This window comes from Sinohyriopsis cumingii, chromosome 4 (genome assembly GCF_028554795.1).
Source record: "Sinohyriopsis cumingii isolate HCF-2022 chromosome 4, ASM2855479v2, whole genome shotgun sequence".
Lineage (NCBI taxonomy): Eukaryota > Metazoa > Mollusca > Bivalvia > Unionida > Unionidae > Sinohyriopsis > Sinohyriopsis cumingii.
In genome coordinates this window covers 103,511,504-103,581,292 of record NC_142964.1, presented here as the reverse complement: position 1 = coordinate 103,581,292, position 69,789 = coordinate 103,511,504, and the positions used below count along the sequence as shown (strand labels likewise).

Genomic DNA, 69,789 nt, shown 5'->3' with positions numbered 1-69,789 from the left:
TGATCCGACGTCATATCGCTAGTGGTGACGTGGAGGCATGGTTTCCGGTGGCGCGTTGATTAACCAGACTAGCAACTGTAATACTGCTGGTTCGAATCCTACAGCAGATTGCATCGGGCCTATTCTACATCGTGAAGCCCGCAAGGTGTCGATTTAGGATAAATGGAAAGCAAAAAAGAGCTGACTTTTCAAAAATACCCCCATTTTGGACACTTGTTGATGACTGTTCCCAACAATGGGGCCAGAGGTAAATATTAAAACCTTGTTGTGCATCTGTAAATATCACATATCTTGGCGTCTCCAAGTTTTGATAAGGTCTTCCAGTTAGTGTGGAAGGAAAAGCGATGACGAACGTAGTCACAGACAAACTGACCAACAAAAAAAAAACAACAAAAAACCGCAACTCCAGCAAGGCCTTCATAATATCCAAGCTATTGGTTGAAGTTTGGAAATACTATTATTATTAATATTAATATTGGGGCCTCGGTGGTCTTGACAGATCACCTATACCCTCGCCTGAACAATACCACATTAAATAAATATATCAACTAGAATATTTCAGAGATATATTGGGGGGGGTGGGGGGTGCGGGTTTGACACCATTTTCAGCATATGATAGGCTGTACATGGCGGTCAGTATATCTGGTGGAGGAAGAACATGAGAAAATCCAAATCAGAACCACTGACCAAGAGGAGTGTGTGTGTGATTAGAATTGTTAACGTAGCTTTAACCATTTTTCAGTCATATCGCTACGATGTCTGCAGTGTGGCAGTTTATAGTGATGACTAGCACTGGGGCATCATGCCGCAGACATGTAGCACGATGTCCCACCCAGTCACATTATCCTGACACCAGGCCGTCCAGTCCTAACACTAACCTCTTAATGCTGAGCGCCAAGCGAGGCAGCTGTTAGTACCATTTTTTGTAAGTCTTTGGTAAGACTCGGCCGGGGATCGAACCCATGACCTCCCGCTTCCGAGGCGGACGCTCTAACCACTAGGTCACCGGAGCGGTCTGACCAAGAGGAAGCTACTGGGAAACTGTCTCACACAACACTGTGAGACTCGAACCCACGCGAATAAACGTGACTGTGAGTGACCTGTAAAGGCGAGCGCCTTAGACGACTCATCTACCCAGGGCCCCACTCAGAGATAGAAACATAGATTGGACATATGTTGAACAGGAAGTTTATCAAATCATCTAAGAAAGCGAGAATATCTTTTCAGAAAACTGACTGAATGACACAGAGGAATAATAATAATGATAATAATAATAATAATAATAATAATAATAATGAGGATTTTGTATAGGACCTAAACTTTAGAAGCTCTAAGCGCTTTACAACATTAGACAACACCTATAACATTGAAACATATATAATGATATTATTACCAAAAAAACACAAACACCATGAAATTAGAAAACATAAAAACATGCTGAAAATTTTTAAGGTAGGGAACATTATTAGGTCTTTAAAATTGTTCTTGCAGTCGAAATAAGTGAGTTTTAAGAGCACTCTTGAATGGGATCACTGTGTTTTTGTGTCTAAGTTCAGTGGGCAATTCATTCCACGTAGCTGGGCCCTGGTATGCAAAAGAATGTTGACCATATGACTTTGTTTTCGTAGTGGGAATAATGAGTATATGATTGTCAGAAGAGGAACGTAAGTATCTTGCTGGTGTGTACACATGGGTAAGGTCGGCTAGGTATGTTGGACTGGAGTCCGTCTGTGAAATGTAGCACAGAGAACAAATTTTGTGTTTGATTCTGGATCGAATGGATAGCCTGTATAGGGTACAGAGCAGCGGGGAGGTGTGCTCTGATCGTGGTACTCTTAAGTATGATCCGAGCAGCTGTGTTTTGAACTTTTTGAAGTTTCTGAAGTAGATATTGAGACGAAACAGTCAGAATTGAGTTGCAATAGTCCAGTCTTGAAAGTATTAATGAACATACAAGTGTTTTAGTGGCATCAACTGAAATATATTTGGGAATTGAACTGATGCGTCTCAGCTCAAGATAAGCAGCCTTGCATATGTTCATGACATGTTGGTGCAATGTGAGAGTACTGTCCAGAGTGACACCTAGGTTTCGAACTGACTGTGTGAATTTAATGTTGGTGTTACTGATATTTATTGTTTAAGTTAACGAACGAGAAAGTCTTCTTGTTGTGATCAGAATGGCCTCAGTTTTATCATCATTCATCTGCAGCTTGTTACATGTCATCCATGATTTCACATCAGAAATGCACCTCTCTACACTTTGGATGTAGCATCAACTTCAGTTGGGTGGCTAGATTTGTATATTTGGGTGTCGTCAGCGTACAATTGGTGAGACACTGGATGATGATATGTGACACTTGAGAACGGCTGAGTGTATAGAATGAAGAGAACAGGTCCAAGAAAAGACCCCTGTGGAAAACCACAACATAGATCAACTGGGCTGGAGTGTATTCCATTTGTGGACATAATTTGTGTCCTATTGACCAAGTAGGACTTGAACCACAGTAAGGCTGTATCATGAATGTCAAATACATGCTGGAGACGGTGAAGTAATATATCATGGTCTATTGTGTAAAATGCTGCAGACAAATTAAGGAGGGTGAGGACTATAATCTTTCCATGACAGTATATTGTTCCTAGTTTTCACCGCGTTCGTCTCAATTTCAGAAATTCAGTTCAAATGAAAAAGACGCTGATTGCAGATAAGAACAAGAAAAGCGAGTTGCCCCGTGCAAATTCAACTTGATGGAACTATTCGAGGAACATACATAATAAATATACAAAAATATATGTCATTATTATCTCAGTTAACAGTCAGCACTAACAATAGTCCATGAATTCTCATGCAATATTTAAGGAAGGTTTTGGTATAATATCCAGATGGAAGGTTTGGAGAAACAAAACATTTTAAATGTAAATACCCCATTCGGCAAAACTGTCAATCGAATATTTGTATGATACTATCATAATTACCTGACACTTCATACTCTGCATGGGTAATGAAAAGGATAATTTCAATAACGTAAATAAATGAGAAAAGGTAGATTGATAAAAAGGAACAAATAAGGATTTCCCTCTTTGCTGTCTTGGCAGACCAATACTAATACCATAATGGCTAGATGATACGACTGTATGTTGGACAAATTGTCATTAGCTTCCATCGTCATCAAACTCAGTAAAGGAATCCGATTGGTTTAAAACACAGTGTGTTAATCAAGAGGTGAGATATACAGAAAAGTTCATGCTGCCTGCAAAGATATCTCTCCCTAACGACGCAATCTTAAGTAATACCTGAAAAGAAAGGTATTAAATTGCTTCAGTGATCTATACCCGATAACTCATTCATATATAATACCTGAAAGGAAAGATATTAAATTGGTCAAGTTATACATACTGGACAGCAACTTGCATATTTGGGGTGGTAGCCAAACGATCCTTTGCCCTTCAACACTGAATTAACCTATGATTCAATAATTAACTAAATGCATATATAACATCTGTAATGATTGTAATACATATAGAACTTCTAGTAATACGTTTAATATATACCTTCTTATAACGTACTCCCGTGTCCTATAAATACACTTTCATAAACAAAAGTTTAATATTTATTTATTCCTATTCACCTTTTAAACAATAGCCAAATATGTCTATGAGGATTAGTGATCTCAGAAATGATCGTAGAAAATGCAGCAATGATGAATGACTTTTTCAAAATTCTATATTTATAATTATATAACTCTGGCTATACTTTTGTTTTATTTGGTAGCTATACTAAGTGCTAAATGAAAACAAAATTAACGTGTGTAATTGGTTTTCAAATTATCTGGTAATGAGGATAACATTAAAACAGACAAGAAATCCACTAGTGTATGCCATTGTTAGAAAATATTTGGAGATCATGTCAGTTCACATTTAATATGTGGTCATACTTGTCGTATTTAACAAAACAAACATGTCATTCCTATGTGTTGGGATAATACTATTCTGAAGTGGTACTCCGCCTGAGAGGGGGCCCTGGTAGTCGATATTCGGTCTGAGATGGGGCCCTGGGTGGCAGATATTCAGTCTCAGATGGAGCCCTGGGTGGAAGAGTGGTAAAAGGCGATCGACTTTTCAGATCACTCACATCTAGCATCTATCCATGTGGGTTTAAGTCTTCTAGTTTCAACCAACGTAGGTATGTGAGAAATCTTACCAGTAGGCTCCTGTGTGTCGGTGGTTCATCCTGAGGTCTCGGCAAGTTCTTACTCACCAAATATACTGGCCGCCGTTTACACCCTATCATGTGCTGAACATTGGCAGTAAACCTGCAACACCAAACCAGTCCTCCTCGGATCATTTTAGTCTGAATATTACGCTGCTGGTATGAGGGAGACAATTGAAGTTTCTTTAGGCATATCACCAGTAAGGCATGTCCAAGCAATACATTTCGACAAGTTCAATGTTCTTATGATTATCAGATATATAATACGTTTTAATGAAATTAAACAAACAGCATAAACTGATAATTTATACAGTACTTTGCTCTTATCTCATAGATAACAGTGAAGTGGAAAATTTATATTTTAAAAATGTTTTTTTATTTTTATTTTAAAAGTGGAATTAGCTTCAATGTAATATTCGACAAAACTTCGCTCCTTAGGGTTAGAGCAAAGAATAAATCTTTTTATAAAGATCTAACAAAAGCCAAGATACAAAATCTAAATAGTAAATATGAAACTTGATCCAGGCAGCTAGGCTGTACAATTGGTGTAAACTAACGGTCCATCTCTTTTGATTTGGCTACATTTTGTACGAAGGACACAAAACTGATTTGCGTTAATTTTAGATTTATACATAGAACTATTGCCACAAACCAAGTTTTGAAAAGATTAAGTAATAATGATAATTGCGCCTTCTGCAAGGAGGGGGCATAACAAATTGAGCACTTATTCTATGACTGTTTTTACTGAAAATTTTTTGAAAGTTTTTTGTTTAATGGATCCACACCTACGACCCAAATTTTATAATTATACGAAAATGTCATTATAAAAAATGTAAACTTTGATGATCTTGTCAAATTTCTAATCTTGTTTAAAAAATGCCACATAGAGATCACGTTGTGCATAAAAAGTCCAAAGTTTCACCTATTTTAAAAAGTTGTTTTTTCATAGAAAGGGGTGGAAAAATATGTGGCCAAAGTGAATAACAGAACTGATGAGTTTGAACGATGTGGACCCTATTGTTAACTTTTGGTTTCATTTCTTAGTTTTTCTTTACTTTACATCAAAGAAACAAACAGGCAGTTTAAAACGCTTTTGGGTTTGTAAATGGGTGGTTCTTTTTGTACAATACGTGAAAGTGTATGTGTCTGTTTGTGAATGTGAGAGTGTACGTGTCAGTTTGTGAATGTGGGTGTGTATGTGTGTGTGTGTGTGTGTGTGTGTGTTATTGGGTCTAACTTAAAGAACATAAGTAAAGCTCAGGATGGAAAATAATCCTAAGGTAATGCCCCATAAACTTGGTCAGGTGGTGATGTAGGGGAACATATAAACTCCTGACAACTTATATTCAATAAATATTAAAACAAACAATTACATGTATCATGTACTGCATTATAAGGTGGTACGACTGCAAGGTAGCATGCTTCATGGCTTCTGTGGACAGTATTATATGGTTTAAACAGCTTGTAAACGTTGTTTTTCAAAGACTTTTCATGGAGTTTTAAAAGAATTCTACAAAAAAATATTTCAAAAGTTTTGTGTGTGCAGAAATTGACATTTTTCCAAGTTACTTTGTTTGTCACTGCATCAGTGGGAATAAAAGTAGTTTTAAAAAATAATTCGAGCATAAATAACATAATCAAAAAAGAGGTATTAAACCAGTTGGATAAAGTGTTATAAGAGTATAACTAATATAAAGCAGGGAAGAAATATGCCAGTTGAGAAAATGGTTATATTTGTATAAATAGTATAAAGCAGGGAAGAGATGTTATGCCAGCAAGCAAGAGGTGGTATGCCAGTAAGCAAGAGGTGGTATGCCAGTAAGCAACAGGTGGTATGCCAGTAAGCAAGAGGTGGTATGCCAGTAAGCAAGAGATGTTATGTCATTAAATAAGAGGTGGTATGCCAGTAAGCAAGAGGTGGTATGCCAGTAAGCAAGAGATGCTATACCAGTAAGCAAGATATGTTATACCAGTAAGCAAGAGATGTTATGTCATTAAATAAGAGGTGGTATGCCAGTAAGCAAGAGGTGCATTCTAAGTGGAAGGAAGCGCTGATCCTCATCCTATCACTTAAGGGGACGCTCTACAGATATTTTGAACTTCTGAGAGAGTGGCGGATGTAAGGTGAAGTTGTTTGCATTTGCAACATGCACAATGGAGATAATGTTCGTATTTCCCTATGTTACTTTCCGCAAAGTTCTCATTCATTGCATACTTTTTGCTGATGATGCAGCAGTGACAAGCCAACACCTTTGCATCTCCAAAACCTCAATGACAGATTTTTTACAAACATGCCAGGACTAAAGGCATACAATCAGCCTGAAAATGACGGCAGAGATCAGCCAAGCTGTTGAAGAGATACCTTCCATCAACAACTAATAACTTGAGATTGTCAGCAAGTTTGCATATCTTGGATCTATCGTCAAATGAAAACCTCTCTCTTAATGCACATGTAAGTTAGACTTTGTCTGCACATTTTTTATTGTAATTCGAACAAACAAGTATCGGGTCGTACTCCGCCCGTGTACCAAAAGCAGTTGATGTCACAGACTCCGTCAATCTGATACTCAAACGATCACCACTATCATCATTATTAACAACTTTCATCTCTTAATAATTACGCTCTATCTTCCTTTTGTCCTGGAGGCTTGCAGTTTCAGGAATGTGAAATATGTTGTAGGCTTAACTTCTCTTAAGTACAAGGATAATACTTAGAGTATGTGTCTAATGCACAACAAGAACTGATTATTCGTTTTAGAGGCATCATTAAAAATCGACCATTGTTACGATGTAAAAGACAATAATATGTATGTATCGATAAATTGAACATGGTGTTTATATAATTCAGGTGGACTATCGGTACGTACTGTAATCCAGGTAGGAAAATAATTACATAAAACATACGGCACAATCTAGCGCAATCATGGTTAAATAGCAGTCTAACCCTATGGAAAATGACGTGAAAAGACCCATTCTCATAAACAACGATTGAGGCTAGAAAGATGGAGGATGTTTCATTGACTAAGGTTTAGTCTAATTTCTATTTTTTTCCATCGTCCAAACTATGATAATTTTTAACCCGTTGCAACGTTGAGTATTCGTGCTCTTACACAGATTTCTCGTTCAATTCCGTTCCGGACGCATACTTGGTAGTATATGTTGTTGCTTTCGTAGTTACCAAATGTATTGTTTCCATTGATACTTTTTCATACATTGTACAGTTATCACAAATAATATCTCAGAAGATAATATGGGACTACCATGCAATAAATACATCACGCCATTAGAACTGCGATGAATAATATTTATTAAAGTGTTTTCATTGCAGACAATTTGCTAAGGTAAATAATGAGTAACAGCCTCAGGCTGACTACAAATCAACAGTCTCAGGCTTTCTACATGTCAGTAACAGCCTCATGCTGTCTACATGTCAGTAACAGCCTTACGCTGTCTACATGTCAGTAACAACTTCACGCTGACTACATGTCAGTAACAGCCTCACGCTGTCTACATGTCAGTTACCGTAACCGGTTAGTCACGTGTCAATAACAGCCTCAGTCTGGCTACATGTCAATTACAGCCACAGGCTATTGTACATCTCATTACAAACCAAGCTGTTTATTCGATGCAGGACTTAACATCATTTGTAAACGACACTTTGGATCACCCCTGCTAAACTCTTTTAGTCACTTGATTAGAACAATTTGCAGATACAAATCTAAACGCTTGTTGATTTTATCCCCCCCCCCCCAAAAAAAAAAAAAAAAAAAAAATTTAAAAAAAAATAAATTTGGTAATTGGCGTTAACCAAAACAAGAGACTTATTATTTAGGATGTATTAAATGTGTCCGCATTAACTCCACTAGGCACTAACATTACGGTCTTAGTTAATGAAAATGAATGTGTCCGCAATAACTCAACTAGGCAATGACATTACGGTCTTAATTATTGAAAATGAATGTGTCCGCAATAACTCAACTAGGCAATGACATTACGGTCTTAATTATTGAAAATGAATGTGTCCGCAATAACTCAACTAGGCAATGACATTACGGTCTTAGTTAATGAAAATTAATGTGTCCGCAATAACTCAACTAGGCACTAATATTACGGTCTTAGTTATTGAAAATAAATATGTCCGCAATGAATCAATTTGGTACCGACGTTGGTACTTTAGGTTATTGAAATACACACAATGCAGTTGTCGGTTTTCATCTAATCTTTGAAACTCTGGTCTACGAACAATTCCTTTTTTGAAACATTTGTCTAAGATGTGGTCGTAATCAGTGTATTGTACAATAAGGACAAATCAAAGGTTGCCGAAACCCTTTCAATTTTTAAGAAGCAATTTATTCAAGGAAAACAAAACAAAAATGTAATGTAAATCGAATGTGAATTTTCACAACTTTCTGTATGGCCCATTGCACCTTCTTCTTAGCGTAAACTGCACTTGCACTATGACTGGTCTTCAGGGTTGGACAAAGGGCGATGAATCAAATCTAATCATTAAATACTCTGGGATTAAAGCACTATCCAACTAATTCAGTGACGCGTCGAAATAAAGATTATCATTTTCAAATCTCCAGATGAAAAAAATTAATTATCGATTTAATGAAACAGCTACGTAAATCCGAAGGAGAAATTGTTATAAACACGTTGTACTTTAATGATTTTTCCCAGGCTGGCTACATTCTATTTATCCTAAGGAGAAATTGTTATAAACACCTTATAATTTAATGATTTTCGCCACGTTGTACTTTAATGATTTTTCCCAGTCTGGCTACATTCTATTTATCCTAAGGAGAAATTGTTATAAACACGTTGTACTTTAATGACTTTTCCCAGTCTGGCTACATTCTATTTATCCTAAGGAGAAATTGTTATAAACACGTTGTACTTTAATGATTTTTCCCAGGCTGGCTACATTCTATTTATCCTAAGGAGAAATTGTTATAAACACGTTGCACTTTAATGATTTTTCCCAGTCTGGCTACATTATATTTATCCTAAGGAGAAATTGTTATAAACATGTTGTACTTTAATGATTTTTCCCAAGCTGGCTACATTCTGTTTATCCTAAGGAGAAATTGTTATAAACACGTTGTTATTTAACGATTTTTCAACACGTTGTACTTTAATGATTTTCCCCAGGCTGGCTACATTTCATTAACAGTCTCATCACAATCTGTACATGTGGATATACATATTTCATAAAAGAGTATGCAAATGAGAAACGAAATAAATATTCTAGCTGATGAAATACTTAATAAAAATACAAAGAAGAAACGAATATATCAAAGTATTTAATCAATGAAATAATATATATTAAAATAAATCTATTTAATTTATATATTAGCACATGATAAAAGAATTACATAATGTATAGCATTTATGTTGCGTCATTTGTGTCAGTCTATCAGGTAATGGTTAAATTCCCATGACTGCGTAACGGCATCCTGGCTGCACGTCTTTAAAACTGGGCCCTTAGGGTCGAGGTCGAGACATAGCCCGCTTTTCTCGTGCTTCAGATATCCACTCTGAAGACAAAAATGTATTCATGTATTTTCTCCTTTTGAAATGCCATCTACACCTATCTAGAGTGAAATAGTGTACGCATATGCGTTCAACTTTCATGCTCTGTAACACTGTATAGCATTATGGTGGGAATCTCGATTGTTTGAAAAATATGCGCTATCAAAAATTGATAAATCCTATGACATTTCTACAAACTATGCTAAGATGTTATTTGACGTAAATGAGAGCAGTATTGAAATTCTCTTTCAATAAGATGACACAATATTATGGCTGCGGTAGGAAACACAGTGACAATCTAAACAGGCTGCGGTAGGAAACACAGTGACAATCTAAACAGGCTGCGGTAGGAAACATAGGAAACACAGTGACAATCTAAACAGGCTGCGGTAGGAAACACAGTGACAATCTAAACAGGCTGCGGTAGGAAACACAGTGACAATCTAAACAGGCTGCGGTAGGAAACACTGACAATCTAAACAGGCTGCGGTAGGAAACACTGACAATCTAAACAGGCTGCGGTAGGAAACACAGGGACAATCTAAACAGGCTGCGGTAGGAAACACAGTGACAATCTAAACATCATAATTTTTCTTTGAATCATTTGTGATGCACTTCGACAGAACCAACCCATTAAACTGAGGCATATTCTTCCAACGACTTTGAAGACTTTTCTCCGACTTTACTTTAACGGAAGAGTGATATCCTGATTACACTACCTGGTCTAATTGATATAGACCGGAATGGAAAAAGAAGAATGATCTCCCGATTACACTACTGGGTCTAACTGATATCGACTGGAATGGAAAAAGAAGAACGATCTTCCGATTACACTACTGGGTCTCATTGATTTAGACCGGAAGTGAAGATTGGAATGGAAAAAGAAGAATGATCTTCCGATTACACTTCTGGGTCTAATTGATATAGACAGGAATGGAAAAAGAAGAATGATCTTCCGATTACACTACTGGGTCTCATTGATTTAGACTGGAATGGAAGACTGGGATGGAAAAAGAAGAATGATCTTCGGATTACACTACTGGGTTTAATTGATATAGACAGGAATGGAAAAAGAAGAATGATCTTCCGATTACACTACTGGGTCTAATTGATATAGACCGGAATGGAAAAAGAAGAATGATCTTCCGATTACACTACTGGGTCTAACTGATATAGACCGGAATGGAAAAAGAAGAATGATCTTCCGATTACAATACCGGGTATCGTCGATTTAGACTGGAATGGAAAAAGAAGAACGATCTTCCGATTACACTACTGGGTCTAATTGATATCGACTGGAATGGAAATAGAAGAATGATCTTCAGATTACACTACTGGGTCTAATTGATATAGACTGGAATGGAAAAAGAAGAATGATCTTCCGATTACACTACTGGGTCTCATTGATTTAGACTGGAATGGAAAAAGAAGAATGATCTTCCGATTACACTACTGGGTCTAACTGATATAAACTGGAATGGAAAAAGAAGAAGGATCTTCCGATTATACTACTGGGTCTAATTGATATGGACCGGAATGGAAAAAGAAGAATGATCTTCCGATTGCACTACTGGGTCTCATCGATTTAGACTTGAATGGAAAAAGAAGAATGATCTTCCGATTACACTACTGGGTCTAACTGATATAGACTGGAATGGAAATAGAAGAATGATCTTCCGATTACACTACTGGGTCTTATTCATATAGACTGGAATGGAAAAAGAAGAATGATTCCAATTACACTACTGGGTCTCATTGATTTAGACTGGAATGGAAGACTGGGATGGAAAAAGAAGAATGATCTTCGGATTACACTACTGGGTTTAATTGATATAGACAGGAATGGAAAAAGAAGAATGATCTTCCGATTACACTACTGGGTCTAATTGATATAGACCGGAATGGAAAAAGAAGAATGATCTTCCGATTACAATACCGGGTATCGTCGATTTAGACTGGAATGGAAAAAGAAGAACGATCTTCCGATTACACTACTGGGTCTAATTGATATCGACTGGAATGGAAATAGAAGAATGATCTTCAGATTACACTACTGGGTCTAATTGATATAGACTGGAATGGAAAAAGAAGAATGATCTTCCGATTACACTACTGGGTCTCATTGATTTAGACTGGAATGGAAAAAGAAGAATGATCTTCCGATTACACTACTGGGTCTAATTGATATAAACTGGAATGGAAAAAGAAGAAGGATCTTCCGATTATACTACTGGGTCTAATTGATATGGACCGGAATGGAAAAAGAAGAATGATCTTCCGATTGCACTACTGGGTCTCATCGATTTAGACTTGAATGGAAAAAGAAGAATGATCTTCCGATTACACTACTGGGTCTAACTGATATAGACTGGAATGGAAATAGAAGAATGATCTTCCGATTACACTACTGGGTCTTATTCATATAGACTGGAATGGAAAAAGAAGAATGATTCCAATTACACTACTGGGTCTCATTGATTTAGACTGGAATGGAAGACTGGGATGGAAAAAGAAGAATGATCTTCGGATTACACTACTGGGTTTAATTGATATAGACAGGAATGGAAAAAGAAGAATGATCTTCCGATTACACTACTGGGTCTAATTGATATAGACCGGAATGGAAAAAGAAGAATGATCTTCCGATTACACTACTGGGTCTAACTGATATAGACCGGAATGGAAAAAGAAGAATGATCTTCCGATTACAATACCGGGTATCGTCGATTTAGACTGGAATGGAAAAAGAAGAACGATCTTCCGATTACACTACTGGGTCTAATTGATATCGACTGGAATGGAAATAGAAGAATGATCTTCAGATTACACTACTGGGTCTAATTGATATAGACTGGAATGGAAAAAGAAGAATGATCTTCCGATTACACTACTGGGTCTCATTGATTTAGACTGGAATGGAAAAAGAAGAATGATCTTCCGATTACACTACTGGGTCTAATTGATATAAACTGGAATGGAAAAAGAAGAAGGATCTTCCGATTATACTACTGGGTCTAATTGATATGGACCGGAATGGAAAAAGAAGAATGATCTTCCGATTGCACTACTGGGTCTCATCGATTTAGACTTGAATGGAAAAAGAAGAATGATCTTCCGATTACACTACTGGGTCTAACTGATATAGACTGGAATGGAAATAGAAGAATGATCTTCCGATTACACTACTGGGTCTTATTCATATAGACTGGAATGGAAAAAGAAGAATGATTCCAATTACACTACTGGGTCTCATTGATTTAGACTGGAATGGAAAAAGAAGAACGATCTTCTGATTACACTACTGGGTCTAATTGATATAGACTGGAATGGAAAAAGAAGAATGATCTTCCGATTACACTACTGGGTCTTATTCATATAGATTGGAATGGAAAAAGAAGAATGATCTTCCGATTACACTACTGGGTCTAACTGATATAGACTGGAATGGAAAAAGAAGAATGATCTTCCGATTACACTACTGGGTCTTATTCATATAGATTGGAATGGAAAAAGAAGAATGATCTTCTGATTACACTACTGGGTCTAATTGATATAGACTGGAATGGAAAAAGAAGAATGATCTTCTGATTACACTACTGGGTCTAATTGATATAGACTGGAATGGAAAAAGAAGAATGATCTTCCGATTACACTACTGGGTCTAATTGATATAGACTGGAATGGAAAAAGAAGAACGATCTTCCGATTACACTACTGGGTCTTATTCATATAGACTGGAATGGAAAAAGAAGAATGATTCCAATTACACTACTGGGTCTAATTGATATAGACTGGAATGGAAAAAGAAGAATGATCTTCTGATTACACTACTGGGTCTAACTGATATAGACTGGAATGGAAAAAGAAGAATGATCTTCCGATTACACTACTGGGTCTTATTCATATAGACTGGAATGGAAAAAGAAGAATGATCTTCTGATTACACTACTGGGTCTAATTGATATAGACTGGAATGGAAAAAGAAGAACGATCTTCCGATTACACTACTGGGTCTTATTGATATAGACTGGAATGGAAAAAGAAGAATGATCTTCTGATTACACTACTGGGTCTAATTGATATAGACTGGAATGGAAAAAGAAGAACGATCTTCCGATTACACTACTGGGTCTTATTCATATAGATTGGAATGGAAAAAGAAGAATGATTCCAATTACACTACTGGGTCTAATTGATATAGACTGGAATGGAAAAAGAAGAACGATCTTCCGATTACACTACTGGGTCTTATTCATATAGATTGGAATGGAAAAAGAAGAATGATTCCAATTACACTACTGGGTCTAATTGATATAGACTGGAATGGAAAAAGAAGAACGATCTTCCGATTACACTACTGGGTCTTATTCATATAGATTGGAATGGAAATAGAAGAATGATCTTCCGATTACACTACTGGGTCTAATTGATATAGACCGGAATGGAAAAAGAAGAATGATCTTCCGATTACACTACTGGGTCTCATTGATATAGACTGGAATGGAAATAGAAGAATGATCTTCCGATTACACTACTGGGTCTAATTGATATAGACCGGAATGGAAAAAGAAGAATGATCTTCCGATTACACTACTGGGTCTCATTGATATAGACTGGAATGGAAATAGAAGAATGATCTTCCGATTACACTACTGGGTCTCATTGATTTAGACTGGAATGGAAATAGAAGAATGATCTTCCGATTACACTACTGGGTCTCATTGATTTAGACTGGAATGGAAAAAGAAGAATGATCTTCCGATTACACTACTGGGTCTCATTGATTTAGACTGGAATGGAAAAAGAAGAATGATCTTCCGATTACACTACTGGGTCTCATTGATTTAGACTGGAATGGAAATAGAAGAATGATCTTCCGATTACACTACTGGGTCTCATTGATTTAGACTGGAATGGAAAAAGAAGAATGATCTTCCGATTACACTACTGGGTCTAATTGATATAGACCGGAATGGAAAAAGAAGAATGATCTATCGATTACACTACTGGGTCTCATTGATTTAGACTGGAATGGAAAAAGAAGAATGATCTTCCGATTACACTACTGGGTCTAATTGATATAAACTGGAATGGAAAAAGAAGAATGATCTTCCGATTATACTACTGGGTCTAATTGATATAGACTGGAATGGAAAAAGAAGAATGATCTTCCGATTACACTACTGGGTCTAATTGATATAGACTGGAATGGAAAAAGAAGAACGATCTTCCGATTACACTACTGGGTCTCATCGATTTAGACTTGAATGGAAAAAGAAGAATGATCTTCCGATTACACTACTGGGTCTAACTGATATAGACTGGAATGGAAATAGAAGAATGATCTTCCGATTACACTACTGGGTCTAATTGATATAGACTGGAATGGAAATAGAAGAATGATCTTCCGATTACACTACTGGGTCTAATTGATATAGACCGGAATGGAAAAAGAAGAATGATCTTCCGATTGCACTACTGGGTCTCATCGATTTAGACTTGAATGGAAAAAGAAGAATGATCTTCCGATTACACTACTGGGTCTAACTGATATAGACTGGAATGGAAATAGAAGAATGATCTTCCGATTACACTACTGGGTCTAATTGATATAGACTGGAATGGAAAAAGAAGAACGATCTTCCGATTGCACTACTGGGTCTCATCGATTTAGACTTGAATGGAAAAAGAAGAATGATCTTCCGATTACACTACTGGGTCTAACTGATATAGACTGGGATGGAAATAGAAGAATGATCTTCCGATTGCACTACTGGGTCTCATTGATTTAGACTGGAATGGAAAAAGAAGAATGATCTTCCGATTACACTACTGGGTCTAATTGATATAAACTGGAATGGAAAAAGAAGAACGATCTTCCGATTATACTACTGGGTCTAATTGATATGGACTGGAATGGAAAAAGAAGAATGATCTTCCGATTACACTACTGGGTCTCATTGATTTAGACTGGAATGGAAAAAGAAGAATGATCTTCCGATTACACTACTGGGTCTAATTGATATAAACTGGAATGGAAAAAGAAGAAGGATCTTCCGATTATACTACTGGGTCTAATTGATATGGACCGGAATGGAAAAAGAAGAATGATCTTCCGATTGCACTACTGGGTCTCATCGATTTAGACTTGAATGGAAAAAGAAGAATGATCTTCCGATTACACTACTGGGTCTAACTGATATAGACTGGAATGGAAAAAGAAGAATGATCTTCCGATTACACTACTTGGTCTAATTGATATAGACTGGAATGGAAAAAGAAGAACGATCTTCCGATTACACTACTGGGTCTTATTCATATAGACTGGAATGGAAAAAGAAGAATGATTCCGATTACACTACTGGGTCTAATTGATATAGACTGGAATGGAAAAAGAAGAATGATCTTCTGATTACACTACTGGGTCTAATTGATATAGACTGGAATGGGAAAAGAAGAATGATCTTCCGATTACACTACTGGGTCTAATTGATATAGACTGGAATGGAAAAAGAAGAATGATCTTCCGATTACACTACTGGGTCTAATTGATATAGACTGGAATGGAAAAAGAAGAATGATCTTCTGATTACACTACTGGGTCTAATTGATATAGACTGGAATGGGAAAAGAAGAATGATCTTCCGATTACACTACTGGGTCTAATTGATATAGACTGGAATGGAAAAAGAAGAATGATCTTCTGATTACACTACTGGGTCTAATTGATATAGACTGGAATGGAAAAAGAAGAATGATCTTCCGATTACACTACTGGGTCTAATTGATATAGACTGGAATGGAAAAAGAAGAATGATCTTCCGATTACACTACTGGGTCTAATTGATATAGACTGGAATGGAAAAAGAAGAATGATCTTCCGATTACACTACTGGGTCTAATTGATATCGACTGGAATGGAAAAAGAAGAATGATCTTCCGATTACACTACTGGGTCTTATTCATATAGACTGGAATGGAAAAAGAAGAATGATCTTCCGATTACACTACTGGGTCTCATCGATTTAGACTTGAATGGAAAAAGAAGAATGATCTTCCGATTACACTACTGGGTCTAACTGATACAGACTGGAATGGAAATAGAAGAATGATCTTCCGATTACACTACTGGGTCTAATTGATATCGACTGGAATGGAAAAAGAAGAACGATCTTCCGATTACACTACTAGGTCTAATTGATATAGACTGGAATGGAAAAAGAAGAATGATCTTCCGATTACACTACTGGGTCTTATTCATATAGACTGGAAAGAAAAAGAAGAATGATCTTCCGATTACACTACTGGGTCTAATTGATTTAGACTGGAATGGAAAAAGAAGAATGATCTTCCGATTACACTACTGGGTCTTATTCATATAGACTGGAAAGAAAAAGAAGAATGATCTTCCGATTACACTACTGGGTCTCATTGATTTAGACTTGAATGGAAAAAGAAGAATGATCTTCCGATTACACTACTGGGTCTAATTGATATAGACTGGAATGGAAAAAGAAGAATGATCTTCCGATTACACTACTGGGTCTAATTGATATCGACTGGAATGGAAAAAGAAGAACCATCTTCCGATTACACTACAGGGTCTAATTGATATCGACTGGAATGGAAAAAGAAGAACCATCTTCCGATTACACTACAGGGTCTAATTGATATCGACTGGAATGGAAAAAGAAGAACCATCTTCCGATTACACTACTGGGTCTAATTGATATAGACTTGAATGGAAAAAGAAGAATGATCTTCCGATTACACTACTGGGTCTAATTGATATAGACTGGAATGGAAAAAGAAGAATGATCTTCCGATTACACTACTGGGTCTAATTGATATCGACTGGAATGGAAAAAGAAGAACCATCTTCCGATTACACTACAGGGTCTAATTGATATAGACTGGAATGGAAAAAGAAGAATGATTCCGATTACACTACTGGGTCTAAAGTATCTAAAGCCTAAAAGCGTACTACATTACACCATTGTCGCGCATCTTCAAAAGCACGGAAATACTAATCTATGTAAAAAGATAAAATATCGTCTCATTGAGCTTAAACGTACCTTTACGATAAGAAAGAGAAGTGTGTGTGTGTGTGTGTGTGTGTGTGTGTGTGTGTGTGTGTGTGTGTGATTTAGATTTTTAACATAACATTTAAAACAAATCAGTCATATCGCTACGATGTCTGCAGTGTGGCAGTTTATAGTCACGTCTAGCACTGGGGCATCATAACGCATACATGTAGCATATTTAGAAGTCTTAGTTATGACTCGGCCGGGAATCAAACCTGTCAAAATTATGTTATAGTGCAGTTATGATAGAGTCAACAAATGGTCAACAACTGATATGCTAAGTTTGCTTTTAGTAAATAATTTAAAGGCAAAACTTCCACTTCTAAGTTATTTGACATGGATAATTATTGCCGAGTTAAAACGTTATGACTGTCAGAAACCAAAAATAATAAAATAATTTAGTTGCAAATTATTTACATTTTAGAAAATTATGAAAACAGGAATTTCCCAAATTGTATGACAAACATTTGTATTGTTAAAATCAAGTTTGTCATAGGTGCCACATTATACATTGTCTACTTGCCTTCACGTGTTCCCATGTGTCCACGGGATCGGTTGTACAATATTCTAGCATTGGTGGTCCTTCATTCTTCACTGCAACACACAACAGAGTAGTTCGTAACTGTTTATTTTTCATCCATGAAAAGCCCTAAAAGAGAAACACTGGTAAATCTTTCACTAGATACGTCAAAGCTAGCAATAGGCGTTTAAACAGTCCGCAACACTGTGGTACTTCTTTCACTAGATATGCCAAAGCTAGCATTATGTGTGCAAACAGTCTGCAATACTGTGGTGCATCTTTCACTAGATAAGTCAAAGCTAGCATTATGCGTGCAAACAGTCCGCTGTATTAACTATCCACCATTTTAATTGATTGCATTTCTACTCGTGAAAATTGTTTTAAAGAACCTTAATACACTTATACATGTAGCAGTCGACGTTTAAATATGAGAATACACTTAACGGAACACAACATAGTAAAATCCTGGACGTAAGTTTATAAAGGATGACTAGACAACTGACGATTTTCCACCTACTCGTTATCGTATTTATGTCTATGAAATGCAACATTTTCGTTTTTTTAATTACACACATGATCGCTAAAATTTACGGATATACACTAGAAATATCTCCCAAGCTGGAAAATATATCAAAGTTATAACAGTGAGCAATTATGCATGTTATAACGTAAAATTGGACATGGTGCCAGTGTTCCCAACGTTTTGCAGTTATCGAGCGTGGACCGGGGCTCGAACGTACACCTGGCAAATCGGCTACAACACTTGAGTGCACAGGTTGTTGGCAACCTTACAGGTCAGCGGTACTTGTGATTCACTTAACAGTCCTGGCAGATTGTCAGTTGTCGATTGGTCAATTTCAGGTAAACGAATAAAATGATTCACTTATTCGCATGTAAAATTGTGTGTTCTTCTAAAATTCCATTCATTTATATTCCGAAGGGTGCAGTCTGAAACAATGACCGCGAAATCGGAAACGTACTTTCTTCGCCAAAGCTGACGAGAAAGTAGCTATATACAGAATTAGAAGGTCTCTGCATTTTCCTCAGTGATAGCAAGAATGAAAATCTGATTTGAAAATTACTTAAATGAAGAAAGAATATATTTCAAGATACCTTAATGTATATGCGTTATCATTATTTTAATGCGGATGATAATGACAACGACGTCTGTTATTATTATTATTGCTACTATTATTGTTGCTATCATTATTGTTATTATTATTATTGTTGTTGCTGCTATTATTATTATTATTATTATTAAATTGGATTAGACTCACCTGAGTGACAAGTTTGTAATGACAAGTGCCAACATGTAAAGTTTGTGGATACAGTTCCTGGTTGTTATCTAAACACCGGTTTGTGTGGACATTTCTCGCCTCATATAAGAAAAAACAGACAAATTATTAACAAAAAAGCACAAAGTAAACCCACCCCTCAAATAAAATAAGAAGTAAAAGATACAGATCAAATCAACAACATCAACACTCCCACAACCCTACCCCCCAGCCTAAACAAAATAAAAACATAACAAAGAAACAAACATAAGCTTAATATTGTACCACAGACAAAGAAATACGAAATCACTAATTGGTAAAGTCTGTCCGTGTAAACGTTTCATTCACGGTAATACCTGTACAATAAAATTTTGAAAGATATTCTGAAAATAACTGACTGGATCCGAGTTCTGCAGCCTATCAACTGTTTTGATATGCGCTCAGCAGCCTATCAAATGTCTTTGAGTTCTGCAGCCCATCAACAGTCTTAATCTGAGTTCAGCAGCCTATCAACTGTCTTTATCTGAGTTCAGCAGCCTATCAGCTATTTTTATATGAGTTTTGCAGCCTGTCATCTGTCTTGAGCTGAGTTCAACAACCTATCTACTGCCTTGATCTGAGTTCAACAGCCAATTAACTGTGTTTATTTGAGTTCAACAGCTTAGCTAGAGTGACAATTTGGTTAAAAGTCATAATTACAATTGATATTCATTACGGTGTTGTAATAGATAGTGACACCGGTAAAATTCAGAGATACCAAGCATCTAAAACTCAGATATTCATGACTGAAATTTGGAATGTTGTCAACCTTTATGAATGTCTGATGCTGAGCGAGATTTCTTTACTTTTTGTTTAGATAATATAATGTTTATGAGATATGATATTCTATCGCTGGTAAAGAAGGTTTGTGTAAGGCATAGACGGATGTCACCATTAAATCCGAGACAAAACTTACAAACAATACACAAAAATCATCACTGCATGCTAGCCAACACATTTTACAAGATTTTCCTTTTTGAAAAAGAAATTAAACAGGAAAAAATGTCTGGAAAGCACATACTGAACCCCACGCGTAGACATTCTGGTTGTAAACCAAAAGATCGGGCCAATGGTGTGTCAAGAAGTAGGAAAATGGTTTACAATGTAGTTTCTTTTTTATTTCGAGTCTTTCTGAAAGATCACCGACATCTAAATCCTGAAAAAGACAACAAGCTATGCATTGCAACGTTACTCCTTTTATCATCATTGTTTATGACAAACTGCAAAATCATGTCTGCAAACTACTTAAATTATATAATTATGTCCAAACAATCGGATGGAATAAAGCATACAACACCCTGTCTTAACCTACTTTCATTTTAGATTTATGTCAAACCGTTCCGGATGGAATAAGGCACGCAACGCCCTAGTTAAATTATATGATTATGTCAGAATCATTGCGTATAACTCCCTAATAAGGGTGAAGAAGTACCAATTTTCTATAGGAAATGGTTTGAACCTAACGTAATCAATATTGGTGATCTGCTTACAGATCACGGAAGTATTAATGACGTTGAGAGCTATGAAGCTAAATATGGTCTCAACACGAATTTCCTTGCCTTTCAAGGTATAATTCAGAGTGGAAAGTTCTTATGTAAAATTATATGTTATTGTAATGTAATATTATACGCTGGACTTAACCTTGTTAAAAAATCGAGTTTGTTTCTACTTTACCTGAATTATTGATTTTTTATTTTATTCAATAAACAACTAATACATAGCTGAAATATTCTCTATGTATATGGTGTTAATATCAAGATCATTATTAATAGAAGTAATCACGTTTATTTGGGTCTGAGTCTAGGTTATTGGAATTCCCCTACACTTTACCTGGTGTATCTGACATTGTCCAGGTTATATATTATAATTTTAGTAAAAGACTTTCTAATAAGAAATATTTTAAAAACATAAAGAAGTATCTAGAAGGTTATTTTCCATTAAGTAATGTTTTAACTTAGAAAATGTTAATTGTGACCTGAGGTCAAGTAGAGGGTTTTATTATCTTGTCATTCGTGCTTAAAATCTAGCATAATCAATTGATATTATTGATGTGTCCAGAACTTCATATGGGCTGGAATTTAGTTCTTCAAATTTCAATTCAAGTTAATTTTTTTCTGCAAATACAGAGTACTCATAAAAAATAATATTCTTGGACAGAGAGATTCAATGGGATATATTGTAAATACAAACCTGAAGTTATATTACTGTGTTCCAACAAAATAATATTAATGCAAATAACACAATATAACGAATAACAATAGGATACATAAAATAAATAATATGTATCATGAATTATAACAGGATATATAACACAAATATTATAAATAAAGAATTAAAATAGGATGCATAGCACCAATAGTATGTATCACGAATTGCAATAGTGTACATTACAATGGGATGCATATCACAAATAATATGTATCACGAATTACAGTGGGAAGCAAAGCACAAACAATAAGCATCACGAATTAAAAGTGGATTCATAGCACCAATAGTCTGTATCACGAATTACAATAGGATTCATAACACAAATAGTATGCATCACCAATTACAATAAGACGTATAGAACAAAATAGTAAATATCACGAATTACAACAGTGTACATTACAATGGGATGCATATCACAAATAGAAAAATATCACGAATTACAATACCGTGCATAGCACAAATGGTATATATAACGAACTACAACAGGGTGCATTACACAAATAGTATGCATCACGAATTATAATTTGATTCATAACACAAATATAATGTATCACGAATTACTATAGGATTCATAACACAAATAGTGTATATATCACAAATTGCTGTAAGATGTATAGTACAAATAGTATATATCACGAATTGCAATTTGACGCTTATCACATATAGTATTATCACGAATTCCAATAGGATGTATAGCACAAAACGTATGTATCACGAATTAAAGTTGAATTCATAGCATAAATAGAATGTATCATGAATTACTGTGGGGTGCATAGCACAAATAGTAGAACGAATTACAAAGGCATACATAGCACAAATAATGCGTGTAACGGATTGCAATGGGTTGCAAGGTTTGAATAATACTTTCTATCCTAGATCATAAATTTATTCAAACGCCTGTTGTTCATCTACATTCTCTGACATTGAACTTATTTTAATTTGACCTTTTGTTTTTAAATAAAATACAATTGATTATTTTTCAAATTAATTATTTTAGAAGAAATTCTAAAACGTATTTCCTATCGTCTTTAAAATGTATGCATTTTCATGGGAACAAATAGATTGAAACTAAACTAAACCTACTTGCTAATTAAATAATTATTACTTAAGGCAAGGGCATAAGGTTAACAATGCAAACTTTGAATGACTGACTTACGTTATCAGTTGCTGTAAACTTATATTACGACGAAAACAATAAATGGCAGACATGTTTTAAAAGCATACCCTTCATGATGGCCATGAAAAGGCCCAGTACACTCACATAAATTACATGCGTTGAGTGTACAAATTTTATACATACTATAGTTTCAGATTGGCAGTAGTATTTTCATCTGTCTTATGTACACTTGCCTGTATTACAGCTATAAAGGAGTCCAGTTGGATATATAGTCTGTTTCGGAGCAAAGCTAAGCGCACTGTATTATGAGTCATCTACATGAGGCCATGGAGGCTTTTGTATTTTTAATGATACTTTGAGTCGAAATTGCGATACCCGACGCACTGCATCTCGCTTCATAATAATTTAGCAGACACATCCTATATAGATACACGAATTCTGTTTCTTTCTTAGTAACAGTCACGTGTTAATTGTTGAAGTCTTTTGATCAGCTATAGGATTTTACGAATTCCGTTTCGTCCGAAATGCACACTATCCAGTACGTTGGTGGCAGCGATTGATCTACAATTTCACTCCTAAGCATATTTTCGAACAATGAGTCCCACCAAAAACTAAAGAGTACCAGAAATATATTAAAGATTCCCTTGAAGCATCAGCAGTAAACGATGCTGTTATAAAATGGCGTAATGTAATGGATATCCGTGTACACATTGATATACATTAATTTTACTCATTTATAGAAAATAATTATTACAACACGGGCATTATTAACAACAAGATCAACTACTGCTTTACTTTAATTTTTACTTCATAAATTCACCAGTCATTGTTAGATCTCCAGGCCTTAGATCAAAAACCTGGTACTTGCGTCTCATTTTACAGCTTTGTTAGATTGAAGGGATTCTGTGTTGATTATGTTAAAAAGGAGTTGGGAATGTATTATTTAACCCAAGTAATGAGCCAATTTCTAGGAGCAGACGTCATAATGTGCATTATTCATGAGACATGATGGTTGCATAATTAGTTTCGTAAATAAGACAAATAAGACCATCACTGATTTCTTAGCACAAGGAATTCAATGGATCTTTCCATGTATGTGTTTAGCAATTTGAGATAGGAATAATTCGGTGTATTGGGTGCATGAGTCATGCATTTTGGTGTGTGACATGAAATACGCCTTAGAAAAGCATACTGATATATCATCACGAGTGAAGCAAGAAAAACCATGCAAGTGTTAAACTAGAGTTTCCTAAATGTGTGGTCTTTCATTTGAGAAAAATTATTTGTGACAGGTGCGCGTTTAAGAACCCTACAGTTGACAACTACTGTTGTCCTGAGGTTAATGGGAACATCAGCCTCCAGGTAACCTTACGCAGGTGTTGTTTAATTGGCTCGGCAGTGAGACCCCTTAAAGATTTACAATGCCACTCAAGGTTAAAACATAATATTTATAATATTAAACAATTTTCCCGTCTTTTTATTATCATATTCTCATTATTTTCCCTTCTTTTTCATCAAAACAACCACTGTGCTCGTGGCAATCTTTCATCGATCATATTAAAAACTTGCAGTCTTCTGGTTACGTTTATCTAGTATATGAGAGATTCGCAAGCGCACACGATAAGACAGTATCATAATATATGTTCCCTTTCTTCTCTCATGTTTGATAATTTCATAAATGAATTCTGGTAAACTTGCATAAGAAGCTGATAAAAATTACCTTCATTTCTGGAAAATGGTCATAGACATATATTTTGTACTCCGGTTCCATCCACACTTCTATAGCACGCTTATAGTTGTACACTAATATCTTACTTTTTCCACCAGGAAATGAGTACGGCTGGAACCTGGCTATGTGACCTATATGAGAGCAAGGGACATGGATGAGGTGTCCACCGCACAAAGTAATCTGAAATAAATACAGAGTCGATTAATACTGGCTTGATCGTGACTGTCTTCATGTGCTGTAGCATCTGTTTAAAATGAAACCATCTTCTATATGAAGCAAACTGATTAAGTGTAATGTGCCGAGTTACCAGCTACGGTTATGTCTCTTTGAAGGTGACTGGTCACAGGCAACTAAAATCCAAGGGAGGTACGCAAGAGAAACGTGGGTTAAATTTAATCCCAGGAACGATATCATATTGCATAGAAAACCGATTGTTATGAGCACAAATGTTTATTTTCAGCTCCATCTCGAAGCAAAGATACAATTCTTAGCATGTAGAGTTTGATGTGAAATTCTGAGCGAAATATACTACGGGTTTACTCGTGAATTGACAGACTACGGTACACCGTACCTAGAAACGTGCTGTATGAATACGATCCAGATAGTAACTATTAAACAAAAGTTTCGAAACATTTGTGCTTGAATGATATTTTCTTGCATTTAAGTTCTGGGATATTTATTTTTGATGAACACAGCAGCAATTTTCGTCAGTAGAAAAGATACAAAAACTTCAAATTTATTAATGTTTTAATGTTCTTGTTTCCTGAATTTCCTGATAATCTCAAAGTTAAAATATTTATTGCAAAAAATCATCATCGATCGAAATATACGTCTTTGGTATATTAGCATTGATACCACTTTATTATTAAAGTTTGTTTCTAGTTTCTAGGCCTACGGCGCCAACACCGATTTCCTCTAGCCATCTGCTTATCAACTTTGGAACGTGGGCTTCAATTTCTGTATTTATGTTTCTCAGTTTTATTCGCCATCAGAGTTTAAAAAAGGGATAAAAACCATGCCGATCACCTCTTCGTATGAGACAGACAGCAGTTTCCTATGTTTGAATGACAGTGTTTTCTTATGTGACAAATTCATTGAGTCAACATTGTTTCGTATTCCTATATGCAAATGCTGATGTTTTCCAGTGGACAACACCAGAGGAGAATATCTCTATCTTTTCTCACGTGACTGTTGTAGTTCATCACGTGACTGTTGTCTTTCATCTCATGAACTTTTAATGACAACATAATGCACACGAACTACCCAAAAACGCCCATATTTCAAACACCACTTGAGCATTTTTTGCAACAGTCAATATATGCATTATTTGCAACACATTTTTGAGTCCCACAACGTGCGGCGTTTGACATTAGTGTATCGCCAATTTGACGTTTAGCATTGATTGACATAACTATAATGTACAGCTTCTATAACATGATTTCGAATCGAGAAAAGCAGTTGTTGCAAGTGGTTTTTATCATTTGGTTTTTATTTTAAGTCATCCTCTGATTATTATTTGTGAAATGAAATTGATTCTAGATAAAAATTGACTTGTGGACTATATTATTTTTATCGGCCTGGTTTGTTGGTTTGTTAGTAGAGATAAAAGTGGGCGTTTTTTTTACCTGTTCACATTTGTATCAATGCACAAGATATCTTCAGAACACATTTCGGACGCGGTGTATTTCTACCACCTCTACAGTCTTGACTACTATTATTTTAAGGTTAAATACACTTTTACCTGGAAAAGGCCTGCTGAGAATTTGTAACCCAGAAAAAAATTATATATATTAAAGCACTTTGGTAGAACATGTTCTAAACAATTTTATGTTAAAGCTTCAATTAATGTTCATTATGATTTAAGTTATAATTTGATTATTGATTTGATAAAAAGAAATACAACTGAGTTTGAACTGTATAGGATTTTTTCCCACAATGTTATCATACAGACTAGACCATACTAGACTCCTGTTTCCGGTAGGTAAAAACTTGAATATTATTCTTCAATGTGCTTTATAATTCTCCACTTTTGTTATCAATGTATTTCTCAAAATGTATCTTTGAAACTCGCTTTGAAATACATATTAACCAGACTTACAGTAAGTATTTAGAAATAAAATAAAATTTGAAGGATAGAGTTTTCATTGTGATAACATTAGTCGAAAGTAATACCATATTTAAACCAAGAGAAAGCATACCCTCCAAGACATCTCAAGATTTTCACCGCCCCACACCTTCATAGCCTCATCATAAGCTCCGATTTCCCGGAAGTAGCTGCTGTCAATGGCATAAGCGGCTCCCACCATAACTGTTCCTCTGAAACGTAAATGATAACAAGAACTAATATCTCTAATTTAAAACGTACATTACTATCAGGAAATACTACGAAACTAAAATACATTAAGACTTATGCATCTTTGAAAGTTAGTAGTGAGAAGTCTAAAAGAGTGTTGTAAATTCTGCAAATTCCTTATAATAATATTTATATTCGGCGTTTGCATTTGTGGCAGTAAACTTGTAATTCGTAATTACAGAATTAAAATAATGAAAATAACGAGTGCAAATATAAATTAATGTAATGTGTGACTTTTTTATATAAATGGACGAAGGAAGATAAAAATCAATATTTTGATTCACATTCATATTTACGGACGAATCTCTTCCGGAGTTCTCCCTATCTCGTCTTTTCTGAAAATAGTCTCAAAAAACAAGAGACTCCAGTCAAATCCATATTTAATTATATGGCCTTGTCTATATTTATACTCCAAGGAATCCAGCTGGATGTAGTCTAAAGCTCCCATAGCAACTGTCTTCCGGTCTTTCTTTATTTCGGCGAGGAGAGGTTGAAGCCTAACATAAAAAGAAAAGCAGTTGCAGGCAAACCTGTTAGAAAATAACCTCTAGTAAGAAAGTATCTGTCCAAACAGTCACCTTTATATGTTTCCTGACACAAACGTACGGTTAGACTACAACCAATGTTAAGCAAGAGTCATCTATTTTAAAGAACATTTTTTAAAAGGTTAATTGGTTATGTTTTATAAACATAGGATGTGCAATATTAATACACGAGTCCATAATGCAATTAAGTTAAGTATGTGGATCTATTTATTTAGATAGCATTCACTACTCGTTCGACTCATGGGTCAATCTAGTTTTCGCAGGATACAAAAGGCATCGTTTTAATGACGGTAGCAAACATTTTCTCTTAAAGGTTGAGTCACCAAAAGGTGATTGACGGAGAGTTCCTTCATCCATCCAGATAATTGTCCTTTCACGTGTTGTGGAGTATATGTCTTTTCAAGTGTCATGGATTTCGTGTCAGAAATGTTTCCCTTTAAGTGTCGCTGATTAAATGCAATCTTCATTTTGATCAATGTTCTCGTCACATTTTTGAATTGACATTCAATTGCTACTGTCCATGTGAACTTCTTATTACAATGAAAGAACTAAATTATGTTGCAAATTGAAAAGGATGATATATTGCGATTGTCTAAAGAACTTCACATTTTCTCAGTCTGTCATTGGTATGTATTCATCATATAGTATAAGGATATAATCGTGCGAAAGTTTATTCTGGAAGTTGCAGTTGTGTAAATCGGTAAACGATATTCTTACTTATGCTGTTCCTCACTTAATATTTTTGGCAACAAAACACAGAGTATGTTTTCCTTTAGACGATACCAATCAAACATTTGGAAGGTAAAGTAAACAATCGAGAGTGTGCATACTCACATAGTATCGTTTCCTATTTGACACAGAGTAATTTGCAAACAGGTCTCCAATTTAACACAGCGCGCAATAAAGAGACTCTGCAGCAACACAAGTACGAGTAATGTGCATCATTTTTAACTTCAGAGTTTTCTTTTTTTGTAGGAATGTTTACAGATATACTCGAAAACCACACATTCATTTAATGCTTTCATTTTCGCTTACGCTTTTACACAAGTGTCATCACCCATTGCTCCATGGGTCACCATCTCCGATTTGCATGAAATTGTTTTCCAGGTGTACATCTGTGTAAATGCAAAATTTCAGTGGAAAAAGAGTTAATTGCTTATGAAGTTATGGCCAATTTTGTTTTATTTGCAAAATTCATCGGCTTACAGTGGAGGTTTTCAAATGCTTGTAACATCTGATTAAACAGATATTCGGCTGAAATTTGCTATACCAAATATTTGTGACATGGAGAATCCGAATATGTGCTGGGATTTTCAATATCTAAGTTATTTGTAGAGATTTGGATCCCAACATTTGGCCTTTTGTTCATTGTGGATTTGTTATTATCAAATTTTAAGGTAGCACAATTTCCTGGTCATCAGTCACAAACACCAAATATGATTTTATTTTATTTTAAAATTATGCCTACCGGGTTTTGTACCAAAATAATTCATCTGAACAAAGTACATTGTAAAGCTGGACCTAGATTCACATGAGACAAATAACAAAATGCAATCCTGTAGTGTAGTTTAAGACAGTGAATTATGGAATTCTTTGCTATGACAGTTCATTCGCCTCTGCAGTGGTGGCGTGGGAACGACTTGAAGGAGTAACCGGAGGGTGTTTGATCCACACCTTTTGTCTCATCGCCTGATAACGTGTCTTTTGTTCACTGCCGATTAAGATGAATGTAATTCCAGGTTGTTAAGTCTAGTGCACAATGTAGTGCTGAGCGACAAGGAGTTGTTAATTGATGCAATAATAAACGACCCATCGTGGCATAAACAGGTCGACTGGCGAATGTAATGTGATGACGTCGTGTTAAAAAGACGTTTGTGGTAAAAGTGGGGTAAAACGGCTGATAAAATGTCTGACAGTTCTCCCCCCCCCCAAGGAATAAGTAAGTGAGGAAACGTACTCCAACAGAACAGTTAATGCATGGCGAAACACGAGAAACGGCAGAAAAATCTAGAGCAGCTTCCAATATACCATTACCTGTTATTGCAATACTTCCAATATACAATTGCTTGTCATTACAATACTTCCAATATACCATTGTCTGTCATTACCATACTTCCAATATACCATTGTCTGTCAGTACAATACTTCCAATATACCATTGTCTGTCAGTACAATACTTCCAATATACCATTGTCTGTCATTACAATACTTCCAATATACCATTGTCTGTCAGTACAATACTTCCAATATACCATTATCTATCATTACAGTGCTTCCAGTATACCATTAACTGTCATTACAGTGCTTCCAATATAATATTACCTGTCATTACAATGCTTCCAATATACCATTACTTGTCATTATAATACTTCCAACATACCATTACCTGTCATTACAATACTTCCAATCAAACATTCTCTATCATTACAATACTTCCAATATACAATTGTCTGTCAGTACAATACTTCCAACATACCATTACCTGTCATTACAATACTTCCAATATACCATTATCTATCATTACAGTGCTTCCAGTATACCATTAACTGTCATTACAGTGCTTCCAATATAATATTACCTGTCATTACAATGCTTCCAATATACCATTACTTGTCATTATAATACTTCCAACATACCATTACCTGTCATTACAATACTTCCAATCAAACATTCTCTATCATTACAATACTTCCAATATACCATTGTCTGTCAGTACAATACTTCCAACATACCATTACCTGTCATTACAGTGCTTCCAATATAATATTACCTGTCATTACAATACTTCCAATATACCATTACCTGTCAGTACAATACTTCCAATACATCATCACCTGTCATTACAATACTTCCAATCAAACATTCTCTATCATTACAATACTTCGAACATACCATTACCTGTCATTACAGTGCTTCCAATGTAATATTACCTGTCATTACAATACTTCCAATATACCATTACCTGTCAGTACAATACTTCCAATATACCATTGTCTGTCAGTACAATACTTCCAATATACCATTGTCTGTCAGTACAGTACTTCCAATATACCATTACCTGTCAGTACAATACTTCCAATATACCATCACCTGTCATTACAATGCTTCCAATATACCATTGTCTGTCAGTACAATACTCCCAACATACCATTACCTGTCATTACAATGCTTCCAATATACCATTACCTGTCATTACCATACTTCCAATATACCATCACCTGTCATTACAATACTTCCAATCAAACATTCTCTATCATTACAATAATTCCAATATAACATCCCTTGTCACAAAAATGCTTTCAATATATAATTCCCTGTCATTTCTATACTTTCAATGTAACATTCTTCGTCATGATTGTACTTCCAATGTAGCATTCTTTGTCATTACAATACTTCCAATATATCATTCATTGTTATTACAATTATTCCACTATAGCATTCCTTGTCATTATAATACTTCCAATTTAGCATTCTTTGTCATTACTTATTGGCAAGTTCTTCAAGTTTACATACTGGCTTGTTGCGCCATCACTAAAATATATAATCTTCATGATGGATGGTAACATGGTCCTGGTTCTGAAATTGGGTGTAAGGGTTCAAATAAATGTTTGTACCAGGGCAGTGTCTGCCTGCGCCAATCCGAAATAAGACAAAACGTTCCAGTCTTTAGTTCAACATTCAATTTGTGATATACCATAAATGGGTCAAGTGTGGCTAGCAATTTGTCCCGGTGAAGGCCATGTACAGCAAACATTGGCAACATAATGGGACTGTCTGAGACCATCATAGAATCTGTGACTATCTGTATTAACTCCAGATCAGAAGCCGTCAAACATACAAGACTGATTCTGTCAGTGTGAACCTACTGCTTGTACATAATTACATTTTCATCGTCAAAATCATGTAAAGTGAATAAATGTGATACATAATCCAGAACGGCATATTTTTCTGCGCATGATTCATTAGGATAGCACATACAGTTGCGATTATCTGTACTACAAATAACTTTTACCAGAATGTCTTAGTAGTGATTGTTTCCAAGAATACCAGTTGATATTAGTTTGACATTCTGATGGTGCTAACGTGCACAAATAGAATGCATTGCAGCTAGAATGACTGGAATCCAATATTGACAGTTAGTTTTTTTCCGATTTAGGCGTCTAATCCATCAAAAATTCTAATTTTTTCTTGATGTATGTATCTTCGAAGTCCTCAAAAATTAACAGCGCAGTCAATAACACTTTTGATTCTTTTAATAGGAAATACTTGTTGTAACCATCGAATGGATATACAAATTCTAGATATGCTCTAGCTTGAATTCATCCCTAACGAAAACAGAAACGAAGACAAGTTTTTATATCTTTTTTTATAGATCATCCTTTATATGTCCCATGCCATAGAGATCTGTTTCACATTATCACCATAATGGCATTATATGTTTCTTTAAACAAAATTGACAAAAATGTCGATTTCAAATAGTATGAGAGATTCTATTTTTTATTATTTTGTTACTGTTTGAGATTTGCGGAATTCAGAAGCGCAACTGGTATCCAATCGTAACATTTGGATGAGAGTAGCTAATTATAGATGTGCATGAAGGAATAAAACCCACGGCAGCAACAAAAATAAAATGCAGCCGATTGTGCCAATTATTACTCAAATGGTCTGAGAAAAGAAATGATGATAAGAAACAAAAATCTCCTTGTATGTTTTCATTACTTTGATCATTTTAAGTTACATTTGTGATCTATACTCCATCCTTTTAATATATAAATTCCTGGAAAGTCTACAAAATATGAAGGCCTACGGATATAGCCAGGACCATCACAAGTTTGCGCTGAACGAAGCGGCGCCCAGAGCGAGCGTAGCCTACGGCAACCCAACCCCAACCTAGAACAAATTACTGCAAACGCATGGAAATGGGGCACCATCCCCATCCTGGGCAGTCACCCGTACCGCCCGCCCGTTATGATATACCCAGTTATAACCTTATTTGCCTATGGTTTACCCGGCTCTGATCATGCCCAGTAAAGTGCAATATTCTTTAACACCATTGTTCATTTACTCCGATTTCATGAATTATTTTAATAAATATCTTCAAATTATCGTCTCAAACTTGATCTGTAGTCCAACTCAGAAGCACAGCATAGCATGGACTAATAAAACTGATTACAACAGTTCTTAAAGAAACATTATTAAAGGAAGGGATTTTATTGTATAACTTAAGTCTACTTTAATTACAGTCACAATATGTAGTTTTTTTATTTAAAAAACCCTCGATATTAGCAGTGGTACTATCAGGAATCCACTAGGTCACGTGTTATCTAATTATAGTAAATCGAGACTGATGTAAATATGTAGTCAACATCTAGCTACAGCTAAACGCAAGAGTAATGATTTGAACCTTCTATGGACGTACGGTTTCCTATTTATTTATTTATTTATTTATTTACTTATTTATTTATTTATTTATTTATTTATTCTCATTATTATTATTATTATTATTATTATTATTATTATTATTATTATTATCTTTTTTCTTTTCCCAATTAACAATACTAAATTGGAATAATGTTGATTCAAAGTTATTCTTTTTTACCTTGCGGCAACATGATTTAGTGAACTGCTGAAGTGTTACTTCAACAATATTGTTTAACAAACTAAACTAAAATTAATATGAGCTCAAGAAAATCGTAGAAAAAGACGTATCTAATACGGCAATATTTTTGCCAAACCCAATATCTAGCAATTTATATTGAATCAGTAACAAAAAGGTATAACATGAGATCCGCCCCCTCCTCATGGACACAAAACACCGTGCTCTGGACATTGGTTTTTATTGTTAATTATACACTGTAGAAACATCCGGCTATTATTAGTGTGCAAAAGGTCTTTATGGCTGTTTTGTGATTATTTATGATTAAGAAATACATCAATTGTTATTTTATAGAGATCATGGCAGGACTTTTGCAGGCAAGTAAGTTATAAATATAAACATAATTTAAACTTTTAAATGAAGACGAAAATATGTGTCAAGAGTAATCAACAGTACTTAACTTGAATATTTTTAAAAGTTGCAAAACTAAAAGGCAGAATTATACATCATATCATCGACTATCACACATATTGGATGCAATGTATATAATCGACACAAATAGGGGCCATAAAAGAAGAAAACACCACTGGATGTTTTTAAAGGTCGTTTGTATTTACGAAGAATAAGAATTAAATTCATTTTTAAGAAAGAGAGAGAGACCTATTCTAATTGTATGAGCTTCATCAAAACATGACTGTGGTCAAAAATCGACTTGAATAAGAATTAAATTCATTTTTACGAAAGAGAGAGAGAGAGGGACCTTGTCTAACTGTATGAGCTTCATCAAACCATGACTGTGGTCCAAAAGCGACCTTTACCAAACCTAGACCTTTTGAGAATCGAACGTTATCTTGAGGGGTTTTCTTCGAGTACTAAGGGTAAAGTTCTTTGAAATTGGTTAGTACCAGAAACTTGTGTGTTTATAATCATTTGCCCTAATTGTTACACACTCCTTATTGCCGGTGCACATGCGGGAATATTCATAAGACTGGTAAAAAGCAGAACAATGTGAATCACTCCGTGTGAAATGCTTCTTCTTTATTTGGTATCATGATCAGCTAATATGGCCTTTTTCTTTAGCCGCCTGTCTATCTTTCGTTTTGTAATACAGAATTCCAGGATGGTCCTCTCCTTTGCCCAGCTTTCTAGTATTAGGATCAATAACCTTATATTTTATTGTCTGGTGGAAACGTGTATTTTGTCTTTTAGAATAGCGATCAACCTGTCCCGGTCACTGTCAGGATGGCTCTCATCCTCTGTGGACTGAAGGTGTGTCATTTCCAAGTCCAGGGCAAGCGTATATTTGCCTTTCGCAGATGTCCTTAGCTGCTTCGTGTTCCTTCTGCTGTATGGTACTAGATCACGCTGAGTAACAGATGTCTTGAAAGGTTTATTGTCAAGAGACCATACAGTTTTGTTAAGAGAGTCATCTGATGCTTCTACTGGATAATATTCTTCATCGGTTGTTTTTGTCTCCGAATGAGTGTCACTTTCATTGCCTTTTCTTTTAAAACAGTTTGCCCATGCTTTAAGTGTAGCTGCTTGGCTTTTGCCTGATTAACTATTCTTAAGGATTTAGTAAAGCAAAAGATTATATGCTTGAAGCTGTATTTCAACTAGGATATTTTATATTGTTCTTCTGAAAACTTATGCACAGTTAAAATAATGAGTAAAAATAGCATATTCATTTTCAAGTTACTGTAAATATTACATGTATTCAGAAATAAAGATTCATACTTGCAAAAATTATATGGCAATTATATACATCTTTTATAAACTTTTGAACAAAACTAACATTATATTAGACTGACCAAGAACTGAACGATTTCACTCGTATCTATAATTAAATAGAATTTCGAACTTACTTACACTGTTTCATGGTTGTGGTTGTCAAGCTGACTTCCACCTCGCCACTGCAGTATTTCCTTATCCTTTTTCTCAGCGCGGAAACAGCATTAAATACTATTTAGTGTATGCCAAGATATGAGACTCCACATTTAAGTGTATGCCAAGATATGACACTCCACATTTAGTGTATGTCAAGATACGACACTCCACATATAAGTATATGCCAAGATATGACACTCCACATTTAGTGTATGCCAAGATATGACACTCCACATTTAGTGTATGCCAAGATATGACACTCCACATTTAGTGTATGCCAAGATACGACACTCCACATATAAGTATATGCCAAGATATGACACTCCACATTTAAGTGTATGCCAAGATATGACACTCCACATTTAAGCATTTTCCCTTTTTACAAGGAACAGAGCTTCCTGATGCCATCATGATCCTCTCACAATGTAATTTAATTTGTCAATGACAGCATGATTATATTTTATTGAAGATGCTATATCCTAAGAAACTGATCCCTCGGAGATCATGCAATGAATATGCAATACTCTTAGAAGGTGATGAAGTATCCCTACAAACAAAAGCAAACCCCAAGGCTAGGGGACGATGAAAATTACACGTAGAAGGTGATAAAGTATCCCTCCTAACCAATGCAAACACCAAGGCTAGGGGATAATGCAAATTTCTCTTATAAGGTCATGAAGTATTCCTACAGACCGAAGGAAACCCCAAGGCTAGGGGACGATGCAAATTATTCTTAGAAGATCACGAAGCATCCCTACAGACCAAAGTAAACCCCAAGGCTAGGGGACGATGCAAATTTCTCTAAGGTCATGAAGTATTCCTACAGACCGAAGCAAACACCAAGACTAGGGGACTATGCAAATTACTCTAAGGTCATGAAGTATTCCTACAGACCGAAGGAAACCCCAAGACTAGGGGACTATGCAAATTACTCGAAGGTCATGAAGTATTCCTACAGACCGAAGCAAACACCAAGACTAGGGGACTATGCAAATTTCTCTAAGGTCATGAAGTATTCCTACAGACCGAAGCAAACACCAAGGCTAGGTGACTATGCAAATTACTCTAAGGTCATGAAGTATTCCTACAGACCGAAGCAAACACCAAGGCTAGGGGACGATGCAAATTACTCTAAGGTCATGAAGTATTCCTACAGACCGAAGGAAACCTCAAGGCTAGAGGACGATGCAAGTTATTCTTAGAAGGTGATAAAGTATCCCTACAGGATGAAACAAACCCCTAGGCTAGGGGACGATGCAAATTACTCTTAGAACTGAAATGTTAAGTGTATGTGTCAAAAGCCTAATATAGTCTAAAGACCTGTTATATGAAACTGTTAAGTCTCTTGTGTGCATATTTTATATCCACATTCCGTTACTATATATCTATTTTATAGTAACTTAAAGAACTTAATAATTTGCAAATATTTTCAAGGGTTGTTTCATTCTGCTATTACAAAATATGCTGATTTTCAGCATTCGCGCTAGTTTGGAATGGGGGTACAAACAGAAAATGATCTGAGGGTGAAGGACAGACATATTTTTGAAAGTTAGCACAAATGCAGCTAAGATATCTTATCAAATTCACATGAACTTACCTCTGTTATGAGGGCACAATGCTCACATTTTGTGATTCGTCTCATGTTTGAGCCCCAGGTACCGCTTAACAAGGAACTTGATTCATAGAGTATTATTTTGGTAGAATCCCCTGTAGGTATAGTTTTAAAATAAAGTGTTTGTGACAGATTACCGTGTAGTAGTGCTAACGAAACAGTTGAAGAACTAAATTCATAATGAGCAAAATGCCAACTTTAGGGGTGCATACCTCTTCTAAAGTCTGAGAACGATTGAAATTCCGATCACAAATTCAAATATCCCAGGTCGTAGTGTAGCAAATGCCATCCTGATATTTCTAATATTAGATCGTTTCGACCATTGGACAAAACTAAGCTTCCCTTCCCCACTTGAATCGCCATAACTTCGTAAATTAATGGAATATTGTGCTGCAACTTTGCAATCAGCCATCATTCACATAGATGTACACCTGGAAACAATTAATATAAATCGGAAATGGTCAACGGAGATTTGGTATGATTTGGGTGATTTGGTATGAAACAACCACAATACATATAAGTATTTTATTAATTCATTAGAAATAAAATCAGTTCCTATTTACTACTATCCTTGCGTAGGTATCGTGTTTTGTAACTTCGGTACCTAATTTTGCAATCTAACTGATTTTGCTCTATCAAGATTTTAACCACATGCAATGGAAAGGGTTATATATCTATGACGTGGAAGACTGTATTTTTGATACTCAGATTATAAGGATCATTATTTTTCCTTCAGAATATTTTCTTCTTATGCCATTTACACTTATTAATAGTGTATTCCAGAACAGCTAGCTGAAATGCCTGGTATCTTCACAGTTTCATTATGATCATTCTTTTTAAGTTCTGAAAACTATAAGGCTACAAAACGTGGCGCATAAACTAAGTTCGTATAAACCTATGATTGTTTTGTATTATTTCAACGCAACCATAATCTATCTATTCTTTCAAGTTATAAAAGAAGGTAATATCAACTTAGAATTCATCTGGAACATTCAAAACCAATCTCTTAAATTAGTTCCATTTCTTAGACATTATAACATAACACTCATAAAGCTCTATATTTACAACCCCTCTCAAAAAATACAATATACCTCCCCTTTATTAAAGTTACCGCTGCCCACATTGTGTCCCGAGGACTAATTCAGTGTGAAAATTAATTTCAAGTTCCAATCCATCGTTTAACGTTTGGCATAAAATTTGATTGTTTTCACTGAACTTTACTAAAATTGCACGACCTAAACAGATATAAGTCACTTTGACATTTTCTTCTCCTACGACATTTTAAAATGTTCAGACTAAGTGAGTTGTTCAGACACAAACTCAGACAAGCACACACCAACTTGCTGAATCAAATGTCACGTGATTATACTATGTGACCATTATATTAAACCACAACTTTCAACCATGAAGTCGTTTTTTTTCATAATATTCCTCTTCAAATGTGTTCTCTGCTTGAGAGCACAGTAACTCAGTAACACCTTTCTGAAATATCACCTCGTTTTACCCAGTGGCCATGATGGTTTGGCAGATTAGTCCAAAGCTCAGCATATAATTGTATACAGAAAGATTTGCTTGTAATTTCGAAGAATATACTTACCGATTATGTTAAATTATCACGCCACTTTAATAACCATAGTTACTGGTGTTAGGTAAATATTGACTTTCAATTGATTATATTCGTTTTCTAATATTCAATAATATTTATGCATTTCATTCATTAATGATTTACAAATATCCTTGTAAGTCTGTCTACAAGTTTTCAAAATACGTTTTGCCAATGCTTACCTTAGACCGACCGTTTAAACAAGTTTTGTGCTAGCAAAGAAATTTATTTTACCAGTCTACATTGACCTCCATGTGGCTATCGAAAAAGACGATGACCTTTCCAGTTGAAATTTTCCATCCCTCCAAGCGGGCTTTTATCAGTCCAAGCCTTTGGGGAAAACGCAATAGTTTGATCAAGCCCTCGGGAAAATAACTTTTTATATAATCATCCAAATCGTTTTTTAGTTTGCCTGCAAAGGGAATAAAAGAGAAAGATGAACACCGTCTCATTGTTGAGAAACTCGAACATGAAGAACCGCTTGTGACCTGTTAAATAGGTTTCCTATTCATGCGAGTTTAATTTTGCAAACATAAAGAAAGGTTTGGAGATATAGATGTATGTTGATGTATTTTGAATCAGGTCTAGGCTCTACGTCAAACGGATCAAACAACTTGCATGGAGATGATGTCGATGTATTGTGAATCATTTCAAGGCACTACGTCAAACGGATCAAATAACCTGCATATAGATGCTGTTGATGTATTTGAGTCATTTTAAGGCTCTACGTCAAACGGATCAAACAACCTGCATCGAGATGATGTTGATGTATTTTGAGTCATTTCAAGGCACTACGTCAAACGGATCAGATAACCTGCATATAGATGCTGTTGATGTATTTGAGTCATTTTAAGGCTCTACGTCAAACGGATCAAATAACCAAATAGCCTAATTATCTACATGTTGTTGATGATTGGCGCCATATTGCTAAAGTATCAAGGCCGAGAACGATAGATCATCTGTTTTCTACAGCAACGAACTGCCGCTAGTGTTATGAATTCGCTGCAGATGTGACTGATTTTATTGTTTAAACTACACAATAAATCCATTTAGAAACGTGCATTTTAATCGAATCAATACAATGAACACATGTTAGCTGCAGCAATCAGCATTATTAACATTTTATGGCAGCTATAATTGCATGGTATCCAATTACGTCTGTGTTTATGAAATTGGTAATTTGAGTAAATGAACCAGCGGAAAAATAGTATTCCCTAGGTCACACGAATTTTAGTTTAAGTACAACGTACAGGAAATAGGCATATATATATATATATATATATATATATATATATATATATATATATATATATATATATATATATATATATATATATATATATATATAGACAAGCATACATACGCATGTAAAGTCTTCTAACCCTAGGCTAGATCCAGATATACTTTTCTTTTCTTTTTGCTTTTGTTTGGGGAGTGGGGCAAAAAAAAAAAAAAAATAGCCACTGGATCTGTGGGATGGAATCCCTAGTTGGTGGCAGGGAGAAGGGGAGGAGCCCTCGTAAACTACTGCATATTTAGTTTTCATACTTTTAACCGTATGTAAAGAAAACGTACCCTACGAAACGTTTTAGTTGTTTCGTGGTCAGTTTTAATGAGTGCGGCTATCCGCCCTTGGATAACAGGATTTAATGAGTTGATAAAATGTTTAAACATTTAAAGAGGCTTTGCGACTGTTGGAAGGAAGAAGTCTCACATATATGTTGACTTAATTTCGTACATACGAAGACTAAATGTGCAGATGTTAATATACTGAGTATATTCATCCAAATTTAACACAAAGTTGACCCACTTTTGAACACATAACTGAAATATTAAAATGTTGCTAATGTCTCAGTCGCTAGCTTGACAAATTGGACAGCTACAATCCACAGTATAGCTCAACAATGATATTCTTCACATATAAATCATAGACCTCACACAGAAGGGCGGACCTCATAACGATAACGGAGGATATCATAGAAGTTATCTTGTATTCTTCTACTTCGCGTTTTAAAACCAATTTAAATAAGAATGGAAATATAACTCATTTCGGTTCCGCTAAACACTGCTCCATATTTTTTAAAACAGCCTAATCATTACAAATATATAAAATGTACAAGAAGTCGTTTGATCTCGTACGAATTGCCCAACTTTAAGGTCTATGTTAAAATTAAAACAAAGGACTAAATGCTAAGAAAACATGAAGTTGATAAAAAACTTCAATATGGAAAAATATTGTTTTGTTTTAGCTTGTATTCACTTAATATCTCAAGAAGCAAAATTGAAATGCCTTCGACCAAGTGGACTTTGACAATATACAAGTGCATAAATACATTATTTCACCCTGTGGCGGAAGATTGTAGATATTAAAAGTGATTGGACAGTTGAACATTGTATAAAGGAAATTAAGCAATAACAAAACTCCTACCCATTGTGCTACCGTCGTCAACTAGTATTATTTCTTCTAATAAATGGCGTGGTGTTCGATTGATCACGCTATAGACAGTTCTCAGAAGGATGGACGGCCATTCGTCGTAAAACGGAATTATGACACTGGCTGATGGAAGATCTTCCGAGTAATGTATCCTACTGCAGCTGTTGAAATAAACGAAACGAAAAGTAATAATACAGTCAAATTTTTGCCATGCACAATCACACATACGGTATAATTGACGTGACAAGCGTCACATATATTATTGGCATTTTTCGTTTGCACGAATTTCGAAACGATTACAGGGCCAAAATCAATCATCTAGGAAATTGGACCATGGATAAACGCTTCTTGGTAATGACAGACACCAGTGGACAAAATTCGACTGTCACAGGTAGATGAAAACAACTGCTTCTTCAAAATAATATCACGAGTAAAAATATATATGTATGTAGACCGGAAGAATTTGCCATTATCTTTGTACAAAGACACGTAGTAAAATCAGATATCGTCATGACTTTTAGATGGTTAACATTTCCTAGTTGTTAAGCGAAGTGGACGGTAAACGTGTAAAGACATTTAAAGGGTTTCTTTTTTCGTTTACTTTTATTCGAGTTTCAATTGGGAATGTGCAAGGAGTAATAGATCATTTTCAGATACTATTCTTAGCTGGCCAAACCTATCCCAGAGCCGCATCGGGTACGGTCATGCGCATGTGACGTAGGGCAACTCGAGTGACCCACACTTCTTACATGAATAGAATATTTGTCATTTTAGATCGACACAGATAGTAGTAAGCAATAATATGCCATCCCACAAATATATGAGTTGAACTGTACGTTTTCATCAAGTATTTTTAACAATAAATGAGTATCTATTGCTTTATGTTACTGCATCGTGACTCTCATGTTAACTCCGCCCTCTCCCCTCTTATGACTGCATGGTAATGAATAATCCGAAAATAAACAAGTTAACTTGTCTAATTAGCAGCAACCAATGAACACCAAAGGCGACACATCACATATTAAGCAGATTCCTCAAAGATTTGCCGTTTAGTTAATAAATTAACTGGGAATGAATGTGAATCCCAAAACTGCTTATGATACATTGGATTGGCTAAGGAATTTACTCTCTCTCTCTCTCTCTCTCTCTCTCTCTCTCTCTCTCCTTAGTTTGCTAACTCCTTGAACAAATATAGATAATAATGATGAGTTAACTCACCCTGCGATACATTTGCAACGGCCAGTTGCTTCAGTACTATCAGCTATGTGTAACTCGTGTGACTTCTCAGATTGGGCTTGGAATCTGATTACGTTGGCATTGATAATGCTGTGTTCACCTGTATGCATCCATCCACTATGAAACTGATTATATGCTACAAAGAGATTTGTAAGTCCTCATGTTTTCGCGAGTATATAATCTTGAAAAGTCATCTAAATACACGTAGATTTGTACAATTTGTAATTCTGGCCACATAGGAAAATCGTCCACCCACCCCTTTCCTTTCAGAAATGGATAATCCAACTTTGTAAGTCCTATCCAGAACCGCGGACAGGGTAGGACACATTCCTGGGGACCACCGTTGTTTCAATTTGTGATTCACTGAGGCCCACAAATCCTGTCCGCTCTTCTGGTCCTCTCTTATGCTTTTTATGCTCATGTCTACTTTTCAGTTTTAGGCAGATTACTGAACTATTCACTCGTGATTTTTAAGCACACTATTTCTGTAAAGGGTGTGCAAACCTTTTCAAATTTGTTTGAAACTTTCTTCACGAACATACGCTATGTTAATGACAATCGCTTAAAAGTTGCCCTACGTTGATTGCGCATGCGTTAAATATTGGAGTGGAAAACCCCAAATTCGACTTCCTGAAAAAGGTCTATACATTTTACAAATGGAGATATGCGTGAAAGTGTTTGTATTAGACTGGGAAAACGCCACTTTAAAGTCGTTGTAACAGACTGGAAAACGCCACTTTAAAGTCTTTGTAACAGACTGGAAAAATGTCATTTTAAAGTCTTTGTAACAGACTGAAAAACGCCACTTTAAAGTCGTTGTAAAAGACTGGAAAAGGCCACTTTAAAGTCTTTGTAACAGACTGAAAAACGCCACTTTAAAGTCGTTGTAACAGACTGAAAAACGCCACTTTAAAGTCGTTGTAACAGACTGAAAACTTCATTTTATCAGATGAAAAAAAGAAAATAAGTGTGGGTAAAAGAGTTGATATGTAAAAACTTGGAAACATTCGATATCGAAGAAAAGGAACAAATGAAACTGAAATTGTGTAGACAAATATATCTTCATAAAATTTAAAATCATTAGTTTGTTCTGAGTTTTATCTAATGTTGTATGTATACATTCTCTAAAGAACTTATGTTTAATGACAACGTTACACGTTATGCTAACCGAATCGAACTCAATGTCAAATGTAACTGCCGCATACATAATACTTACATAGTTTTGAAGTAGAAAAAATCTCAGTGTCAAATGTAACTGCCACATACATAATACTTACATACATAATGCTTACATAATACATACATAATAATAATTACACTTATACTTACATAATACACTTACAGACTACATACATAGTACTTACATAATACTTACAGAATACATACATAATACATATATAATACATGCATAATACTTATATAATACATGCATAATACTTATATAATACATATATAATACATATATAATACATATATAATACTTACATAATACTTATATAATACATATATAATACATATATAATACATGCATAATACTTATATAATACATGCATAATACATGCATAGTACATACATAATACTTACATAATACTTATATAATACATACATGATACATAAATAACACTTGCATAATACAGACATACTACATACATAATATAACCAAGATGCATATATAATACTTATATAATACATATATAATATTTACACAATACATACATAACACATGCATAATACTTACATACTACATACATAATGCTTACAGAATACATACATATACATACATAACACTTATATAATACTTATATAATACATACATACTACATGCATAATACATACACAATACATACATAATACATACATAATACATACATAATAATTATATAATACTTATATAATGCATACATACCACATGCACAATACATACACAATACATACATAATACTTACACAATATATACAGTATACTTATATAATACTTATGTAATACATACATAATACTTGCATAATACATACATAATACAAACATAATTCTTACATATACATGCATAATACTTGCATAATACATACATAATACTTACATACTACTTCCATAACACATACATAATACATACATAATATATACATAATACTTACATAATACATTCACAATACATATATAATACTTACTACTTCCATAATACATACATAATACATACATAATGCATACATGATACATACATAGTTTTGAAGTAGAAAATAAATATTTACAATGACCCAGATTGCTCATCTCAAATTACAAGAGTTGTTTATATTAAATGCAACATCTTGCAGCTAACTACTTACATGAATCCTGGAAACCAGTCATCAAAAGTGACATATAGAAATTTGTAATAGATAATAAATAATGAACTAAGACGAGGTAATGATAGGAGTTAATGAAAATCGTTAAGTCCCTAGATAAACTATTTTTCAAATAAAGGCAGATATTTAATGACGAAAACTGTGACTACAGCAAAGCCAGATGTAGTTACCAATAGACAAAATACGAACCATTTCAAGTTAAAAAGTGTTACCTCATTCATATTTCGAGAAAGATACAACAGTAAAACGCCACAAAAGGAAGACAGGAAAATATCACAGAAATCGAAATCATGTAAGAAATAGAAACATCAGTATCATGGGCAATATTTAATTTATATATTAAATATATAATCATATATCCATCTATCTTTGTATCCAGCGACAATAAATAAATAAAACCGAAAGAAACAACGACTTACTTTGCGAATCTGGAATCCGGAACCATTCTATTTAATGGTATCAGATCACTTGCGTGTACGTTAATGTGATAACGTTTTGTCAGTCTTTCCGCTATTCTCTTTTCCTCTCCGACGAAAGAGATCCCTTGTCCGAGCTCGCCAATTTTAGTGACACTGCTTTTACCATAATCGTCAATTAATGGGTTTCCGGTAATTAAGTTCAAATTATTCTGGTATTCCTTCCATGATTTTGTAAGTTTCTTATTCGCTACTGTTTCCATCGGTTTGGAAAATGGTTCTGAATGTGCGTCATGCTCAACAGTTCCAGAAAAGGCAACGTTACGTTTATGTTGGAATGGGGAAGCTTTGTTTAAAGCACGAACAAACTTATTCTTTTCTAGTAAGCTTACTGATTGCTTATCGAAAAAGCATAATAGAGAAAATAATATGACATAAACTGCAATGATAATGAGAAAAACAAACTGAGTTGACGGTCTCATATAGGTAATCATTGATTAAACACGTAAACGGACCTTAATTATGCACTTAGCTGCAGATTTGAATGATAACTTACAATATCGTTTTGTATGATACCTTGTAATATCTTTTTGTATAAGTTCCAATATCGTTTTCTTCCGTTAGGTTTCCGACAAATCAGGTGCCACGTAACACTGTACTGTAATAATATACAGTTTGTAATTGATTTAAACATCTGACACTAAGCCTACCACAAAATCGAACGTACAACATGTTGCTAATGAATAGTTAATTCAGATTGTCCCTGTTTAAATTTTTTTAAAGAGATATTTGATCTACCTAACTTGGCGGTTTTTAAAATGTCTTCTTGGTGAGGCGACATATGTATTTATGGTATAGATTATATTTGACTAAAACTGATGGATAATCACGCATGTTTTCACTCTCCGATTACCGGTATTCATAACACAAGCACTATCTTAAATCTTCATGTATATATATGTACGACACAGTCTCTACAATATGTGTGTGTGTTTGTGTGTGTTTGTGTGTGTGTGTGTGTGTGTGTGATTACATACATACATACATACATACATACATATATATATATATATATATATGTATGTATGTATGTATGTATGTATGAATGTAATCACACACACACACACACACACACACACAAACACACACACATATATATAGTACTGGACTTAAACCTTCTGAATTACAATAAGTCCCACTTTATCAATAGGCGATGTTGTTCTTTGTATGCCCTGGGATCCGTTAATTGACATTCGATGTGATTTTTTTTTCTATGCGTCTTGATCGGCTAATTGACTTTCATGAATTTTTTTTATAAATTCTGCAATACATTTGCATGCTGATCGGTGTAACTCGGACATTATTGGATTTTGCAGAATACAACAAAAGTTTTTTGCTGATGTCTCTTGATTTTGCACACTCGATCTCGACAAAACTGCTGATATCGTATGTAATAATAAATATATTTTGTTGCAATTAGATTCAACAGACTCAGCTGGAATGTGCCTTTTTCTGGAGGATACATTTGCTCTTTGCCATTAGTCCTACATGTAAGACCTTGATGCTGATATTTATGTTTTGGGCATCAGGGTCTTACTGACTAACTAACAGCGCTGTGTATAGCTACGATGTCGCAACCTCAACTTGAATTGCTATAAGTGTTATATCACTGAAATTATATATATATATATATATATATATATATATATATATATATATATATATATATATATATATATATATATATATATATATATATATATATATATATATATATATATATATATATATATATATATATATAATTTATTTAATTAAATTGAATTAAATTGTGTACTTTTGGTGAAATTAATTGTGTAACCCGGAAATAATACTATCCATACTGGTAGCCCTAATTATATATCTCTCAAAAGTACGCGGTCCAAATTAATACCACTGAGAACTATTAAGAGCACTAAGAGGCACTAAGTAGGAATGGAATCACTTATTAAAAAAATACAATGAAAATTCTTATTATCTTTATGGAAAAGCCATGATCGACGATTTGAGCAACACAAAAGTCAAGAAAGAGTACTCTTTGTAAGCAGCGTGCTAAAATTGCACGCATTATCGTTCATTATATCAAATATTGCACAGATACATCAGTGAAGTAGGATAGGGTTATATTTTTCTGAGTGCACACTGGAAATTATTGACCCGAGTACTGAGACCTGGTCGAGGATATTTTTACAATCAATACATAACGACCAAAAATATGCGAGCAGAGAGGAGACAGCAGCAAAACAAATTATGATTTTGTTAATTTATGAAAATTTGTGACAAACAGCCAAAAGTGAGCAGTATGATTTATTCATACTCAGCGTCACCTGAAATGATGAAGGCGTATTGTTTTACAGCTATCGAATATAGCAATCCAAACGCGATTAATCTCCCTTTAATCACACTCTAGTAAGTTTCAAGTCATATCGCATTATTGTTGAGTTTAATTGTTGAACACAATATGCATTATACGACGATTCACAATAAATATCCTTTTGATGAGTTAAGCAATCCTAATACATATCGATGAAAAATAACTATATTTCTATATTTTTTTTTTAAATATCTGTTGTTAATGTTAATGTTCGAGTATGGCAAATTAAGTTTCTATAACCCATCCTGGCATCTTACAGTTTTGGATAGTTCTATACTGAGTGGCACTTCATTAATTTGATGTGTACCTATATTGTGTGTATTATCATTCATAATTATAATTTGTAAAGGATATTCAGTTAATAATATGTTAAATACTAACTTTGTTATCAATGGTTATGTTCGCACTTTAAGATGAGTCATGTATCAAGTGCGAAGATCCATTCATTAAGTTCCAATGTTAAGATCTACTATAATTAAAGTAAACATCGCGTGATCTGACTTCAAGACATCCGAATGCCAGGATGACCTAGTTTGTGATTAGCTAGAATAGCCCAGGCGACCATTTTTACCGGTTCGAAATACAATGTAAATGATTCATCGAACCTCTTTTTGATTCTTATTCTACGCCTTAGCTTCGTATATAATATAATTATTTCATATAATTAAGTATTCTTAGTAGTATTACCAGTATTGAAAGTTATTCATATATATTGAGAGGTTTGATTCATTTATTACATTTAGTCATTCTTTGGAATTAAATTGAATTCATTTAAAGACATTTTGGGATTCGATGAGAGTAATTATTCTTTAATAAAGGTCAATCACACATTTATTTATCAGGTTTTAGAGCAGGATATGAATGTAAAGTTAGTCTGTTAGGGATAGTAGAGGACTCGCTCAATGTTCTTTATTTGAAATATATAAAAAAATGACAAATAGAAAAAAGAAACAATGTTGTAACCTTTGAAAAACTACGTTTAATTACAGTGAAATGTTTAAAAAGTAGAATACTGATATATGCGTGTGCTGGATGAATTAAAATTTCCATGTATAAATTCATTGGATTGGCTTAACATAAGGTAAATTCCCGTTCCCACTCAACTAAAAGTTTTATATATACGATCACATGCAAGGACTGAGGAACATCAAACAACAGTTTTTCTTTACTTGACTAAGCATACAATTTGAGCTGAGATATTGTTTATTGCTAGAAGGAACAATGGAGGGGTAGACGGAAAGTTACATCGATCCATATAAAAAGGAAGTGAAGATAGACAGGTTTAAGGCACGTTAAAAGCATTGTATACACGGACCACGTGTTAGCAGAAAGAATATGTGTGTGTGTGTGTGTGTGTGTGTGTGTGTGTGTGTGTGTGTTAATGTTGTTGTAGGGTTTAACGCCATTGTTCAGCATACGATAGGCTATACATAGCGGCCAGTATTAATGGTGGAGGAAGAACCCGGGAAAACCCCCGAAAGAACCATCGACCCACGAGAAGCTACTGGCAAGTTTTCTCACATACCCACATTGGCCGAATCCGAATGTATGTATGTATGTATGTATGTATGTATGTATGTACATTTGAAGTAAATGATACTTTCAGTTTCTAAAGAAATTACAGAGTACTAGAGAAGAAAGCGCAGTATGTGACGACATACTGCATATCAGGCGAGTAACTGGCAATATGCCAAATGGAATAACTTCGTGAACATCAAGCTTGACACTACAACCGTGTACAGAAATGACCAGGGTTAGCCTGCAATGAAATACGTTAGTAGAATGACATATACATGATACTAGTTTATAACACAATTGTTGTCTTTGCAGATATTCTTTCATACTCCACATCCGTAATAATTAAAGACAATTTTCAGTTTGAAAACATTACTTTCGTAATAATAAGGCATGTATATACGCTTGAGCTAAAACGGAAGCAATGCAGTGTAGAAATATCTGTCAGGGTGGAATCCTTTTGCAACGTTCTCGTGTATTACTACATTCCTTTCCTTTACAAAGCGCACAAATGCGTATTATGAGACGACAGTCTGGACCTACATTGTTTATAGTAGTTGTCTGTTACACACACACACGTACACGTAATCTGCTCTACTCGTACCAACAAATTTATTCCTTTACATCTCGGTTTACGTGGCTAATGGGAAGTATCTTTACAAAAGACTTATTTGTATGGCGAGGCATACACACTACACCATCAGATTTAGATAGTCCTAACACTAACCTCTTAATGCTGAGCGCCAAGCGAGGCAGCTGTTTGTACCATTTTGTGAGTCTTTGGTATGACTCGGCTGGGGATCGAACCCACGACCTCCCGCATCCGAGGCGGACGCTCTAACCACTAGGCCACCGAGCGGTGACATACATACATGCATACATACATACATACATACATTCATACATGCATACATACATACATGCATTTTATCGAAAATATAGTAATACCTTTTAAGAAAAAGAAAGAAATCGCTTATTATATAATGTTCCGTCTTAAAGTTAGTGACTGCTTTGAGCGACAGCTTAGTGGTATGTTGAAAGAATTTTGAAGGTCGGGCTTGGTATCAGTCTTTAACTCTGATATCATTAAATTCAACTGAAAGCAACAGATTCGTGTCAAACTGGTTTTCCAGTTAATTAAATCATTGATAACATTCTCACAGGTCATTTTTTATTTGTTTTGCCCTACGCAAAATACACATGCTCGAAAATTAATTAATATCCAGTTTTAACACAGGACAACGGTCAGCTTCGTGAACTCATCTATAACATCGCAACTTTATCATGCTATAGGATATATAGGTAATGCACTGAAGTATGAGACCATCGGATTTAAAGTTGCTTTTCAGTGCAGAAGACTACTTTGCGGTGAAGAAACTTCTGGATTGGCTACCTTGAATTTCTGACAAGTCAGTCATAAAATATCAATTAATCTCTATTCAGATGAGGTCGAAAATATGACAGATTCTTAATATCGATGTTTCAGGATCCGCAATTAGAGTAATAGTTGTATGGGCACTCTTAGCATCTGTTTTCTTTATTTACATTGTCATACCAAAGACTTTTGAAAATGGTAATAACAGCTGCCTCGCTTGGCGCTCAGCATTAAGAGGTTAGTGTTAGGACTGGACGGCCTGGTGTCAGGATAATGTGACTGGGTGGGACATCGTGCTACATGTCAGCGGCATGATACCTCAGTGCTAAACATCACTATAAACTGTCACAATGCAGACATCGTAGCGATACGACTGAAAAAGTTTTTAAGCTTCGTTAACAATCTAAATCACACACACACACACACACACACACACACACTGTTTATGTAGATTGCTTATGAGCCATTAATAGGTGTTTACAAGTATTTCAAATTAGTCGTGATAATGAACCAGTATACAAGTTCGGGGTGATTCTCGCTGGATGGTTCAATCAATACTGTTATGTTGTGACGTGGCTTGTAAGGACATAGGTCACGTAGGAAGTAGTGCGGCAAGGATCGATCAGGAAACTGCTGCGATGTAGGGTCGTAAGGGTACTTGTAAGGACTAGAAGTGATCTATTAATTCATTCACATATTCTGCAGATGTTTTTAATGTTGTGTTTAGATATAATTTGAGAGGAAACATTTTTGGAGGAGCATTCATTGGATTTATAAACTAAAATTCTGTTCTGGGATACTTGTGAATTAATTCCGAGGAGTTCTGAGCAATGTCATTATGATATGTTAAGACTGTTGACACATCAGCACATTCGTGGAAATGAAATTTATTCGGAACACTCTATTCTTTTGGACTTTTATAGAACCTTTCAGAAGCATTTTGGATTTAATTCATATTACTGTATATTCCTCTTAAGGTTTCATTTTATAACTTAAATAATTAAATTATTTGTTAAGTTGTATAAAACGTGTTTGTTTTGCTTCTTTCTGTTACTTAGTTTAAGACCACTGGGTGGTAACTAATCAATGTAATGCATATAAGTCTAAATAGCTTTGTTGTTTCTCATGAAATGATGAGTCCCATTCTTCTTCATTTATAAGCAACTGTCCATCTGCTGCGTCCTGTCCAGGCTGTGACGACCCAAAACAAGACCTGACTACTCGATAGCAACATTTCATACCTAAACGAGACTGCTGATTTGAACTGCGAATCCTACTTCTTTCAAAAATTAAGTCTAGTCCGATCTGAAAATCCAAAAACCGATTTCTATATGCATTGGATACGTATCTTGCTCCATTATGGAACTTTGAACCGGAAATGTTGTGGGTATCTTACTTTAAACAGAGACCAATAGTGATGAGACATATTCAGATGCCCCATTACATAATAATTATTGTTACTTTGGAGAGCAGACAGTACATTGTAAGGAGGAGGAATTACATACAGTCTCTAATTGGACCTAGCAGGGGACAAAGAAAAAGCTAACTAGAATTGAAAGTTATAGAATACGTTCGTGCCAAAGCGATATTAAACATAAAAGAATGCATTATCATAGAAATCTATATACCTGCATCTCTGACCGAGAAGACGTTTAATATTCAGATCTATATGACGATTGTTCCTGGTGGATTTAATGTGACAAATTTCATCAAATAGTTTTTCTTTTCTTTTGCAAAATATTTCGCACTTGGTCTAACTAATCGGATTCTCACTAATAGTCTTTATTTGAGACAAAAAACTTGTAACTGTAACAGTGGATTAAGCGGCTAACAAAATTTAATATATAAATTCATTGAAATGTAAAGTATTGTTACGTACGAAACATTAGATTCCTTAGTTACAATATATTGGACAGGAATACATTTCTAGAAGATATGGAATGGGACATTTATGGTTGTTAGGTCAATCAAAATTGTTTATTGACGACGTCGATGACGATTAAAGTGATGACTTCTTAACAGTTTTTAAAAAGGCAATTAAACGGAAAGAAAATTCTATTACTCAGCCAGTTCATTTCATGAAGAGTGTCACGCTATGGGGAAAATTTGTTGATGCTTTATGCTTTATGAATACACACATCTTCTTATAGTTAATTCGTCGTTAAGAGCACCTGAGATAATGTCAATACATGTTATGTAAGATTACGACTTTAGGCCGATTCTGGACACAAGAAACTGCCTGTCTGTTGTTTAACCGTTACGCAACGACCCCATCGTGGTATATTCAAAGGGAATTTTACCACACGGCCGACCAGGTAGAGACTCTTCTGTTTATTTTGCAATCAGTCAGTGATGTCACGACCGGCTTGGAGTAAGTTTGGGTTTTTAGGTTTTTAGGGACCGGAAACTCACGAGAACAAGTGAGTTATAAATTACCTAAGGGCAGTTTTCTAAGAGACCAGACCGAATCCAATGAAAACCGAGAGATTCAAATCTAGGGCGGAGTCTCAATAAGCCTACGCTTAGGTTCGGTCCAAATCCATTTTTTAATCAGTACTTTTGTGAACCTCGGCAAGGGTGGATCATAGAGACGTTGAGAGGCAATAGACTGTACTCCGAGTAGCAGAAGTTGCGCGCTCGTTAAAAAGGCGGGAAGGAATTCTAGTAAAATTCTAAGTTTGGGTTTGCCGACAATGGCTTCTTGAGGTAACATATCTTCGCCCGGATTTGTCTTGCTTTTATAACTAGGTGTGGTGAGACTGATACATTGTGATGTACATTTAATTTATTAGAAATAAATGGGAGATGTATAGCTGAATTATCAACATCTCATAATGTATCGTATAGCGAATTATTATCATGCAAGATTAGCGTATGTAGATTGTTAGATAACAACCGAAGTGGATTGTGTAATTTGCTACTATGTTGCATCTTAACTGAATTTATTAATGAATTGTGATAGAACTTGTATTTGTTTTATTCGTATTTGAATATATAGATTGTGAATTATTCAGAGTTAGTCATTATTGAATTTGTGCACTCATAATTAGATATTTTCATATTTGTATGTGTCATTTATAATTCGTAGGGTAGGAAATGCATATGATTGCTGATGATGTTTATTATATCGAGAAGTTAACAATTAGGGGTGCGTATGTATGTATTAGAAGTCGTTGATAACATTGTTATTGTTACAGCACAATTATTATAGAACAAAGCGGGTATGAAATATTTAGATGTGAGTGCGTGAGTTGACCTGATAACTTATTCGCGCTTATTCTGATGAAAGATCTGTGAGAGTGTGGCTAATTCTCCTGAGATTAGAGCAAGGGGACAACATTATACGTCGCTTCCGAGTGGGTGTAGATTCGATATCCGAGGATCGTAAATACGAAAGACACGTGGAGAGCACATGGCGTTATTGGAACGTCAGCGATTTGTGTGGAGGCGCAGTGCTAGAAGGAGCACGTGATAGAGAGTACCGGAGGTGTAGGAAGGACGGATCCGGAAGTGCCAGGCGAGCACGTAGTCAAGGGTACCGGAAGTACCAAAAGAGACACAAGAGGCAGAGAGATGAGTAACAGATACATCACGGAAGGGAAACACTCTCACTTAAGACCTCTAATTCATATGATGAGGTAGTAAATGGCAACCGTGAAAAGGTCATTGACTGTATTTGTTCGGAAGAAATTGCGATTGAGAAATTGTGGAATCTATTTGATATATTTTATTAAATTGTTATACCTTTTACATTGAGTTATTTACACACCTAGACCGTCGCCATTGCTGACAGCTATTTAAATTTTAATTGTCCAACTACTCCGGTTTTAAAAATAATATGGTAGGAGGCACGTGACAAAGAGTTTATTGAAGAAAGTGATATATGAAGTACAATGCTACATGGCCAGTACTTAAAACAAAAGTAGCAAACTGGGGAAATATGTAAATGCAGCGAAATCTAGTAACTAAAGTAGAAAAGGAGCCATTAGGTTATATGTCATTGCAAATTGAGGAGGTGGGGGTGGGCTACGAGATTTCTGGACACACACGAAATTCTTCCTAATACGCAAAGGCAGCTTGGTGCAGATGAATAGAGTTTTGTATAAGAGGGTGACCCTTAAAATCGATCGAGATAAATCCATAGAAACTTTTAACAATTTCTTGGTAAATATGGCAAGAATTACTTGGAATTGTTTATATTTAAATCGACTACTCACAGCTAAGTATTCAATCTATTGACAAATACTCAGTCTCACAAAGAATCATTAATTTTCTCACAGTGGGTGAATAATGTGTGTCGAAACAAATAAATAACTTAGTTTACAAAGGAACGGTGATAATAATGTTATATCTATATAATGATATACATGGACGAAATAAGTTTCTAACTTCTGTTATTTTCCATCGTACACTAGCACAAGTGGCTCCAATGCATGGCAATAATAGCATTTATTTACAAAGGAAACAATAGGTCGATTGGTAATCTTTTAACAATCTCTAAATTCCTTGAAAGAATCATTTACTGTCGGTCGAAGGATCTTTCAAGCAACTATTTCATCCTTATTTACCAATTATTAGACCAGAATCTGGCAGTCAAGCTGCTTCATTAGGAACAGTAGAGGACTCGTGTAATTTTCTTGATTAGAACAAAAACAAAACTACAGTCTTTGGGAACGTGCTTTTAGTTACGTTGAATGTTTAATAATCAGCAGAATATCAATATATACGTGAAAAACATTCAATGACTGAATTAAAACTTCCGCGCATAAATTCATTGGATTGGCTTAACTTATATTTATTGGCAAGGACTGAGGACAATGAAACTACAGTTATTATTAACCTGACGGAACACGAAATTTGAGCTGAAATATTGTTTATTGTGATAAGGAACAATGGAGGGGTACACGGAAGGTTCCATCGATCTGTAAGCAAATGGATTGGTCGACGTATATGAAAGAGGTAGGTTAAAAGGGGTATACACATGTACAACGTGTTACCAGGAATCGTATATATATATATATATATATATATATATATATATATATATATATATATATATATATATATATATATATATATATATATATATATATATATATATATATATATATATATATATATATATATATATATGCGTATGTATGTATGTATGTATGTATGTATGTATGTATGTATGTATGTACTGGATATTTGTCGATATGATACATCGATTTTGTTTTAAAATTACGATTTACTAGAGTAAAAACGCCTTAATAGACGACATACTGCATATCTGGAGAATAACTGACAATATGCCAAAATGGAATAACCACGTTAATAGAATTGAATAGCACGATCCCCCGTATGTAAAATACAGCAATGTAATCAATTACATAAACAAAATGAAATTGAACATGACTTGTAAATGATTCACTTTTTCTCAGAAATAGAATAACAAAATAATGCGAAATTTAATTAGCCGTTCTGTTATACTGATATAAAAGATTGTATCATAGGATTGAATGACTGATCAAACTCAGATTGCCCCACACAAACAATTATATTAACATGAGTTTGTCTTTATAACTGCTCTATCATTCAGACCATGACATAATTAGCCCTATTTAGACAAACCATCACATCCCACATTGGCTATAAATTACCAGCTGAGCTATGCCAGTTGGCACACTCCACGATTCTCGGTTGAAGAAAATTCACAACTTAATTATTCACAAATTAATGGACTTCTCTCCTTGTCATAGCTACGTTACTTTGCTAATTAGCGATTCACTAAAATAAAATTTCTAGACATATTAAAAATCAATTCTCAGCATAAATTATATAAATATTTCAGAAAGTAACTTACATATTCACACAGTTTGTATCAGAGGAAATTGGTGAAGTTTTACATCACATGATGTCTACTACATGCCCCCCAAAAATAATTCCGAACTCATTCATATCAACGAAATATTAAATAACATTCTTACCATATATTAATCATATCACCTCACCATTATTTCTGAAGGAAATTTTAAGTATGAATTTGAACTTAATAAATTCAACAATAAGTGCAAACTTTCAGCAATGAACAAATTGTATGTAATTGAGACCTTGCCTTCCCAAGCCCTCGATCGCTTATCATCAGACAATTCCCCGTGTCTCTTCTCTGGTTTCCGGTCTCACCAATTTCTAGACCCCCTTGTCCCTTTAACAAATATTTAACGAGATAAATTACTTATTAATTTTCCTCAGAGTCCCTCAGACATTCCCCTCGGCAGAAAAAATGCACACTGACTAGTGTCGCGATGAATATTATTGTTACACCCTGAATTCCGCCTGGGACCCGCCCCCTCTTTTAGCTTAGCCAATTAGGAGCACTACTGTAACCACCCAAAAAAATTTGTATCACTCCTATATGAGTCAGAATATACCTCTCTATTAATAACTATTCTGTAAAATATCATTTTCTGACACCTATTTCAAATGAACTACAAGTTCCTAAAATTGTCCCTGGTTCGTCTCAATTCTTGTCATTTTACTGCTATTAACCTTGCGTTAGCATTATACTCTCTCTGTCTCTGTCTGTATGTCTGTCTCTCTCTCTCACTGTTAATCGAGCAGATCCTAATTCAAATTCAATTCATGCACCAATCAGAACATATTCCATTCCTCGTAGTACACAATTTGTTGCTAGTCTAACCCACGCGTCAATCTTGAAGTCTACGTGTCACGCGACCCTGAAAGAATGTACAGCGAAATTTTCTCAACAAAACTTTGAACTCGTACAAATCTATCTATACGAAAAAAATGCTATATAACAAATACCTAAAACAGAAGCAGTCAAAATTATGAAATGTATACAATACAGAGAAATCTAATAACTACAGTGAAAAGGCAGTATGTTGGGTCGTACGCTAATTTCCTTGTAAGTTGGGTAATATAGAAGTTTTAACGTATAGTTAACTCCAAACCGAAAGTGGTTTTAAGACTGAAATTTAAACAAAAGAGTAAATCGGAAGTTATCAAACTGCTTCCTTCCGACAAGCAAATGATTCCAACACAAACGCAGCATGTCTGTTTACATCGTGTTGCATTTTCTCCTGCTGGTGGATACGTAAATCCAAACCCGATGACACCTTTGTAGATGTTCTTTTCGATACTGATAATCATCGCTTTAGAGAGCGGATAAAATATCATACAAAGAAGGACTTGCTGACTATATCCAGTTGAACATAACATGGGACAGCCAAACCGAGTAGAATTGGAAGCGATATCACCAAAGAATAGACAAAGTCTACATATTATGTAAGAATATTGGGTTACTATAATTCAAACTGCAAATTAATGAGAAATATATGCTTTATAATATGGTCGTGATGTTCGTTGCTACGAAACGTTTTTCACGAATGATTCCTCTCCTAGTTTAAAAATTTGATTCTCGCTACTAAACCTTAATCTGGCCAGAACGTTTATACTTCTGATAAATAAATAAAAGAGAGTGGATTAAATTGTTACGAGAAATTTCAAAGAAATACATTTCTAGAAAATTTGGAATTGAGAATTAGACCATTGTATTAATGTTGCTGCTGATGTTTATAATGATAATTTATGAGATGTGTTTTGAAACCACGTGCCAATAAAAAGACGAAAACTGATTGCCCTGCCAGTTACTTTTATGAAACTTGTATTGAAGAAAATTACCTATACGAGCAATGTTACATAATCAGTACACTAAAGAGTAGTAGCAGAAATTTTGAAAATAAATATAATCTAAGACTACAGTGACATCAGTTATTAGCTGATACGTTCTTAAGAATTGACGGTGATTAAAATCACAGGGTTACTTTTAAAATCACAGGGTTACTTTTAAAATCACAGGGTTACTTTTAAAATCGCATCATCTGTACCTTCTGCTGTACAGGGTAGTACAGTTGGTTTTAATACAATACAATCACAACACTCGCGACAAAACTGTAGGGCTGTAGGTATTATTTAAACAATTTTAAAATTCTTGGGGAAAACTATTTTCTGTCAGTTAGAGGATCTTTTTAGCAACTATTGTTTATCTTTACTTCTCAGTGTTGACCAAACTATGCTTGTCAAAATACGTTATTTCGAACAGTAGAGGACTGGTGTATGTATTTATTTGGTATAGTAGAGGACTGGTGTATGTATTTATTTGGAATAGTAGAGGACTGGTGTATGTATCTATTTGGACTAGCAGAGGACTGGGGTACGTATCTATTTGGAATAGTAGAGGACTGGTGTATGTATCTATTTGGAATAGCAGAGGACTGGGGTGCGTATCTCATTGGAATAGCAGAGGACTGGGGTGTGTATCTATTTGGAATAGCGGAGGACTGGTGTGCGTATATATTTGGAATAGCAGAGGACTAGGGTACGTATCTATATGGAATAGCAGAGGAATAGGGTACGTATCTATTTGGAATAGCAGAGGACTGGGGTACGTATCTATTTAGAATAGCAGAGGACTGGGGTACGTATCTGTTTGGAATAGCAGAGGACTTGGGTACGTATCTATTTGGAATAGCAGAGGACTGGGGTACGTATCTCATTGGAATAGCAGAGGACTGGGGTACTTATCTATTTGGAATAGCAGAGGACTGGTGTACGTATCTATTTGGAATAGCAGAGGACTGGTGTACGTATCTATTTGGAATAGCAGAGGACTGGTGTACGTATCTATTTGGAATAGTAGAGGACTGGGGTACGTATCTATCTGGAATAGCAGAGGACTGGGGTACTTATCTATTTGGAATAGCAGCGGGCTGGGGTATGTATCTATTTGGAATAGCAGAGGACTGGGGTACGTATCTCATTGGAATAGCAGAGGACTGGGGTACTTATCTATTTGGAATAGCAGAGGACTGGTGTACGTATCTATTTGGAATAGTAGAGGACTGGGGTACGTATCTATTTGGAATAGTAGAGGACTGGTGTACGTATTTATTTGGAATAGTAGTTTATTTGGAATAGTAGAGAGGACTAGTGTATGTATTTATTTGGAATAGTAGAGGACTGGTGTCCGTCTCTAGACAAAAGCCCAAGCCCAACCTTCTTGGTGGGTCTTTCCAAAGCCTTCGACTTTATGTCACATGAAAATATGACGGTATGGAATATGATAATGTAAGCGTTAGAATTAAACAAACACAACCCGCTATATAATGTATCACTCCATAATGCTTCCAAACCGATATCTGATATGGTAAACCATTCTGAATAATATAAGGAGGCCCTAACAATTCTCGATATTGGACCACATATCTATTTTGCACGAAACAGGTAGACAGTACCCATTGATTTAGTTTGTGTCAGTGCCATTCCGTAATGAAATAACTAACTTCCTAAATAATCATTTTAACATTAATAAACGCATATTTAATCTTATTAGTACTATTCTAGTATATGTGTCCTGGCCTATACAATATATAAAAAAGAAGAGGTACTAGCGGAATTGGCCATACGAACGAAATAAGCCGTTTTTGAGAACTGAATATAAAGATTCGCATGAGTTTATTTACCTAATTTTCGTGCTTTTAAGTTCAATTCATTTTCAGGACATTTAAAGTAATATCAGTCCAAAGTCCTAAATCCTAGGTCACGATAACATTTAGCCCCTACCTTTGTTTCAGCTTAAGATCATATAACTCTTTCGGGTACAACAAGTAGAAAAGAACCCATCGACTTCCTTGTGTATTCAGCTAAAATAAGAAATGCGTATTGAATAGCATTCGCTCTTGTTTGCCTCACACCTTAACCAATACAATATTTAGAGCACGACATAATGAGGTATTATATTAATTCTACAGGTAAAGCCAACTGGCATTTCGTGAACACTGAAATCAACGATCCACGTGTGTCTTCTCTTCAACTAAATTGTTATGCTTGTCAAGTATAGACAACTTTCAAGAGACTTAAAGTACATGTAACACCTTCTAGACCAAAGGCGATATCCTAGTTTAGCAAGCCAGGTCAGTTCAATAAGCCATGTCAGTTCAATAAGCCAGGTCAGTTCAACCAAATCAAATCAGTTCGTCAAGCCAGGTCACTTCAACATTACAGGTCAGTTCAACATTCCAGGCCAGTTCAACAATCCATGTCAGTTCAGACAGATACTACAAGTAGGTGAAGTTTATATTATTGAGAACGTGTCTTTTATAAAATGAAACAGCTTTCTTACTTGTATGTAGTTTGCTTCGTTCTATTGCATGGAGTTGTTTGTGAAATAGCCCCTGCACAACCTCCAGCTGGTTATAGATCATGGATTCCGAGGAACTTAAACCGCACCGACCTTTTTTGCCCTATCGGATGCAATGAAGCAAATGATCAAGAAGAATGCTGTTTGTGTGCGGCACGAGAATGCTGGGAAATAAATCTTTCTTTATGCAACTTGGCTCTCCGTATGCTTCATGTAGAATATATGGATATAAACGGAACTAGTAGGGTCTTACACATAGGCTCGGTAGTAAATGAAACAATTTATGTGTTGAAGCATACCGATGGATATCTCACCACTTTCCCGACAAATCTCAAAGACTACATCGACATTACAGAAATTGATTTGTCACGGAACAGAATAAAAGAAATCGCAAAAATATCATTTCTAAATGTATTGTCGGTACTTGTCTTGGATGGAAATTTAGTGACCTACATTTCCAATGATACCTTTATAGGCCTCGTGAGATTAAGACAAGTCAGTCTAGCTCAAAATTTAATCAGACACATTGAGCCGAATTCATTCTTCACCAGTGAGTTCAGTACTTTTAAAGTGAATATTTCACTGAATCAGTTGACGGACATAGATGCCACATTAATCGCGCCTCCGAATGCGTTTTGTGAAATCGACGTCAGTAGAAACATTATAGCAAATATGATCAATCCAACGGCTTTCATTTGGAATACATCCTTGATATATGGACCAGGGAGAATCATTCTGGAACACAACCACCTCAACTTACCTAACTTGACAGAAAGTGGGGTTTCCGATTGGACAGATTTTGGAAAAAATGCTCAGTATAAGTGGAATGTAAATTTTCAGACTGAACTGATCTGTGATTGCATTCTTTTTCATTATTTCGATAAAATAAAACTGTTAAATTTGAGACGTATTTTGACAAACTATGATTTCCTCGAATGTTCTGCTCCTGAGCACCTCTCCGGAAAACAGTTGGCGACTCTGTACGACGAGGGAAATTATGATGACTTTATCTGCAACATAACCATCGATTGTCCTAGACACTGCCATTGCTACGACCAACCAAGTCGATCCAACGTTGTCGTTGACTGCGAAGGTAAGGGACTAAGGGACCTTCCTGAAGGCCCGCTTCCAGTTGGATTTTGGGGAAATCAAAGGTTGGAACTTCGAATGAGAAACAATAATATAACAAAGATCGGAGTTTCGGACTATATAGACCGAATTGTGTCTATGGATCTTACTGGAAATCCAATCAGTTTCATTGAAGATTCTGCCGCCATGTCAATGAGAAATGATATAGAGCTAAATTTACCCGACAGTAAATTGCAGGTTTTGCCTTCAAGTTTTATATATTTAGATCCTAATAAAATCAATACTGGGAACAATGTCTTTCTGTGCTCATGTCAAATTGTTTGGATTGAGAACTGGCAATACAAGCTGTTAGGTAATAAAACTAGATACTATTGCTCAAACAACGGCAAGGTTATACCAGTCAGCGAGATAACACGTAATCTGCATTGTGAGACGCAAAAAGAGGACTTCATTGCAAAAATTTTACCTGCATCCTTGGTTGCAATCGGAACCTGTCTGCTACTAATGATAGTTTGTTTAAATTTCCGGTACGAAATTCGAATTCTCATTTCTAGGATGGCTCAAACTAAGATACAAAATCCAAAAGTATTTATTTCGCATGATGAATCTGACAAAGAAATCCCTGTCTGGATAAAGAGTGATCTATACCCATGTCTTCGTCGTGAGGGAGTGAATACGATTCTTCCTTGTCGTAATTTTCTTCCTGGCGAACGTAAGGAGACAGCATATAAATTAGCAATAAGTGAATGTAACGCATATATTGTCATTCTTTCTAAAAATTACAACCAACAGGATTTATCATCTATGTTGGAAGAGGAAAACTCGACAGAAAACTGGACAAAAACTGAGTTCAGTTACATCTGGAATGAGTGTTTTATTTCGGGACAGACGAAGCTACTAATAATCGTTAATTTCGAACAGCTCCGACCTGGCCATTACAAGGACAGGCGCTTACGAGCCCTCTGCAGAGTTGGTAATGTTCTGGATTTTCGTGAAAGGGAGGTGAAAATGCTGATTAGAATTAAAAATCTGTTGAATATATCTCAGCGGTATGAACAGCCCTTACAGGAGAGTCTGTCTATAGTTACGTGTGAGGAAATTAACGACACAGTATCAGAGAGAGGGACGGTAGTAAGGAGAAATGACAATAGAAACAACTCTTTCTTTAGAAATAGCGTTGTACCAATAAGATTGGAACCACAATCTATACCAAAGTTTGAAGTTACTCGGAGATATCAAAATTCTAAAGTAGACTGTGTTGCAAAAACAGCTTTTCGATCAAGCTGATTGCAAACGACCTATGATAAAAAAATGTTTAGTTTTTCGATGGTTACATAGATACATGTACATTGATACAAGAATATATATATATATATATATATATATATATATATATATATATATATATATATATATATATATATATATATATATATGCATGTATGGGATATTGATGCAATCTGAGACATGATGACGGTAATATTAGGACAGAATTATTCAGTACAAGTAACAAGATTGAAAATTCCTCTAAATTGTGTTAAGAGTAAGTTTTGATTAAATTGTATTAGAAGTAAATTGATAAATCATACTGAAAGTAACCTTCTACTAAAATATATTGAGATTTAATCCATTTATTCGTATCCTGCTATTCAACAATGATTGCGCTATTATGATCAAGTACGAACCGTCTTATACAAAATATTACTTGTATCGCAGACTCAGCACAAAACAGTATATTCAGCAGGTTATAAAAATAGCGAACTAGACAGATTCCAAAAATTCTTATGGAGGGCATATGTGCTGATCTTGCAGAAGTCCTTACGTAATAATGTACATAGACCTAGACAATAATCTGTAAGAGACTACGAAACCTCGCTTTGAGATTCTGGCCAAACGCAAGAGCTAACGAACGCGCCATATTTGGCGTTGTTTTAAGAAAGCTGGTATAAAATCCCCAGCCACGGGCCGACACCAGTTTTGCTGGCCAGAAACTCAAGCAGGCTCTGTCTTTTGCAGGTAAGATAACCGTCTATGTACAGTTTTTCATAGTATAAGACTTTTTAGTGTCATAAGAATTTTTAGTGTCATAAGAATTTTTAGTGTTATAAGAATTTTTAGTGCTAAGATGTTAACCTAACATCAGTATGTTTAAACATTAGATCATTTTAATATTTCTTTGCTATTATTTAACCTAATGTATTAGAAAGTTTAACTGTTTGAAGAACTTGTATTTGCTTCTAATTATATTATTGATTATAGTAAAAGCAACGTTCGCTACCAACTTCATACTCAGTAATAGTTAATTTAGAAATAAAATACTCTTTATATAATAGAGTGTAATATGTTGACATTTTAGAATTAATTCAGTAAAATATATTTCAATTACGGTATTAGTCTGAAATATTGAATTTTAGATTCTTTTGCTATCGTGAATTTATTCGATATTTAATTATCTGTATTACATTCTAAAACGGCAGTTATTATACAAGTATGATGTTGGTAAGTGAAAGAATATCGTAGTTTTATATGTATTTCTTATATCCGTAAATTGAGCTTGTTGTAGTTTGATATTGAAATGTAAGTTTATATGTTGAGTATTTCAATAAAGTTTTGCTAGCCAGAAACTCAAGCAGGCTCTGTCTTTTGCAGCTCGATCCCGAGTACCTTCAAGTCCCCAAGAATGTAGTCACGTCTTCATCATCGAGTGACACTACATTAAATGACTTGAACTTCCTTCCTTTCTTCTCTCTCTCTGTCTCTCTCTCTCTCTCGGAATTGAGAAACGGATTGACTTAGAGTTTACGAAGTAAAACTCTTCGTAAAAGCTGGTGCAAAACTCTTCGTAAAAGCTGGTGCAAAACTTCGTAAAAGTAATATATATGCATGCCAGTCATATAATATTGCCCTTCGATTATGTACCAGTGAGAAAAGTATTGTAATATGAAACAAATTTACAAAGAAATGCAACTAAACATTACCAGGGAATCTTAACTTACATTAAGTGAAGAACTATATACACTTGATCTATAACTGCCATAACAAAAGAACGCGAGTGCTTGTAGAATAGATCTTGAGCCAAGCGGTGGTTACACGTGATCTCCTTCTCTGATTTAGTAAAACAATATTTTTCTGACTTAGAAAAAGAAACGTTTTATAAAGTAAATGCATGTGAAGTCTGAAACCGCTTATAACAAACTATTCCATATACTACCCTGAGTACACTTTTTTGAATAGTGTACGCTGATCGCTACCCTGCGTACATTATTATACCTGAATATTGTACACGCTGATCGCTACGCTGCCCTGCATTATTTTACCTGGATATTTTTTACGCTGATCGCTGCCCTGCCGTACATTATTACACTATTGTCATTCAGTTGTTAATTCAGAGGCTTTCTTTCTCTTCTCATTCCGAAATTCACAACATATTGAAGCGACGGGAAAATCTAAAATGATTTTTGAACTATGGAGAATTATCAACATATACATACATACATACATACATACATACATACATACATACATACATACATACATACATACATACATACATACATACATACATACATGAATAGGCACAATGTACAGAAAAACAAATGAACTTGAAAACGATATCTGATAAATGCTTGTTCAGTATACTAGGGAAATGGACCCATTCCATTTCTATCATATAAATTATTTACAAGTGTTCGAAGTGGGAGCAAATGTGATACTACATTACAATCGTTCCAGTCAAATGTTAATAATTCCAATTCCATTCTTTCTTCTCTTAATCTCTGTTGCTTAGATATCTAGCTTGCAATGAGTTCTCTCACAATTGTGTTTAAATATTGTATTTCCTTTACTTATATATGAATATGTTTGTATATGTGTATGTATGTATACATTCATTACATGTTTAGTGTGCTGTAAATCATGTTACGTTCCTATCTCTGTTGTGTAATAATGAAAAATTAACTGAATGAAATCTCTTCTGAATGGGAGATAAAGAAAGTGAGTCATACATTCATACATACATGCATGCCTACCTACCTACCTACCTACCTACCTACCTACATACCTACCTGCCTACATACATACATACATACATACATACATACATACATACATACATACCCCTTCTACAAAATATTCACTTATGAATTTTATTTTACGTTATTCATGTATAGACGAATGAAATATAAATTTATTTTTATATGCGTTCCTTTAATTATTCATTTTACTCTACAAAGCCTATATGTACTTACATCCCGATTAAGGGCATGCTATTATTTTTTACATTTTTAATTGCTAAACGGTACAGGTGTCTCTTCTCGTTTCTATGACGATTTATTGATAGGCTTTAAGTATTTGAAGTTACTTGGACACCATCAACATTCGGTTTTATGTCATAATGTGAACGTAGGAATCATGGAACATGAAACAGCAGGGTTAGTGAAAGAGTTAGTTGACAGAGAAAAGAATTATGAACTGAAATATTTTATAGCATAATTGATTTTCTATTTTAAGAAAGACAAAAGCTTTATGGATATATATGCAGACAGATGAGGAAACAATTGAGAGTTACAATGTGTCTGATGGATGTACAGGTAAGCAAGATCTACACGTATAAGTAATTCTTGATTGGCAGTCTAAAGGTGATTCTTGATTTGCAGGATCTACAGATAAAATGAATTCTTGATTGGCAGGATCTACAGATAAAATGAATTCTTGATTGGCAGGATCTACAGGTAATTCTTGACTGGCAGGATCTACAAGTAAATGTAATAATTGATTGGCAGGATCTGCAGGTAACTCTTGATTTGCAGTATCTACATGTATTTCTTGATTGGCAGGATGTACAGGTAATTGTTGATTGGCAGGAAGGCGATATATTGAAAACATTTACTACCTACCAATTCAATCTTAGATGGCCAATCTGGCGTACACTACCGATGTTGAATCAGTGATTCCGTATCGTACACCTAAAGTTTACTTATCGTACCGTACACTCAGCCGTGACCAAATTTTAACAACTTGAAATATTCAATAACAGTATGAGACAGACTACTTATTTGTTACTATGCATTATCAGTCATTTTAAAATGTCAACACACGTTTGTAAGTTTAAGAAATGCAGTCATAATGGGTGAAAATTTACACATTTTGTCGCAGTGGCGTACGAGTAAATGGAGCATTGGATGACAATGATGGCGTCACAGTGAACAAACGTATTTTTTAGATCTGATATTATTGCAAATTTTATTGAAGTTCCTTCGCAAATGGATACAGTTCTGTTATCGAATATTACACCATGGTGCCGAGAGAAAATTGTGTAAGGTTTTTGTGACGATTTTTTCAATATCCTTTAAATATATTCAGAATTACATAGAATGACAAACTGTCATATGCAAACTAACGTTGTTTATTTTAGTGACGTCATTCCCATAATGTCAAGTTTGAAAACTATCTCTCAGTTTGCTTGATTTGTTAACTGTGGAAAACCGGCTTGGTGTATAATTTTAAAAGTTCTACTGAGTGCGGCCACCACCATCACCAATTAAAATAGAATAAAGGAACAGGAAAACAAGAGCAAAGAAATAATACCAAGAAGAGGAAACTATTAGCAAACCGCCAAGCCGTGAACAAAGGAATTGCACAGAACAAAGGAACTCTCAAACAAAGGAACGATAGGAACACGTAACAGAAAACAGCGGAGGAGCAGACTGGGTTAGGACAAAAACAAAAGATAAGTCATCATTCAATGTTATACGCTATTTAAGTAGAAGAATGTAAACTAGGTCAAAAAAAAATGGTTCTATTCAATCCAAACACGCTAACACACAAGCCACCAAACAACCCTATCAATAAATCAGTAAAAATATTGGATGTATCACAACTCCAAACAACATCAATAAAGCATGTAAAACAAGCAAGATTAACGCAAGTCGTACCAACCACAGCAAACTCGAATTCAACCAACATCACACTGGAACCCCAAATTCTGGTCACAAACACAGACCAAACAAACCACAAACCAGCAGACATAACTAACACCCCCACCCCACCAACAGAAACTACTAGAAATACAAAACTACACTCCAGGGAACAATATAAATACAATGCCAATACTATCGCCAATCCTCTTCAAGGAAGCGGAAAAACATACCCAAATGAAGATATAGACACCACTATTCCAAACCTAACAAATGAATTTGACAGTAACCTTCATACCTTAAACTCCCCACAATTAGACAACATAACCATAACCAGCACTCCAAAATTCACCAAAAATGAAATAACCAATTCTAGAAACATGCAAACAAACCAACAACAGGAAATCAAGCAAACAACAATAAATCAAAACATTAGGAAAGAAAGTATAAACTCAAGACAAACTCCTGGACTATCTGGGATAATAACAGCAAGGGAACCACAACCTATAGGAACAAATCCAATGAATTAGACACTACAAAACTACCCAGCAGCATGACTAATAAGGCAACCCAAAGACCCCAAACAACCCAAAACACCCAAAACACATACCTAGGTAATGGCAAGGGCCCGCTAAAACCCCAAAACAACCAACAACAAAAACCCACAAGTAAGGTTAACTCAGAACAGGAAATAAAACAACAACATAACTCCCAAAACAAAATTTACAATTATCATTCCATCGAACACACCATATACATAAGCAGCAGGTGCAACATAATTACTAGTCTAAGTACCAATAATATTATGACAGCACTGGCCAAAATTCACACTGGACAATTCAAACTGATAAGATCAAGGCAAAACTACCTGATTGTCCAATGCGGCACAATTCAACAGGTGGAAAAATTCATCCAAATTGAAACTATAGGCCCAATAAAGATCAAAGTAGAGAGACACCATAGCACTCAGAGAAAAACACGAGTCACTTCGAACTCCAAACAGTGAAACCACAACTAATCTGGCTGAACCCACTGAAACCACTATCTTTAAAAAATTAATAGCACTAAACGGACACAACAAGGATATAAGCAATGAACTCCTACTTCATAAACTCACAGCAAATGGAACACAGACCACCAAAGTATATCCTCTTAAAAATCACAAGAGACAAGGAACAAACAAAGCAGTTATGGAGGCTACCGAGCCAATGCCCTCAATAATAAAACTAGGACAGTCAGGAGTGTACCATAAGCTTGAAAACTACATAAATAGGCCAAGATTTTGCACCAAATGCCTGCACTGGGGACACTATGCCCTCAGATGTAGATTCAAACCAAGATGTAAGTACTGCGGAGGTCAACACAAAGGAGAATGCCACACAACTAAACAAAAATGTGCTAACTGTAAAGAAACCATTATCCTAGATCGGCAAAATGCAGATTTGCAATAAAAGAGAAACAAATAGTGGACTTAATGAACGAAAAACACCTCACCTACTATTCTGCCAAAAACATTATCTGTAAAAACAACCCCAACACACCAAAATCTACCTCTGAAACAATCAATGAGCACCAAAACTCTCCATGCAGAATCAGAAGGGAAAACATTGCACCACAAAACATACCCTCGAATCAGGAAACAAAAGAACCGAAAACTACAGCCCACATTGTAACAAACCATGACTACCCTGATAACACTCCAGATACAAACAAAACTGTCACCCCAAACATCCCCAAACCTAACACACACCCCAACACAGAATTAATACAGGAAGTAATAAACCTAACAATAGGAACCCTAATGCAAGATCTCAGTAGCATAATGAGAACCCTCAAAACCATTTTCACCATACTAGCTGATTGGACCACAAGACTTACAGATAAAGACAACGTCAAAAATGAATAGTACAAAAAATAATAAAATCACCATCTGGCAATGGAACTGCAGAGGAATCTTTAAAAACCTGAACAAACTGAATAATACGGCCGTAAAACCAGACGTAATCTGCCTACAGGAAACCCTCATAACACAAGAACACAAACGCCTGCCCAAACTACAAGGCTATACCCAAGGAATCTTTAAAAACAGACCTATGGGGCAGAAAGGTGGTGGACTAGCAATTTTTTTTAATAGATACACTAATTTACTATGAAATAATAGAAGTACCCCCTAACCTAAACATCAATAATAGCATCGAAATAATGTCAGTAATGATAAATATAGGAACCACAAACATTCAAATATTAAATGCATACGACCCAGGGGGTACCTTCTGCCCTACCAACCTAATCTCACTAAAGGCAATCACTAATAACGACAACAACAATCTAAAGATCTGTGGCGACTTCAACGCACACAGTGAATTATGGGGAGGTAAAAAGAAAGATCAAAGTGGGAAAATGGTTGAAAAATGGATAACTGAGAACAATCTGGTCATCTTAAATGATGGGTTGAACACTAGATTAAACCCTGAGGATGGCACTCTCTCAGCCATAGACCTAACCATCACTACCCCAAAATTGGCTCAAATCACAAATTGGTGGGTGGATC

At 35.1% G+C, this 69,789-nt stretch overlaps 2 protein-coding genes and 1 non-coding gene across 7 annotated transcripts; 1 reads left to right on the top strand and 2 right to left on the bottom strand.

Annotated features, from left to right (window-relative positions):
• Positions 1–9,495: 9,495 nt before the first annotated feature.
• Positions 9,496–45,388, bottom strand: LOC149801815 (polypeptide N-acetylgalactosaminyltransferase 1-like). Of its 5 annotated transcripts, none has more exons than XM_089956169.1 (10): positions 44,734–45,385; positions 40,734–40,900; positions 38,540–38,717; positions 27,359–27,559; positions 26,908–27,025; positions 24,701–24,889; positions 20,678–20,812; positions 19,621–19,719; positions 18,347–18,472; positions 9,496–9,744 (listed from the first exon to the last, which is right to left on the bottom strand). In XM_089956169.1, the coding sequence occupies exons 1-10, from the start codon at positions 45,222–45,224 to the stop codon at positions 9,616–9,618; spliced, it is 1,833 nt and encodes a 610-aa protein (XP_089812295.1). In that variant the 5' UTR covers positions 45,225–45,385; the 3' UTR covers positions 9,496–9,615. The 5 variants fall into 5 exon arrangements, 4 of the variants coding, with proteins under 4 accessions (XP_089812295.1, XP_089812297.1, XP_089812298.1 ...); XM_089956171.1 differs by having other exon boundaries at positions 45,307–45,382; XM_089956172.1 differs by having other exon boundaries at positions 45,287–45,369.
• Positions 45,389–49,444: 4,056 nt separating this feature from the next.
• On the bottom strand, positions 49,445–49,517 carry Trnap-cgg (transfer RNA proline (anticodon CGG)). Its single transcript has one exon. It is a non-coding gene; the product is annotated as a tRNA-Pro (tRNA).
• A 10,450-nt stretch (positions 49,518–59,967) lies between these two features.
• On the top strand, positions 59,968–63,952 carry LOC149801813 (uncharacterized). The gene has a single exon (XM_089954352.1). The coding sequence runs from the start codon at positions 60,199–60,201 to the stop codon at positions 62,608–62,610; it is 2,412 nt and encodes an 803-aa protein (XP_089810478.1). The 5' UTR covers positions 59,968–60,198; the 3' UTR covers positions 62,611–63,952.
• Positions 63,953–69,789: the final 5,837 nt, after the last annotated feature.

What these genes read in the sequence shown, in the direction of transcription:
- LOC149801815 (XM_089956169.1), bottom strand. Translation starts at nt 45,224, where the DNA reads ATGATTACCTATATGAGACCGTCAACTCAGTTTGTTTTTCTCATTATC. An exon ending in ATGGAGGTCAATGTAGACTG is followed by an intron (nt 27,560 to 38,539) that starts GTAAAATAAATT and finishes TTTTTATGTTAG; the next exon opens with GCTTCAACCTCTCCTCGCCG. An exon ending in ATCTTGAGATGTCTTGGAGG is followed by an intron (nt 24,890 to 26,907) that starts GTATGCTTTCTC and finishes TATTTATTTCAG; the next exon opens with ATTACTTTGTGCGGTGGACA.
- LOC149801813 (XM_089954352.1), top strand. Translation starts at nt 60,199, where the DNA reads ATGAAACAGCTTTCTTACTTGTATGTAGTTTGCTTCGTTCTATTGCAT.